This window comes from Oncorhynchus clarkii, chromosome 17 (assembly GCF_045791955.1).
Source record: "Oncorhynchus clarkii lewisi isolate Uvic-CL-2024 chromosome 17, UVic_Ocla_1.0, whole genome shotgun sequence".
NCBI classification, from domain to species: domain Eukaryota; kingdom Metazoa; phylum Chordata; class Actinopteri; order Salmoniformes; family Salmonidae; genus Oncorhynchus; species Oncorhynchus clarkii.
The window spans coordinates 67,984,224-68,056,312 of record NC_092163.1 but is presented as its reverse complement, the minus strand read 5'-3'; the positions used below and the strand labels follow the sequence as shown (position 1 = coordinate 68,056,312).

The window sequence follows — 72,089 nt, the reverse complement described above, 5'->3', positions numbered from 1 at the left end:
TAGTGAAAATGATGTAGGCTGTGTGTAGCGGTTATGATATGAGGGTTTTGCTTGGAAAGGTTTTATCGACTGGTCACAGACAGCTGATGTGTTGTGCACTGAAGTCCAAAAGTGAAGGGAAAAGGTGAGAAGAGGAGAGCGTGTAGATGCAAGAAGGAATTAACGAGCAAAGTGATTATGCTGTATGTGGCTGCTATGAAAGTGAACTGTTTTTCAAATCAAACTTTATTTCTCATATGTGCAGAATACAACAAGTGTAGACCTTACCGTGAAATGCTTACTTACAAGCCCTTAACTAACAGTGCAGTTCAAGAAGAGGTAAGAAAATATTTAACAAATAAACTAAAGTAAAAAATAATAAAAAGTAACACAATAAAATAACAATAACGAGGCTATATACCGAGGGTACCGGTACCGAGTCAATGTGCGGGGATACAGGTTAGTCGAGGTAATTTGTACATTTAGGTAGGGGTGAAGTGACTATGCATAGATAATAAACAGCTAGTAGCAGCAGTTTACAAAACAAATGGAGGGGGTTGGGTGTCAATGTAAATAGACTGGTGGCCATTAGATCAGGAGTGTATTCATTCCGACGATTATGTTGAAAAATATTTCTTAAACTGAAGAAAACGGAACGGAACGGGGAGAAACATACCTGTATTTGTCCAATAGAAACTCTAGTTTGCGACGCTTGGACTAATGATTACACCCTAGATCATCTAGATGCAGGGTGGAATTGCAAAGTGCAAGGTGGAATTGAATGTGTCACTGTCTGTCACCTTGATTACTAAAAATTGTGTCTCAACCTGTGCATCTACATTGTAAACTTTCATTCATAGGCTAGGATGTAGCAACCTCATGATGGGTATATGGGAAAACTCAAGTATAATGTAATAACCTAAACCTATTGATGTTACATTGAGCTGGGTGAATGGAATATGAATGAGTCATCCAATATGCTGTAATAGAAATAAGGCCATGTTCATTAAAAAAGTCCTTCCTCATCTTAAACGTCACCGACCGCCACTGCAAGCAGAGTAAGCTGTTTACATGACTAATGCCATACTCTGCCTTCTGACATAATTAGTTTAATATTGAATTATTAGTTTGCATGTAAAAATACTCTGGCATCAGTTATTTTGCATTCGACTGACATAGCTAGCTAGCTTGCTATCTACATCCAGTTCTCAGTGTTGTCTCTCTCCTTGAACTGTACAGTAGGTTTACTGAGAGCAGACCTGGCAGTACCGAGGTCATCATGGTCTTTGCAGGGGGTCTGTTTTCTTTATTTTGACCTCGGTTTTTTGTTGTCTTCCCATCCGAGTCACTCTCCAAGCTGCCTTGGATAGTCAATACTCTTTTGGTTTGGTGCCTCAACTGCATCAATAAGTCTTTGTTGTGCTCTCGCAAGGCGCTCATTTATTCAGACGAGAAGAGCAAGCAACTTGATCTTAACGTTAACTGGCTAGCTAACCAAAAGTTAGAGCCAGTGTTGGTAAATTCTGAATACGATATCATTGTTCAAGATATTTGGCAAATTTGCTGGCTAGCTATGTCATACAAGTTTTAAATCGATGTAGCTATAATCATTTATATGCTAACCTAAACCACTTCTAACAAGGTCTGTGTTTCATGTAGACTTTCACTGGTGTGATGTTTTGGTAACCTTGTAAATCTCTCTCGAACCAGGTGACTTTAATGTATTCAGCTCTATTTCCTCTCAGATTTGAAAATGTTAATTAGCATCAAAGTAGACATTGTGCAAGACTATAAATCCCTGCAAGCTCCGGCACCTTTGCTGTCAGCTAGCTAGCTTCTAGCTACCTTGATCCAAAACAAAAGATACATTGAAAATGTTTACCGATTGTCTGTATGATGTGCAATGACTGTCTAATATAATGGGCATATTCCTAATTAGTTTATGAATACTGGTACTTGTGAAATGTAGATAAGGTCAATGCAAAGTTTTTCATTGTGCCATCATAAAGGACAATCTGTGCTTGTAAAAGTGTAGATATTTCTGAGTATTCATCCACTGCTTACTAGCAGGAGGAGATTAGTTTATCTAGAATTAAACCTGTCCATCCGTGTTGACATAATCATGGCACTGCAGGTGGCGGGGGGTGGAGGGGGGGGGGTCACAGTCATAATGATATGCATACTCCCGTGTTGAACGGTGCTGAGCTGTGTGGGCGAGCTGCTACTCTGTATTCCAGTCATGGCTCGTTTGCATTGAGATGTGTCCCAGCCAGTCCAGTGTGATTGGCTGACCACATTACTGTGAATTGCACCCCATTATCATTAAATGGTGCCAGTCATGAAGTCATATACTCCTCTGTGTCCCTGTAATTACTCTCCCACTGTTGTGCTCCAGGCAATTAGGCAACTGCCTGCTGCCAGAATGCCTCATCGTCCATTAACCACTGATAACGGACATCACAACAACAAAACAAAAAAAGAGGGACTTACACAACATTTACAAACATATCATTATTAGAATTTTTAATAAATGGGAACCTTCAGTACTGTAAAAGCCCTGGTTCATTTGATATTGGTAATCATGTATAAATATGAAGCAATGCTGACAATTCTTAATGTGCGTTTGGGACCAGAGCCCTGGGAGCTTGTTTGGGGACTAAAAGGGTAAAGAATGAACTAGAGAAATAGCCCCACAGTGGACGTGTCGTAATACCCATAAAACGTAGAGGTCAAACCTGGAAATGGTTCCAATCATTTTTTCACTATTCATTTTTCCCATAAGGGATTTTTGAACCACTTCTAACAAGGTCTGTGTTTCATGTAGACTTTCACTGGTGTGATGTTTTGGTAACCATGTAAATCTCTCTCGAACCAGGTGACTTTAATGTATTCAGCTCTATTTCCTCTCAGATTTGAAAATGTTAATTAGCATCAAAGTAGACATTGTGCAAGACTATAAATCCCTGCAAGCTCCGGCACCTTTGCTGTCAGCTAGCTAGCTTCTAGCTACCTTGATCCAAAACAAAAGATACATTGAAAATGTTAAGTTACTTTTCCATATTTAACTAATATTTGTTGGCTTATTTATGGTTTGGTCTTGTGTCTTCTACAGAATACTATCCTAGTAGCAGTCAGATATTTACATTGTGCCATGAATAGTAGGCAATTGTTTTGCAAAAAAAGCTAGCTACCAAAATGAAATTAGCAACATGCCCTTATTTTACCAGATCCTCTTCTCTTTCAGCCAGTGGAGTCTATATTTAATCCCTTATAATGTCTGCCAACTATATGAACGAGGTGAAATCTATTTCAATTCATGGTGTCAGAATGCACTGCTATATTAACGCAATTCAGAACTAACTTGTTGACATGTTCTGTTGCAGATTCAAAGCCAGATTGATTGCAGAATCATGAATGAATAAGCATATTTATTTGACAAGAATGCACCTAGTCACCCATCAATCACGTCAAGCACCCAAACTCCAACAATTACATTATTTTAAATACATTTAAATAGTAAACAATGCATAAAATATGCATTTTATACATAACATATAAACATGTGACTTGAAGTAAAGATTCAATCATTTTATTCACTAATGCCTCAAACCTGGGACATTGAGGGGCACCATATTAATCATTATTAATAACCAAGAGCACTTTTCCATGTTAGGAATTATACCAGCACAAATAACACAACATGTAAAACAGCATATTGTAATTTTCGGTGGGCCAGTTACAAATGGAGAAACAACTGGATGCTTAAAGTAGGTTTAATATAAAATACTATTCCAGCAGAATGACAAACACACTTAAGACTGAAAACAAGGAAGCCATGCCTAAATGCAGCTCTGTCAATACACTTCTGGTCAATTTAACAGGTCCATGTTGGAGCAGCACATTTACCACTGCATTCAGTCTGAACCCCAGAATAAGAGGAGTACAGCATTACACAGGCGACAAAATGTAGCTAAAGCAGTACACCACAACACTTTTAATGCCACTTACAGACGGGCTGCGGTAAGCAGCAAAGATTATGTTTAAATTACAACATTTGAACTGACAACAACCGGGAACGCTGTTCTCTACACACGGTAGACAGATTTTCTCATGGTTCAATTGCCATTTACCACGGCCCGTGTGTAAGTATCTTTAAACGTGTTACTGAGTCTAGATGTTATCAAGTAGCATAGGGGAAATGGGTGAAAGTAGGGTGGGTTTATAGAGATAAGATGGAGATTTCCAAAGCGCAACTCAATATTAAGAAGGTTTCTTAATGTTTTGTACACTCAGTGTATATCTGCCGCAAAGAGACAAGAGAGAGCATGAGAAAATTAGTTTTGATCAGTCATGGAAATAAAAGTGCTGAAAACATGTTGACTCACTATTTAAAAAGAAGATGGAAAACAAGCTATAGGATGAAAAATACAGACTACCCACCCCCCAGCCCTCACCCATAGACACAAACAAACATTATCAAGAATGCCTAGCTTCACCATCAAAGTTAGCTGGCTAGTTAACTATCAAGCTAGACTGTTGGCTTATAAAAGCCAAAGAAATCTAAACTCGTTTTTATGAATTTCTCATGCATTTAAATGGCTAGACAAATAGACGGCTTATGAAGGCTAATGTTGCTAACTAGCTAACCATGAGCTAGAGATTTTTAGCTTTGCCTTGATTCGGCAGGCTCATCCAGATCATCATGGCCCTGGTAAGTGACGTGAAGCTTGAGACAGACATTTGTTGTTCTGTGTGATAGACACATTAGCAGATAATTAGCATTAGCAAATACAGGCGAATATATTGATAAAAGACACTTTGCCTGAGAGAGATTTACACAGTTATTAAAATATCACACCAGGGTTAGTCTACATGAAACACAGCCCTTATTTGAAGTGTTTCTAAAATCCCCTATAGGAAAAATGACCATGTTTGACCGCTAGGTTTTATGGGTATTAAGACTCATACTGTGGTAAACTATATCATGTCTCTAATATGATCCATTTCATACCCTGTAGAGGGCGATGTCGTGTGACTTTAAAATAACTATTTTAGATAAGAATGAACTGTAAAAGTCAATAACAAATGGAAATGTCTTACACAAGAAGTAAACCAGGACACTGTGTTCATGCTGAGGCTGAGCTAAATGCTCCAACCGTGTTAAAACTCATTTCAAATCCCATCTGGAGTAGCTGAATGTATTGATCTCATCATAGTTTTACGGGGTGTAGAAATACTGTGGGTCCTTCACTGCTAGATGGGAACCTTGTTTTTACCATGTGATATTGCTCTTACTAATTTCCTCTGAGCTAAGATTCCCTGTGGGCTCTCCTGCTGTGGAGCTGCAGGTCTCACACTGGGTCTACGGAGACCAGTCCAAGTAGGCTACAGTACATGGAAAGAAAAATAAACCAAAGCCAATGTAAATATACATCAAATGTTTGTATAAGTCACTTAGGGTGTTCTCTGACTAGATTGGTTCCCATTTAATACAGAACATACCATCATTTGTACAGTTGGTTTTATTGCAATCACCATCATCATTCATAATTTCATGACATTAAATCTTTCCACCTTCTTTCTTTTAAGGTGCCCAGGGAAAGGTAAATGCCACAAAAAGAGATGGAATCCCCCTCTCTCTGCTACCTCTCAATTTAAGATATGATTTAATCTCAACTATATGATTCTAAAATATTGACTCTGATTTAAACTTTTGTCTGTGGGCTAGGCCTACAGCCTGACAGTGACACCTCTTGTATTCTTCATTTGAAATCATGTTTGATAAGCAGTAGGCAGGACTGGGAAACATACTACATGGAGGAGATTGTGATGGACAGTGAAGGGTCAGGGTGGGTGATAGGATCAGGCTGAGAGGGGATGCCTGTCACAGCAGGTGGCAGTGAGATATTGAAGGGGGAGGTCACCGTGCTGATAAAGAGACACAGAGGGTCGATTGTTCCCACCATCCTGCCGATAGCAGGTGGATGCCATTAAGATAAAGGGGATTAGGCCTGGCACAGGGAGAGGGCTGAACTGGCTGTCCTGGCTGCCATGCTCTGATGGACAGGACAGCAGGAGAGATCACACTGGGTGAGAGACAGAGTCCAAGAGGAGGTATGCAGAGACACAGTCTCCAAAATAGGTTTGCAGATACTCTACCTTTCAGCAGCAACACAGGAACCACAAATGCATTAAGTGATCAAAGACACTAAAGGCTGTATGCAATCCACACTGTACAGTGTCAGGGCAAAACAGAATCCTTCCTAGGTTGTAGAAACACGTGTTCTTTGAGTTCCCTTTTTCCTCCACATAATAAACATGCTTCTAATCAACTGAGGGGATCTAAATGTGCAGCCATTCCTGGATGGGACGAATATTGTTTTGTCTTCCTCCATAAAAATCCAGGTACTGGCATTATCAGAGAGGGATTATGGTAAGAGCACAATGAGAAAAACAGAACCATGGCAACGGAGCACTCTTTAGCTAGTATTTAGGTGTGCAGGGCACCGATGGTTTTCCTGCAATGGAGTACTTATCTGTGTATAATCATTGTAGACCCTTGGTATTCCAAGAAAGGATCTCCCCATATGCTATCCAGGCAGATCACCCGTGATACAAGTCAGTATTCTGACGTCAGGAGATGATGTGGGAACCGGCCACTAGAGGCAACAGTGGGCACTGATACCTTCAAGTAGGTTTCGGTTTAGCCAAAGTATTGGTGATGGCGGATGGGTGTAAGCATCTGCCTCTAGTTCCAAAGATTACATGTTCAAATCTAGTGATAGAAAGTTGTTTTAAAGGGAAACGTCAAAATGCTCAACTTCATATTCATCATCTCCAGCACCACCCCAACATCAACATATGTGTATATCACAATAGCACTCTCATTTTTAATTCATCAGTTGACCGCCTGGATTTTGTGTCGCCCTTTACACTTATACCCATAAACGGGTTGGAAATGTCAGATTTGTGCACTGATATGCAGCTAAATTGGAATGCCGTGGATGTACAGTAACATGCTATCAATGACGTCAGACCTCAAGCTCTGCGCTTTACAAGGTATGGGCTTTGACTGACAGCCATTCTGAAATTGGGCACCATGCATGACAAGAAGTTGCCCCCATCCCTCCGCTAATCGTGCAACTCTTGCATATTTTGAAATTATGTAATTTAAGAGGACTATTTTGAAAGATAAGACGATGATTATAAATACAGCTTTGATGTCATACAAGCAAGCCAAATACCCTTGAGTCCAAATGTGCACTTCACATTTCCATATCATAAAACTCATGTCATATACATTGTCAACGTTTATGATCACTATGTTTGATGTACAACTGCAAGATGACATGACATCAAACCTTGTGTTGTTCTGAACTGTCTATTTTGAAGAAAACTTGTCACAGAACACACACCTGAATGCACTCTAAATGACTCTTTTCGATGTGCACCAAAATTGCGATCTGTTTCTCTAAATTGCCTTGTGAAAGCCTAACACTATAAGATCGTATTTTATAGTCATGTTGGCAATAGAAGTTTTCAATTATTATTTTTGTATTATTTAACCTTTATTTAACTAGGCGAGTCAGTTAAGAACAAATTCTTATTTACAATGACAGTCTACCAAAAGGTAAAGGCCTCCTGCAGGGACAGGGGTTGGGATTAAAAATTAAAAATATAGTACAAAACACACTTCACGACACCACAACACTACATAAAGAGAGACCTAAGACAACAACATAGCAAGGCAGCAACACATGACAACACAGCATGGTAGCAACACAACATGACAATAACATGGTAGCAACACAACATGGCAGCAGCACAACATGGTAGCAGCACAGAACATGGTACAAACATTATTGGTAACAGACAACAGCACAAAGGGCAAGAAGGTAGAGACAACAATACATCATACAAAGCAACCACAACTGTCAGTAAGAGCGTCCATGACTGAGTCTTTGAATGAAGAGATTGAGATTAAACTGTCCAGTTTGAGTGTTTGTTGCAGCTCGTTCCAGTCGCTAGCTGCAGCGAACTGAAAAGACGAGAGACCGAGGGATGTTTGTGATTTGGGGACCTTTAACAGAATGTGACTGGCAGAATGGGTGTTGTATGTGGAGGATGAGGGCTGCAGTAGATATCTTAGATAGGGGGAGTAAGGCCTAAGAGGGTTTTATAAATAAGCATCAACCAGCGGGTTTTGCGATGGGTATACAGAGATGACTAGTGTGACGACCCTCCCACTCTGTCTGCGTATTCTGTCTTTGTTCTTGTTTCCTTATTAGGATGCCGGTGGGCGGAGTTGGGAGGGTCGTCAGCTTCATGGGAAACACCTGGGCCAGGTGTCTCCCAGGATAAATAGACCTCTTCCACATTCATGGAGGAGACTCTCTCCATGCAGACACCTTTGTAGATTGTGTTGTGGTTCTTGGTGGCCTTTTGTTTGTTTGCTTTGGCACCTTTCAACACCCTGCATTATCACATTCATGCATATATTTTCCTTAGTTGCTTTAGTTAATAAATATATATTTTGTTACTCCTTATCTCCACGTTGTCTCCCTTTGTTACGGGCTTTGAGCCGGTTCGTGACACTAGTTTATAGAGGAGTATAGAGTGCAGTGATTTGTCCTATAAGGAGCATTGGTTGCAATTCTGATGGCCGAATGGTAAAGAACATCTAGCCGCTCGAGAGCACCCTTATCTGCCGATCTGTTAATTACATCTCCGCAATGTAGCATGAGTAGGATAGTCATCTAAGTCGGGCTTAGTTTGGCAGCTGTGGTGAAAGAGGAGTGATTACGATAGAGGAAACCAAGTCTAGATTTAACTTTAGCCTGCAGCTTTGATATGTGCTGAGAGAAGGACAGTGTACTGTCTAGACATACTCCCAAGTACTTGTATGATCTGACTACCTCAAGCTCTAAACCCTCAGAGGTAGTAATCACACCTGTGGGGAGAGGGGCATTCTTCTTACCAAACCACATAACCTTTGTTTTGGAGGTGTTCAGAACAAGGTTAAGGGCAGAGAAAGCTTGCTGGACACTAAGAAAGCTTACGTACAAATGATGCCTACCTGACCGAGATTGGGATTTATAATGGCCCGTTTTTGCATATTGTGTAAACAATAACAGTAATTGTGTGATAATATATAATATATGCCATTTAGCAGGTGCTTTTATCCAAAGAGACTTACTGTCATGCGTGCATACATTTTACGTATAGTCCCTGTCATAAGTTTAGACACAGCTACTCATTCAAGGGTTTTTCTATATTTTTAATATTTTCTACATTATAGAATAGTAGTGAAGACATCAAAACTATGAAATAACACATATGGAATCATGTAGCAACCAAAAAAGTGCTAAATCAATTCTTCAAAGTAGCCCCCCTGTAATGGGAATTTTAATGTTTGTACTTTTCTTATAACTAATTTCTGTGTTCTATTCATGTGCTGTTCTATAATCCAATTTCTGTGTTCATGCAAGTGGCTGACTGTACAAATCACACCTATCAGTAGCTGCAATTTGGCAGTATGGCCTGATGTTGTTTTGAGAACGAACGATATCTCAGTTTCAAGGTCTCAGCTTAGAGAGGAGAAGAATCGTGAGGTGTTGGTCTGTCACATGTTATGAAACAGTATTGGTCGGTCACGTGAATGAAACAAAACGGTAATGATTAATTAATGATGCTAAATCATGCAAATATAACTTGTTTGTGGATAGCCATATATAAGACAACTGCTGGGTCTGCCCAAGCAGAGCTCCTGATTGATATGTGTACTATGGTGCATTGAGTTGGTTGGAACCTCCCCAGCGCGCTGACAAGTAAACAATGATTAATTTAAGATTGACCTCGAGTGTCCCTGCGTAAGAATTTTTTGCTTTGCATACTCTTGGCATTCTCTCAACCAACTTCATGAGGAGTGCATTTCAATTAACAGATGTTCATTGTTAAATGTCAATTTCTGGAATTTCTTTCCTTCTTAATGCATTTCAGCCAATCAGTTGTGTTTTGGCAAGGTAGGGGTGGTAAAAGACCAAGTCCATATTATGGCAAGAACAGCTCAAATAAGCAAAGAGAAATGACATTCCATCATTACTTTAATAAATCCTCTTGGGGCTAGGGGGCAGAATTTTCACTTTTGGATAAATAGCGTGCCCAATTTCAACTTTCTGCTACTCATGCCAAGAATAAAATATATGCATATCATTAGTAGATTTGGATAGAAAACACTCTGAAGTTTCTAAATCATGTCTGTGAGTATAACAGAACTTATGTAGCAGGCAAAACCCAGAGGACTAACTGTTCAGATTATTATTTTTTGCCTCTCTCTGTTCCCTGGCTTGTTATTGCCAAGGGATATTTCTTAGGGACCTGTTTTCAGTTCCTACCGCTTCCACTGGATGTCACCAGTCTTTGGAATTTGGTTGAGGTTATTCCTTTGTGCAATGAAGAAGTAGGCCAACTCGGAACTGGGTACACTTTTGTGAGTTGCGCAAGATGTGAAAAGTGGCACTGGTTTGTTTTCTTTCCTGTATTGAACTCAGAATGCCCCGTCTACAATTTGATCGATTATTAACGTTTAAAATTACAAAAGTAGTTTGAAATATTTTGGTAAAGTTTATAGGCAACTTTTGAAATATTTTGTAGTGACGTTGCATTTTTTGTAAGCTGTATTTTTTTCTGGATCAAACGCGCTTTATAAATGGACATTTTGGAAATATATGGATGGAAGTGATCCAACAAAAGGACCAATTGTAATGTTTATGGGACATATTGGAGTGCCAACAAAAGAAGCTTGTCAAAGGTAATGCATGTTTTATAATTTATTTCAGCGTTTTGTGTAGCGCCTGCAGGGTTGAAATATGCTAACTCCTTTGTTTACTGCTGGTGCAGATGGTGCAGGCTATCAGATAATAGCTTCTTATGCTTTTGCCAAAAAGCATTTTTTAAGTCTGACATGTTGGCTGGATTCACAACGAGTGTAGTTTTAATTGAGTATCTTACATGTGTGATTTAATGAAAGTTTGAATTTTATAGTATTATATTTGAATCTGGCGCTCTGCATTTTCCCTGGCTATTGGCCAGTTGGGACATTTGCGTCCCGCCTTTCCCTAACTAGTTTTAAGACATGAAGGTCAGTCAATGTGGAACAGTTCAAGAACTTTGATAGTTTTTGTGACTGCACTTGAAGAAACTATCAAGCGCTGTGATGAAACTGGCTCTCACGAGGACCGCCACAGGAAAGGTAGACACAGAGTTACCTCTGCTGCAGAGGATAAATTCATTAGTTACCAACCTCAGAAATTGCAGCCCAAATAAATGCTTCACAGAGTTCAAGTAACAGACACATCTCAACATCAACTGTTCAGAGGGACTGCGTGAATCAGGCCTTCATGGTTGAATTGCTACAAAGAAACTACTACTAAAAGGACACCAATAATAAGAAGAGATTTGCTTGGGCCAAGAAACACGAGCAATGGACATTAGACCGGTGGAAATCTGTCCTTTGGTCTGATTAGTCCAAATTTTGGATTTTTGGTTCCATCCGCCGTGTCTTTGTGAGACGCAGAGTAGGTGAATGGATTATCTCTGTGTGTGTGGTTGCCACCGTGAAGCATGGAGGAGGAGGTGTGGGGGTGCTTTGCTGGTGACACTGTCTGTGATTTATTTAGAATTCAAGGCACACTTAACCAGCTTGGCTACCACAGCATTCTGCAGCGATATGCCATCCCATCTGGTTTGTGCTTAGTGGGAGTATCATTTGTTTTTCAACAGGACAATGACCCACACATCTCCAGGCAGTGTAAGGGCTATGTGACCAAGAAGGAGAGTGATGGAGTGCTGCATCAGATGACCTGGCCTCCACAATCACCTGACCTCAACCCAATTGAGATGGTTTGGGATGAGTTGGACCGCAGAGTGAAGGAAAAGCAGCCAACAAGTTCTCAGCATATGTGGGAACTCGTTCAAAACTGTTGGAAAAGCATTCCAGTGAAGCTGGTTGACAGAATACAGAGAGTGTGCAAAACTGTCATCAAGGCAAAGGGTGGCTACTTTGAAGAATCTCATATATAACATATATTTAGATTTGTTTAGCACTTTTTTGGTTACTACATGATTCCATATGTGTTATTTCATAGTTTTGATGTCTTCACTGTTATTATACAGTGTAGAAAATAGTAAAAAATAAAGAAAAACCCTTGAATGAGTAGGTGTGTCTAAACTTTTGAATGGTACTGTATGGTGGGGATGTAGGATTGTGTTCCAAACAAAACAACTACAAGTGTGCTTGCTCTAGTTTCTTAACGGCACAGGAGAGCTCAAAACAGCACCTTACAGTTGAAGACTATTCTTTGAGTCATAAAAGTGCATTGAAATGACTTAGGAACTGTGCACACTTTGAAAAGGTGTCTGGCCATTTGGAGACACCAGTTAGTTCTCTCACTCAAACCCTTGTCATTTGTCTTATGTTGCATCTACCCTACCTTTTCCAGGAATAGTCTTGTTACTGAATGTATCAAGAGCATTTTGAGATTTCGTTATCAACAAATGCAGTGAAAAGTACAGTACATGTAAAATGCACATACAATCAACAGTGTAATGTTTGGATTCAGTCTTGTGTCAGATGAACTGTTGTGTCCTCATCTTTGGTCTAATCGTTTTCCCATAAACTCCAAACAGTTCCCTTTCAATTGCTACCATGTTTATGCTTTTCATATTTCTTCTGTAAGAAACATTTTAATTTAGCCCATATACAGTGCCTTCCTGTAAGGGATTTCCTCCTCGAGGCGAGAAGGATCGGAGGACCAATATGCAGCGTGGTTAGAGTTCATGGTTCTTTAATCAGAGAAACTATACATGAACAGAATACAAAAACAAGAACCGTGAAAACCTGAAAACAGTCCCGTGTGGCACAAACACTGACACAGGAGACAACCACCCACAAAACACCCAAAGAATATGGCTGCCTAAATATGGTTCCCAATCAGAGACAACGATAAACACCTGCCTCTGATTGAGAACCACTCCAGGCAACCATAGACTTACCTAGAACACTACACTGAACACAACCCCATAAATCTACAAAAAACCCTAGATAAGCAAAACACATAAATCACCCATGTCACACCCTGGCCTAACCAAAATAATAAAGAAAACACAGAATACTGAGGCCAGGGCGTGACACTTCCAAAGTATTCATCCCCCTTGGCGTTTTTCCTATTTTGTTGCATTAAAACCTGTAATTTAAATAGACTTTTATTTGGATTTCATGTAATGGACATACACAAAATAGTCAAAATTGGTGAAGTGAAATAAAAAAAATGACTTGTTTCAAAAAATTCTAAAAAATAAAAAACAGAAAAGTGGTGATTGCATATGTATTCACCCCCTTTGCTATGAAGCCCCTAAATAAGATCTGGAGCAACCAATTACCTTCAGAAGTCACATAATTAGTTAAATAAAGTCCACCTGTGTGCGATATAAGTGTCACATGATCTGTCACATGATCTCAGTATATATACACCTGTTCTGAAAGGCCCCAGAGTCTGCAACACCAACAAGCAAGGGGCACCACCAAGCAAGCACCATGAAGACGAAGGAGCTCTTCAAACAGGTCAGGGACAAAGTTGTGGAGAAGAACATATCAGGGTTGGGTAATAAAAAAAGATCCCAAACTTTGAACATCCCACGTAGCACCATTAAATCCATTATTAAAAAATTGAACGAATATGGCACCACAACAAGAGAGAGAGGGCCGCCCACCAAAACACACGCACCAGGCAAGGAGGGCATTAATCAGAGAGGCAACAAAGAGACCAAAGATAACGCTGAAGGAGCTGCAATGCTCCACAGCGGACATTGGAATGTCTGTCCATAGGACTATTTTGGAGAGTGGCCAGAAAAAGACAATGCTTAAAGAAAAAATAAGCAAACGCATTTGGTGTTCGCCAAAAGGCATGTGGGAGACTCCCCAAACATATGGAAGATGAGACTAAAATTGAGCTTTTTGGCCATCAAGGAAAACACTATGTCTGGCGTAAACCCAACACATCTCATCACCCCGAGAATACCATCCCCACAGTGAAGCATGGTGGTGGCAGCATCATGCTGTGGGGACGGTTCATTGGCAGGGACTGGGAAACTGGTCAGAATTTAAGGAATGATGGATGGCGCTAAATATAGGGAAATTCTTCAGGAAAACCTGTTTCAATCTTCCAGAGATTTGAAACTGGGACAGAGGTTCACCTTCCAGCAGGACAATGACCCTAAGCATACTGCTAAAGTAACAGTTGAGTGGTTTAAGGGGAAACATTTAAATCTCTTGCATACTGATAAAGTAACACTCGAGTGGTTTAAGGGGAAACATTTAAATGTCATGGAATGGCCTAGTCAAAGCCCAGACCTCAATCCAATTGAGAATCTGTGGTATGACTTAAAGATTGCTGTAAACCAGTGGAACCCATTCAACTTGAAGGAGCTGGAGCAGTTTTGCCTTGAAGAATGGGAAAAAATCCCAGTGGCTAGATGTGCCAAGCTTATAGTGACATACCCCAAGAGACTTGCAGCTGAAATTGCTGAAAAAGGTGGATCTACAAATGATTGACTTTGGGGGGTGAATAGTTATGTACGCTCAAGTTCTTATTTCTTATTTCATGTTGTGTAAATCAAATGATACAAACCCCCCCAAAATATATTTTAATTCCAGGTTGTAAGGCAACAAAATAGGGAAAATGTAAAGGGGATGAATACTTTCGCAAGACACTGTAGGCCAATTCCCACCAGTGTAAAGGGTTAATGGCACATTTAATTCAATTATTAACCACTAGAATACAACAGACACACATAGAAACAAATACCTGAAGAGCACAGGCAAATACAAAATATATACACATGCACATGTTTGCATGCAGGTACACAAGCACGCACGCACGCGCACACACACACACAAACACATACACACACACAAACACATACACACACAAATGTGCGTACAAGAACAGTCGCACTTAGACAAACATTATCCTTGCTACTCAATGACCCTCACGAGGACAACTCTCGGTCTTCACAAATGGCTGGTTATCATCAAAGTAATTATGCTCTAGGGTTTCGCCTCAGTGAGAGAGGCATTAAAGACTGCTCAGTGCTCAGACAGCGTTTTTAAAAGGAAAGACAACCTAACAGGCAACAGGCAATGCATACTAATGTACAACCACCCATACAGACACTCAATAATCATAACCAGGAGAGAAATTTTGAGAAAGCCTGGAAAGACCATAATGAGAAGGAAAAATCATATCAGGTAGTTGTGGGCCTGGAGAGATACAGTTGAAGTCGGAAGTTTACACACACCTTAGCCAAATACATTTAACCTCAGTTTTTCACAATTCCTGACATTTAATCCTAGTAAAAATTCCCTGTCTTAGGTCGGTTAGGATCACCACTTTATTTTAAGAATGTGAAATGTCAGAATAATAGTAGAGAGAATCATTTATTTCAGCTTTTATTTCTTTCATCACATTCCCAGTGGGTCAGAAGTTTACATACACTCAATTAGTATTTGGTAGCATTTGCGACCAAGCTTTAACTTACTGACTGATGTCTTGAGATGTTGCTTCAATATATCCACATAATTTTCCTCCCTCATGATGCTATTTATTTTGTGAAGTGCACCAGTCCCTCCTGCAGCACAGCACCCCTACAACATGATGCTGCCACCCCCGTGCTTCACGGTTGGGATGGTGTTCTTCGGCTTGCAAGCCTCCCCCTTTTTCCTCCAAACATAACGATGGTCATTATGGCCAAATAGTTGTATTTTTGTTTCATCAGACCAGAGGACATTCTCCAAAAAGTATGATCTTTGTCCCCATGTGCAGTTGCAAACCGTAGTCTGGCTTTTTTATGGCGGTTTTGGAGCAGTGGCTTCTTCCTAGCTGAGCGGCCTTTCATGTTATGTCGATATAGGACTCGTTTTACTGTGGATATCGATACTTTTGCACCTGTTTCCTCCAGCATCTTCACATGGTCCTTTGCTGTTGTTCTGTGATTGATTTGCACTTTTAGCACCAAAGTACGTTCATCTCTAGGAGACAGAACGCATCTTCTTCCTGAGCGGTATGATGGCTGCGTGGTCCCATAGTGTTTATACTTGCGTACTATCGTTTCTACAGATGAACGTGGGACCTTCAGGCGTTTGGAAATTGCTCCCAAGGATGAACCAGACCTGTGGAGGTCTACAATGGTTTTTTCTGAGGTCTTGACTGATTTCTTTTGACTTTATCATGATGTCAAGCAAAGAGGAACTGAGTTTGAAGATAGGCCTTGAAATACATCCACAAGTACACCTCCAATTGACTCAAATTATATCAATTAGCCTATCAGAAGCTCCTAAAGCCATAACATAATTTTCTGGAAAGGCACAGTCAACTTAGTGTTTAAAGGCACAGTCAACTTAGTGTATTGTAAACTTCTGACCCACTGGAATTGTGACACAGTGAATTATAAGTCTGTAAACAATTGTTTATAAAAATTACTAAAAATGACTTGTTTATAAACAATGACAATTGTTTATAAAAATGACAATTGTTTATAAAAATGCACAAAGTAGATGTCCTAACCGACTTTCCAAAACTATAGTTTGTTAACAAGAAATTTGTGAAGTGGTTGAAAAACGAGTTTTAATCACTCCAACAGTAGTGTATGTAAACTTCTGACTTCAACTGTATGTTGACCAGTACTTGTTAAGAGGGCTTTATGTGAGTTGACAAACCTGCAGAGCCATGTGTCTCTATGTATTATTAGATAGCAGTAAATTTATAGAGGAAGAAACATCAGCCCGTGAATCTAAAGCCTGACACCACCCTGACAGCCAGTCTGTAGGGACTAACGCTGTCACACCAGACAGACAGACAGACAGACAGACAGACAGACAGACAGACAGACAGACAGACAGGCAGGCAGGCAGGCAGGCAGGCAGGCAGGCAGGCAGGCAGGCAGGCAGGCAGGCAGGCTCAACATCCACTCCTGTCAAACCATAATTAATGGGTTTATTTTACCCAGCTCTTACCCATGGAGGAAATGGTTGTTACGTTACCCCAGAACACACGTTTGTTTGGACCTGTCTACAGAGACAAATCGTGTTTGACAAACATGGGACTGAATGTATTTTTTTTTACGTGGGATCGTATCAATTTAGTGGCAGCATGACTTAATGGGATTCACATCTAAAACAATGCTAATTCTAAAGTTATGCAATGATAAGCTCATATATGGTGTGTTAGCTGGAGACATTCTGAGCAATAATCCTTTAGAATTCTGCAGGGATATAATTAATTAATGGCATAAAATGTGAAATCTGCAACTGATGATTACAACCATTATCATCGGCTTATGTAATATACTGTATGTTCCAGCAAGAAATGAACTAATTCCAGAAAAATAAATGGAACATTAGATGGTCAAACATAAATAAATACATTCCTAGAATAGGAAGATAAATGATGGGGATAAAACAGTCATCACAAATGAGCAAAACGGAGGACATTTTATATGGAACTAAAAATGATATCATTTTGATTTGTTCTATTAAAGAGACATAAAGGTATGTTCCTGATAAAAACAACAAGTGTCATTTATACTACAATCCAGGTGTCCCAATCTTTCAATTTCCCCCAGAGACCTACAGTATCTGCAATTCCCAACACAATTCGGATCAAATGAGAGTACTAGTGCAGCAGGCTTTTAAGCAAACTCATACTAGCTGCTCCATCAAAAACATGACTTGACTTCATTCCTAATAGCCTAATTAAAAAGCTTTCAAAGCTTGTTTTCTCAAAGTTCCTAATCATTTAGACAGTGAAGCATTTACTTACGGCCTGAGCAAGCACAAACATACACTGCCTTAAACACTTTGAATTCATCTCTAATGATTGAATTTGAGCTCCTGCACTTGAATAAAATTAGCACACGCTTTTGCCGAGCACTGGGAGCAGTCTCCACTTCATACACAGGTGGAGTACAGAGAGCATCCAGACAATCATCTAAACAGACAATCAGCCATATAAGGATTAACAAGAATGACAAGTCATGTCTGGTAAACAGCTTGCTATCCCTAAGACGACTATCAACATACAATAGAGTACATATCAACAAGCTGCGAGTTGGCTACTGAAAAACAAAGGTCACGACTCCCTGAACACTTGGTTTGAACTATTAAAATGTGTGGACGCAGCCAGACATTGTACCTGTACTGTTCTTCACCAGCTGTTGACGGTCCTCTCTATTAAGTTAGCAGTGACACACATGTCACTGTATTGTTTAACTGAGTTACCATATGTAATTATGAAGTTAGGAAATAGGGGCACTTACCCAGGGCATGAAAACAGGGGAATTTCAATATTTAAAAGCATCTCCTGGCCCCTACTTTCCCGCTGAACGTGAAATCAAGACTGTTCAGGAAATCTCAGCGATATTTCAATAAATTCTTGAATGCATAGAGCACATCATCCTTCCGAGAGTTTCAGTTTAGCTATCAATGGTATTTATTCATGTAGCTATAGATGGTTCTGTCTCTTGGGGGTTGAATGAGTGCCACCTTGTGAATGAAGAAGGATGTTAGTGGGAGACACTGTGACCAGCTATCTCTCTAATATCAGTTCATTACTGTGGTTAATCAGCCTGATAATGAGCCTGGGCGCCACGCCATTTCAATCTGACACCAGGGCAGGGTTCATGTCTCAGCCAGCAGCAGCACCAGGCAGCAGCTAACTAACTTCCCCCAAGCAGTAGTGCCCTCCCTGGGGCTGGGGCTGGGGCTGGAGGGTAGAGCCATGAGAGGGGCAACATGGTTTTAACCTGCTCATTCCACCTGGGACACGAAAGAGACAATATTACGTTCCCTACATTACATTCCCTATACTCCCTCTGCAGATTCCTGTAAGCCATGCTTTTCTCCAGTTGCTCTCCCAGGCAGCTTCCCGTCTCTCAGCATCCCTTTGTCCTTTTCACTGATTCACTCAGCAGCTGGGAACCTTCAATAGAAACCTCTGTGAGAAAATGAAACACTGAGGAGGAAACTGATGCCTACTGCGATCTTCCTATCCCCTCTTCTGCTTCTCGCTCTCCTTTACTCTCTCTCTCTTTCTCTCTCTCTCTCTCTCTCTGTCTGTCTGTCTGTCTGTCTGTCTGTCTGTCTGTCTGTCTGTCTGTCTGTCTGTCTGTCTGTCTGTCTGTCTGTCTGTGTCTGTCTGTCTGTCTGTCTGTCTGTCTGTCTGTCTCTCTCTCTCTCTCTCTCTCTCTCTCTCTCCCATTCTCTCTCTCTCTCTCTCTCTCTCTCTCTCTCTCTCTCTCTCTCCCATTCTCTCTCTCTCCCATTCTCTCTCTCTCTCTCTGTCCCCCTCCCAACAGTCTTCATCTCCTCATGATTTCTTATTATCACTCTCACTATCTCACTGGCAGCCTGCTACCATCTCTCCCTATACCCCTCCCCTCCCTCCATCTCTCACTCTTTCACCCCCCCCCTCTCTATCTCTATCTCACTCACTCTCTCACTCTCTCACTCTGTCTCTCTCTCTCTCTCACACACACACACTCCCTGAGCTGCGAACTAGACCAGATAGTATCTCTCCAGTATCCAGTTCCACAGCCTCATTTCTCCACACACCAGCTCTGGGTGACAGCTCAGTAGGGGTGTCTGGGAAATACAGCCTGCTGTAAGGGACGTCTCAGGGAGTTCTACTGACCAGATACAGGTAAGGAGCACTGCCTCACAGGCACTCCCTCGCTACACAACTCTGAACACCTTGTACCAGGACAGGTTCATACACAGGTATACCTTCATAGCTGCTATAGCTTCAGCTTTTCATAGGATTTAAACTGGAGTCTCATTTGTAAGATCTTTGCTGGTCATTTAATTTAGATGACAAAATATATGTCTCATTTTGCTCCCAGTCAGAAAACACTTTTCTGTTCTATTTTGAATGAAAACTGTATCGTGCGTGTCGACTACCATATGGATTATTTCAACCATGAATTCTATGTTTGTGCATCCAACAAATACCTCCAACGCCACCTGAAATGTCATTTTAGCAAACTACTAGACAACAATTCAAAATAGTTGAAATATTACAATGTTATATTTTCTATGTAATTATACAGTTATAAACAAAGCAATATGTGTAGATGTGAGCATATTAGACTGTTCATACACTGTTCACACTGTTGACCTGACACACTGGCACAGAGTGGAGAGTTTAGAGAAGTAGCTACGGTACCAATCACCGAACATGTCATCCAAACTAATGAGAAAATATCTTTAGAAAAAGGAACATTTGAATCCATTACATTTTCCACCCGAAGGTTTCCTTTTGACACATACAGATCCACACCATAACACTGCATCATTGCTCTCATTCACTAAGTGAAACGCTGCGCATGGTGCTCAAGTCTCATGGCTCATGGCCTAAATAGAAGGACTCTTTTCTAGATGACTAAATCTAATCTATTCTTCAAGACGTATGAGGGTAATACCTATATCAACGGAATTGAATGCATACATGAGCACCACCATTAGTGAGAAAACTGATTTAGAAAAAGGTCCTTGATGACAATACAATCAAATCACTATTAGATATCAAATATGCAATATCTAAATATATAAAAAACATCAATTACTTATTATTATTGTTATTATTACCGAAACCTTGGTAGAGCATGGGTGGAGTAGGCATTGTGGTGCTCCTGTGAATTTCCTTTCTTTTTCGGCTTCAGACCAATGCAACAGAGACACGCAGCTCTGAAATAGAGACAGACAGCTTCTGCCAATCTATTAGAGATGGGCAGTGAAGACCTGCAGCTCCTCCAACATACAACAGTATGCCATCCTCCCCCTCCATCCTCCCCTCATCTAGCCCTCCATCCTCCCCTCCATCCTCCCCTCCTCTAGCCCTCCATCCTCCCCTCCATCCTCCCCTCCTCTAGCCCTCCACCCCTCCATCCTCCCCCTCCATCCTCCTCTCCTCTACCCCTCCATCCTCCATCTCCTACATCCTCCCCCTCCATCCTCCCTCCCCTGCATCCATCCTCCCCTCCATCCTCTCCCTCCATCCTCCCCTCCTCTACCCCTCCATCCTCCCTCCCCTCCATCCACTCCCTCCATCCTCCCCTCCATCCTCCCTCCCTCCCCCTCCATCCTCCCTCCCCTCCATCCTCCCCCGCCTCCATTCTGTCCCTCCATCCTCCCGTCCTCTACCCCTCCATCTTCCCTCCCTCCCCTCCATCCTCCCCCATCCATCCTCCATCTTCCCCCCCTCCATCCTCCCCTCCTTCCTCCCCTCCATCCTCCCTCCTCTTCATCCTCCCCCCCATCCTCCCCCTCCTCCCTCCCCTCCATCCTCCCTCCTCTTCATCCTCCCCTCCATCCTCCCCTCCTCTACCCCTCCATCCTCCCTCCCCTCCATCCTCTCCCTCCATCCTCCCCTCCTCTACCCCTCCATCCTCCCTCCCCCTCCATCCTCCCTCCCCTCCATCCTCCCCCACCTCCATCCTGTCCCTCCATCCTCCCGTCCTCTACCCCTCCATCTTCCCTCCCTCCCCTCCATCCTCCCCCATCCATCCTCCATCTTCCCCCCTCCATCCTCCCCTCCTCCCTCCCCTCCATCTTCCCTCCTCTTCATCCTCCCCCTCCATCCTCCCCCTCCTCTTTCCCCCCAGTCATCCATCACAGCAGTGCCAGACATGTGCCCATGAGTATTCATCAAGAGGAGTTACTGGGGCACAGAGACATGAACCTCTTATTTACAGCCCTGCCTCCTGTCACTCCTAATAGAAGTCATCTAGAGAAAGTGTGCAACAGGCTGGTATTGGAGGAAGCTTGTATTGGAGGAGACTGGTATTGGAGGAGGCGTGTATGGGAGGAGAATGGTATGGGAGGAGACTGATATTGGAGGAGGCTGGTGTGGGAGGAGGCCGGTGTGGGAGGAGGCGGTATGGGAGGAGGCTAGTATTGGAGGAGGCTGGTATGGGAGGAGGCTGGTATTGGAGGAGGCTGGCATTGGAGGATGCTGGTATGGGAGGATTCTGGTATGGGTGGAGGCTGGTATGGGAGGAGGCTGGTATGGGTGGAGGCTGGTATGGGAGAAAACTGATATGGGAGGAGGCTGGTATAGGAGGAGGCTGGTATTGGAGGAGGCTGGTATGGGAAGAAGCTGGTATGGGAGGAGGCTGGTATTGGAGGAGGCTGGTATGGGAAGAAGATGGTATGGGAGGAGGCTGGTATTGGAGGAGGCTGGTATTGGAGGAGGCTGTTATAAGAGGAGGCTGGTATTGGAGGAGGATGGTATTGGAGGAAGCTGGTATTGGAGGAGGCTGGTATTGGAGGAAGCTGGTATAGGAGGAGGCTGGTATTGGAGGAGGCTGGTATGGGTGGAGGCTGGTATTGGAGGAGACTGGTATAGGAGCAGGCTGGTATAGGAGGAGGCTGGTATAGGAGGAGGCTGGTATTGGAGAAGGCTGGTATAGGAGGAGGCTGGTATTGGAGGAGGCTGTTATAAGAGGAGGCTGGTATTGGAGGAGGCTGGTATTGGAGGAAGCTGGTATTGGAGGAGGCTGGTATTGGAGGAGGCTTGTATAGGAGGAGGCTGGTATTGGAGGAGACTGGTATTGGAGGAGGCGTGTATGGGAGGAGAATGGTATGGGAGGAGACTGGTATTGGAGGAGGCTGGTGTGGGAGGAGGCCGGTGTGGGAGGAGGCAGTATGGGAGGAGGCTGGTATTGGAGGAGGCTGGTATGGGAGGAGGCTGGTATTGGAGGAGGCTGGCATTGGAGGATGCTGGTATGGGAGGATTCTGGTATGGGTGGAGGCTGGTATGGGAGGAGGCTGGTATGGGTGGAGGCTGGTATGGGAAGAAACTGATATGGGAGGAGGCTGGTATAGGAGGAGGCTGGTATTGGAGGAGGCTGGTATGGGAAGAAGCTGGTATGGGAGGAGGCTGGTATTGGAGGAGGCTGGTATGGGAAGAAGATGGTATGGGAGGAGGCTGGTATTGGAGGAGGCTGGTATTGGAGGAGGCTGTTATAAGAGGAGGCTGGTATTGGAGGAGGCTGGTATAGGAGGAAGCTGGTATTGGAGGAGGCTGGTATTGGAAGAAGCTGGTATAGGAGGAGGCTGGTATTGGAGGAGGCTGGTATGGGTGGAGGCTGGTATTGGAGGAGACTGGTATAGGAGCAGGCTGGTATAGGAGCAGGCTGGTATTGGAGGAGGCTGGTATTGGAGGAGGCTGGTATTGGAGGAGGCTGGTATGGGAGGAGGCTGGTATGGGAGGAGGCTGGTATTGGTGGAGGCTGGTATAGGAGGAGGCTGGTATTGGAGGAGGCTGGTATAGGAGGAGGCTGGTATTGAAGGAGGCTGGAATAGGAGGAGGCTGGTATAGGAGGAGGCTGGTATTGGAGGAGGCTGGTATTGGAGGATGCTGTTATTGGAGGACTCTGGTATGGGAGGAGGCTGGTATGGGAGGAGTCTGGTATAGGAGGAGTCTGGTATTGGAAGAGTCTGGTATAGGAGGAGGCTGGTATTGGAGGAAGCTGTTATTGGAGGAGTCTGGTATGGGAGGAGGCTGGTATTGGAGGAGGCTGGTATAGGAGGAGGCTGGTATTGGAGGAGTCTGGTATAGAAGGAGGCTGGTATGGGAGGAGGCTGGTATTGGAGGAGAATGGTATAGGAGGAGGCTGGTATAGGAGGAGGCTGGTATAGGAGGAGGCTGGTATTGGAGGAGGCTGTTATTGGAGGAGGCTGGTATGGGAGGAGGCTGGTATTGGAGGAGGCTGGTATAGGAGGAGGCTGGTATAGGAGGAGGCTGGTATTAGAGGAGGCTGGTATAGGAGGAGGCTGGTATAGGAGGAGGCTGGTATTGGAGGAGTCTGGTATGGGAGGAGTCTGGTATGGGAGGAGGCTGGTATAGGAGGAGTCTGGTATTGGAGGAGTCTGGTATTGGATGAGGCTGGTATTGGAGGAGGCTGGTATTGGAGGAGGCTGGTATTGGAGGAGTCTGGTATAGGAGGAGGCTGGTATTGGAGGAGGCTGGTAATGGAGGAGTCTGGTATAGGAGGAGGCTGGTATGGGAGGAGGCTGGTATTGGAGGAGTCTGGTATAGGGGGAGGCTGGTATAGGAGGAGGCTGGTATAGGAGGAGTCTGGTATAGGAGGAGGCTGGTATTGGAGGAGTCTGGTATAGGAGGAGGCTGGTATTGAAGGAGGCTGGTATAGGAGGAGGCTTGTATGGGAGGAGGCTGGTATTGGAGGAGTCTGGTATAGGAGGAGGCTGGTATGGGAGGAGGCTAGTATTGGAGGAGTCTGGTATAGGAGGAGGCTGGTATAGGAGGAAGCTGGTATAGTAGGAGTCTGGTATAGGAGGAGTCTGGTATTGGAGGAGTCTGGTATAGGAGGAGTCTGGTATAGGAGGAGTCTGGTATAGGAGGAGACTGGTATTGGAGGAGGCGTGTATGGGAGGAGAATGGTATGGGAGGAGACTGGTATTGGAGGAGGCTGGTGTGGGAGGAGGCCGGTGTGGGAGGAGGCAGTATGGGAGGAGGCTGGTATTGGAGGAGGCTGGTATGGGAGGAGGCTGGTATTGGAGGAGGCTGGCATTGGAGGATGCTGGTATGGGAGGATTCTGGTATGGGTGGAGGCTGGTATGGGAGGAGGCTGGTATGGGTGGAGGCTGGTATGGGAAGAAACTGATATGGGAGGAGGCTGGTATAGGAGGAGGCTGGTATTGGAGGAGGCTGGTATGGGAAGAAGCTGGTATGGGAGGAGGCTGGTATTGGAGGAGGCTGGTATGGGAAGAAGATGGTATGGGAGGAGGCTGGTATTGGAGGAGGCTGGTATTGGAGGAGGCTGTTATAAGAGGAGGCTGGTATTGGAGGAGGCTGGTATAGGAGGAAGCTGGTATTGGAGGAGGCTGGTATTGGAAGAAGCTGGTATAGGAGGAGGCTGGTATTGGAGGAGGCTGGTATTGGAGGATGCTGTTATTGGAGGACTCTGGTATGGGAGGAGGCTGGTATGGGAGGAGTCTGGTATAGGAGGAGTCTGGTATTGGAAGAGTCTGGTATAGGAGGAGGCTGGTATTGGAGGAAGCTGTTATTGGAGGAGTCTGGTATGGGAGGAGGCTGGTATTGGAGGAGGCTGGTATAGGAGGAGGCTGGTATTGGAGGAGTCTGGTATAGAAGGAGGCTGGTATGGGAGGAGGCTGGTATTGGAGGAGAATGGTATAGGAGGAGGCTGGTATAGGAGGAGGCTGGTATAGGAGGAGGCTGGTATTGGAGGAGGCTGTTATTGGAGGAGGCTGGTATGGGAGGAGGCTGGTATTGGAGGAGGCTGGTATAGGAGGAGGCTGGTATAGGAGGAGGCTGGTATTAGAGGAGGCTGGTATAGGAGGAGGCTGGTATAGGAGGAGGCTGGTATTGGAGGAGTCTGGTATGGGAGGAGTCTGGTATGGGAGGAGGCTGGTATAGGAGGAGTCTGGTATTGGAGGAGTCTGGTATTGGATGAGGCTGGTATTGGAGGAGGCTGGTATTGGAGGAGGCTGGTATTGGAGGAGTCTGGTATAGGAGGAGGCTGGTATTGGAGGAGGCTGGTAATGGAGGAGTCTGGTATAGGAGGAGGCTGGTATGGGAGGAGGCTGGTATTGGAGGAGTCTGGTATAGGGGGAGGCTGGTATAGGAGGAGGCTGGTATAGGAGGAGTCTGGTATAGGAGGAGGCTGGTATTGGAGGAGTCTGGTATAGGAGGAGGCTGGTATTGAAGGAGGCTGGTATAGGAGGAGGCTTGTATGGGAGGAGGCTGGTATTGGAGGAGTCTGGTATAGGAGGAGGCTGGTATGGGAGGAGGCTAGTATTGGAGGAGTCTGGTATAGGAGGAGGCTGGTATAGGAGGAAGCTGGTATAGTAGGAGTCTGGTATAGGAGGAGTCTGGTATTGGAGGAGTCTGGTATAGGAGGAGTCTGGTATAGGAGGAGTCTGGTATAGGAGGAGACTGGTATTGGAGGAGGCGTGTATGGGAGGAGAATGGTATGGGAGGAGACTGGTATTGGAGGAGGCTGGTGTGGGAGGAGGCCGGTGTGGGAGGAGGCAGTATGGGAGGAGGCTGGTATTGGAGGAGGCTGGTATGGGAGGAGGCTGGTATTGGAGGAGGCTGGCATTGGAGGATGCTGGTATGGGAGGATTCTGGTATGGGTGGAGGCTGGTATGGGAGGAGGCTGGTATGGGTGGAGGCTGGTATGGGAAGAAACTGATATGGGAGGAGGCTGGTATAGGAGGAGGCTGGTATTGGAGGAGGCTGGTATGGGAAGAAGCTGGTATGGGAGGAGGCTGGTATTGGAGGAGGCTGGTATGGGAAGAAGATGGTATGGGAGGAGGCTGGTATTGGAGGAGGCTGGTATTGGAGGAGGCTGTTATAAGAGGAGGCTGGTATTGGAGGAGGCTGGTATAGGAGGAAGCTGGTATTGGAGGAGGCTGGTATTGGAAGAAGCTGGTATAGGAGGAGGCTGGTATTGGAGGAGGCTGGTATGGGTGGAGGCTGGTATTGGAGGAGACTGGTATAGGAGCAGGCTGGTATAGGAGCAGGCTGGTATTGGAGGAGGCTGGTATTGGAGGAGGCTGGTATTGGAGGAGGCTGGTATGGGAGGAGGCTGGTATTGGAGGAGGCTGGTATTGGTGGAGGCTGGTATAGGAGGAGGCTGGTATTGGAGGAGGCTGTTATAGGAGGAGGCTGGTATTGAAGGAGGCTGGAATAGGAGGAGGCTGGTATAGGAGGAGGCTGGTATTGGAGGAGGCTGGTATTGGAGGATGCTGTTATTGGAGGACTCTGGTATGGGAGGAGGCTGGTATGGGAGGAGTCTGGTATAGGAGGAGTCTGGTATTGGAGGAGTCTGGTATTGGATGAGGCTGGTATTGGAGGAGGCTGGTATTGGAGGAGGCTGGTATTGGAGGAGTCTGGTATAGGAGGAGGCTGGTATTGGAGGAGGCTGTTATTGGAGGAGTCTGGTATGGGAGGAGGCTGGTATTGGAGGAGGCTGGTATAGGAGGAGGCTGGTATTGGAGGAGTCTGGTATAGAAGGAGGCTGGTATGGGAGGAGGCTGGTATGGGAGGAGGCTGGTATTGGAGGAGGCTGGTATAGGAGGAGGCTGGTATAGGAGGAGGCTGGTATTGGAGGAGGCTGTTATTGGAGGAGGCTGTTATGGGAGGAGGCTGGTATTGGAGGAGGCTGGTATAGGAGGAGGCTGGTATAGGAGGAGGCTGGTATTAGAGGAGGCTGGTATAGGAGGAGGCTGGTATAGGAGGAGGCTGGTATTGGAGGAGTCTGGTATGGGAGGAGTCTGGTATGGGAGGAGGCTGGTATAGGAGGAGTCTGGTATTGGAGGAGTCTGGTATTGGATGAGGCTGGTATTGGAGGAGGCTGGTATTGGAGGAGGCTGGTATTGGAGGAGTCTGGTATAGGAGGAGGCTGGTATTGGAGGAGGCTGGTAATGGAGGAGTCTGGTATAGGAGGAGGCTGGTATGGGAGGAGGCTGGTATTGGAGGAGTCTGGTATAGGGGGAGGCTGGTATAGGAGGAGGCTGGTATAGGAGGAGTCTGGTATAGGAGGAGGCTGGTATTGGAGGAGTCTGGTATAGGAGGAGGCTGGTATTGAAGGAGGCTGGTATAGGAGGAGGCTTGTATGGGAGGAGGCTGGTATTGGAGGAGTCTGGTATAGGAGGAGGCTGGTATGGGAGGAGGCTAGTATTGGAGGAGTCTGGTATAGGAGGAGGCTGGTATAGGAGGAAGCTGGTATAGTAGGAGTCTGGTATAGGAGGAGTCTGGTATTGGAGGAGTCTGGTATAGGAGGAGTCTGGTATAGGAGGAGTCTGGTATAGGATGAGTCTGGTATAGGAGGAGGCTGGTATAGGAGGAGGCTGGTATTGGAGGAGGTTGGTATTGGAGGATGCTGTTATTGGAGGAGGCTGGTATGGGAGGAGTCTGGTATAGGAGGAGTCTGGTATAGGAGGAGTCTGGTATTGGAGGAGTCTGGTATTGGAGGAGGCTGGTATTGGAGGAGGCTGGTATTGGAGGAAGCTGGTATTGGAGGAGGCTGGTATTGGAGGAAGCTGGTATAGGAGGAGGCTGGTATTGGAGGAGGCTGGTATGGGTGGAGGCTGGTATTGGAGGAGACTGGTATAGGAGCAGGCTGGTATTGGAAGAGGCTGGTATTGGAGGAGGCTGGTATTGGAGGAGGCTGGTGTGGGAGGAGGCTGGTATGGGAGGAGGCTGGTATTGGAGGAGGCTGGTATAGGAGGAGGCTGGTATTGGAGGAGGCTGGTATAGGAGGAGGCTGGTATTGAAGGAGGCTGGAATAGGAGGAGGCTGGTATAGGAGGAGGCTGGTATTGGAGGAGGCTGGTATTGGAGGATGCTGTTATTGGAGGACTCTGGTATGGGAGGAGGCTGGTATGGGAGGAGTCTGGTATTGGAGGAGGCTGGTATTGGAGGAGGCTGGTATTGGAGGAGTCTGGTATTGGAGGAGGCTGGTATTGGAGGAGGCTGTTATTGGAGGAGTCTGGTATGGGAGGAGGCTGGTATTGGAGGAGGCTGGTATAGGAGGAGGCTGGTATTGGAGGAGTCTGGTATAGGAGGAGGCTGGTATGGGAGGAGGCTGGTATTGGAGGAGTCTGGTATAGGAGGAGGCTGTTATAGGAGGAGGCTGGTATAGGAGGAGGCTGGTATTGGAGGAGGCTGTTATTGGAGGAGTCTGGTATGGAAGGAGGCTGGTATTGGAGGAGGCTGGTATAGGATGAGGCTGGTATAGGAGGAGGCTGGTAATGGAGGAGTCTGGTATAGGAGGAGGCTGGTATAGGAGGAGGCTGGTAATGGAGGAGTCTGGTATAGGAGGAGGCTGGTATGGGAGGAGGCTGGTATTGGAGGAGTCTGGTATAGGGGGAGGCTGGTATTGGAGGAGGCTGGTATTGGAGGAGTCTGGTATAGGAGGAGGTTGGTATTGGAGGAGGCTGTTATTGGAGGAGTCTGGTATGGGAGGAGGCTGGTATTGGAGGAGGCTGGTATAGGAGGAGGCTGGTATTGGAGGAGTCTGGTATAGGAGGAGGCTGGTATGGGAGGAGGCTGGTATTGGAGGAGGCTGGTATAGGAGGAGGCTGGTATTGGAGGAGTCTGGTATGGGAGGAGTCTGGTATGGGAGGAGGCTGGTATGGGAGGAGGCTGGTATTGGAGGAGTCTGGTATAGGGGGAGGCTGGTATAGGAGGAGGCTGGTATAGGAGGAAGCTGGTATAGGAGGAGTCTGGTATAGGAGGAGTCTGGTATTGGAGGAGTCTGGTATAGGAGGAGTCTGGTATAGGAGGAGTCTGGTATAGGATGAGTCTGGTATAGGAGGAGGCTGGTATAGGAGGAGGCTGGTATTGGAGGAGGCTGGTATTGGAGGATGCTGTTATTGGAGGACTCTGGTATGGGAGGAGGCTGGTATGGGAGGAGTCTGGTATAAGAGGAGTCTGGTATTGGAGGAGTCTGGTATTGGAGGAGGCTGGTATTGGAGGAGGCTGGTATTGGAGGAGGCTGATATTGGAGGAGTCTGGTATAGGAGGAGGCTGGTATTGGAGGAGGCTGTTATTGGAGGAGTCTGGTATGGGAGGATGCTGGTATTGGAGGAGGCTGGTATAGGAGGAGGCTGGTATTGGAGGAGTCTGGTATAGGAGGAGGCTGGTATGGGAGGAGGCTTGTATTGGAGGAGGCTGGTATAGGAGGAGGCTGGTATTGGAGGAGGCTGGTATGGGAGGAGTCTGGTATGGGAGGAGGCTGGTATGGGAGGAGGCTGGTATTGGAGGAGTCTGGTATAGGGGGAGGCTGGTATAGGAGGAGGCTGGTATTGGAGGAGTCTGGTATAGGAGGAGGCTTGTATGGGAGGAGGCTGGTATTGGAGGAGTCTGGTATAGGAGGAGGCTGGTATGGGAGGAGGCTGGTATGGGAGGAGGCTGGTATAGGAGGAGTCTGGTATAGGAGGAGGCTGGTATAGGAGGAGGCTGGTATTGGAGGAGGCTGGTATGGGAGGAGGCTGGTATTGGAGGAGGCTGGTATGGGAGGAGTCTGGTATGGGAGGAGGCTGGTATGGGAGGAGGCTGGTATTGGAGGAGTCTGGTATAGGGGGAGGCTGGTATAGGAGGAGGCTGGTATTGGAGGAGTCTGGTATAGGAGGAGGCTTGTATGGGAGGAGGCTGGTATTGGAGGAGTCTGGTATAGGAGGAGGCTGGTATGGGAGGAGGCTGGTATGGGAGGAGGCTGGTATAGGAGGAGTCTGGTATAGGAGGAGGCTGGTATAGGAGGAGGCTGGTATAGGAGGAGGCTGGTATAGGAGGAGTCTGGTATGGGAGGAGGCTGGTATAGGAGGAGTCTGGTATAGGAGGAGGCTGGTATAGGAGGAGGCTGGTATAGGAGGAGTCTGGTATGGGAGGAGTCTGGTATATGAGGAGGCTGGTATGGGAGGAGGCTGGTATAGGAGGAGTCTCGTATAGGAGGAGGCTGGTATAGGAGGAGGCTGGTATAGGAGGAGGCTGGTATAGGAGGAGTCTGGTATGGGAGGAGGCTGGTATAGGAGGAGTCTGGTATAGGAGGAGGCTGGTATAGGAGGAGGCTGGTATAGGAGGAACAGGTGAACATAAGTGAATATATGCAAAGTGATGCCGATAGGTATTAGTAATTGAGGGTTTGTTCCCCAGAAATGCTCATTTGCAATATTGTGTTCAAATGAAACATTGCGATGATGAGGAAATATTGCTCTGGAAGCATGTTGTAGAGAAGTGTACAGCCAACTGTAGAATTATAAAGGGCCACATTACACCTATTCAGTTAGGTCTATAATTTTTTTAAATCTAAATGCACAAATTCATAATTCCATTAAAAATGCTGTAAGAAACCGACTTTATATCTAACATAGGCCTAAAAGGACCACTTGCAAGGCTAAAAATGTCTCAAGTCTAATTTAACAAGTCTTACGCTATGTCCCAACCTCGTAATTTTCAGAAAATAGCGAAGTACCCCACCCGAAATCACAATTTGTCATGCAGTGTCAGCTAAGGCTGGTTCAATACCACATCACAGCAGCAGTCAAGGGAACACCATGTATTTGACACGCAAAATAATTTCATTGCAATGTTGCGCAGTAATGGAACCGTGGAAGTGTGTGATTGATCAGACTTTTAGCATAGAAAGGAGACACTTTCATATGGAGAAGAGATAAGTCAAAGGTTCAACTATGTTTTTCTCACTCGCTCTAGGTCACTTGAGCGACTGGCGTTGCACTGCATCAGTTTACACAGCCCACTCACACACAGGGACGCACCGCACGCTCTCTGGCTGTACCCCGTTCCTGTCACTCTCCACACTACTTTTCCAGAGAGCCCGGAGAGCTGAGAATGGGCAAATCCGAAAGCCAAATGGACATCATGGAAAAATCTACCAAACCAGGGAAGCGTCGTTGGACTGTTGCAGAGATTGGGCTGTCTGTGCTGTTGTTGCTGGTCAGCTGTGCCCTAGCTGGACTGATAGTCCTCTACACATCGGCTCTGAGAGGTAGGCTCAACCCAGTTACAATAAAAATAGAGTTTGACCTCCACTAATTACACTCACCTCACTGGAAATGACTGAAGAAATACCATACCATGTGTGATGTTTCAGGTGTTTATGTTATAATTTGTATTGTTTGAAAGCACATTCAAGCAGTAGGTTATTAAAATAGGAGAGTAACAGAAAACGTTACCAGCATCTTTTGACAACTATTCCAGAGTGTTTTGTGAAATCTATTGAGGCATAAATAGGCAACCAATTTTCAGAATACAATTATTCAACGAGTTCTAGCCTACTGTACTAGCAGTGGAGGCTGCTGAGGGGAGGACGGCTCATAATAATGGCTGGAACAGAGCAAATGGAATGACACTGTATTTGATAATATTCCACCTATTCCGCTCCAGCCATTACCAAGAGCCCGTCCTCCCCAATTAAGGTGTCACCAGCCTCATGTGTGTACTAGGTACAGTACCTGCTCTGAACAAGTGTTTTTAGTGTCTTTTCATCTCCAATGCAGAGCGGTCCAATAGACCTGGTGTGTCAAGGAGCTCAGTCACTGAGGGTGAGTCTTGACACTTGAGTTGAAATACTGTATGTGTTTATATGTTATAGGATACGGTACGATGTAAACTGGACAGAGAATGATCCCCTTTTAATTCCCTCTGCTGCCTCATCAGCAGTGTCGGACAAAAGCGAGGAGAACAGAGTCATTGCTGACACAGCCATTTCAGAGACCAGACAGACAGACAGACAGACAGACAGACAGACAGACAGACAGACAGACAGTATCAAGCAAGGATTTGCCAGAGAAATCTAAAATCCCTTGATGCTGCTGCTAATAAATTCCTACTCTCTGCCAGGAATGACAATAGTATTTATTTTTTGGATGTTTTCAGGGCAGAAGTATCATTCTGGCCCCAGCAATGTTTGCACAACTCCTGAGTGCGTCACATCAGGTGAGCAGTTCCGTCTGCATATGGGGTTGTCCGTCCTCCAAAAACAAAACTCATCACTCAATTTATATCAACATAACAGATAACTGCATCATAATTATTCCCTTTCCTTCTATGTTATTCACATTCTCCCCTATCCGTCCTCCGCTGACTTTACCCTCCACAGCCGCTCGTCTCTTGCAGAACATGGATGCGACGGTGGAGCCGTGTCAGAACTTCTACCAATATGCTTGTGGGGGCTGGCTGGAGCGTCATGTCATCCCAGAGACCAGCTCCCGTCACAGTGTCTTCGACATCCTCAGAGACAGGCTGGAGATTGTGCTCAAAGGTCAGACAGCGACATGTTTCCATGGGAACCTCAGGGTCAGCCATTGTGTGGGAAAAGAGACCTATGCTCAGATACGGTGTTTTTTACAGGATCAAATCTATTTTCTGTGTTAGATCACATCACTAGACAGAATGAGGTACATTTTTGTTTCTGTTGGTTGTCTCCTCACAGGAGTTTTTGAGACTGAGAGTGATCAGGACCGTGACGCCTTCAAGAAGGCCAAAACTCTCTACAGCTCCTGCATGAATGAGAGTGAGTAGGGCTCCTCTCAACCAAACTCCAAACTAACATTATTACACAGACGTTTGGTCTCGGAATCAGCTGCATACTCTGTAACATTCATTAACAGTACTGTATGTAAGATTGACTGACAGTGTGATGCTAAAGTGTCGTGTTGTCTTCTGTAGCTCTGATAGAGCAGCGCGACTCCCAGCCACTCATGCTTCTCATTGACAGCATAGGAGACTGGCCGGCTGCCTCAGAGGACTGGAACAGCACTACTGGTACTGATACACACACAGTGTTGTATAACTTACCATGTGGGGAAACACAATTCAGTCCCATTCAAAATCCTATTTTCTCTGACCTCTAACCCTAAACCTAACCCTAATTCTAACCATTACCTTCACCCAAAACCTAACCCTAACCGTAACCCCAAAACCTAACCTTAACCCTAACCCTAAACCTAACCCTAGCTCCTAACCCTAGCTCCTAAACGTAATTCTAACCCTAACACTAGTTCTAACCTTAACCCTAAACGCCCTAGAAATAGCATTTGCCTTTGTGGCGACTAACAAAAAGTCCCCAGTTGGTCCAATATTTGTTAGTTTACTATTGTTGTGGGGACTTCTGGTCCCACGTCCACCAACTGAAATGATGAGTGATATGATTTTGAGTGACATGTGACATGGTCATCCAGGCGGGCCCCCCTGGCTCTACTGAAGGGCAGTCAGGTGTAGTGACGGGGGGGTGGATGTGTTGAGTGGGCAGCTTCCCAATCAGGACTGTGACTGATTCTTAAAATAGACCGCTTTTCTCTGCCCTAAACCAGACTGCCGCCAGTGTAATTAAATGTAGGTTCTCAAACAGAATTTACAACGTGGAAGTGCATCTGGTGCATCTGCACAGACTTATGACTGCACTGTAAATTGTGTGGCAGTGGCCATCTAAACTTGGCTGTGTGAGAGGTAGTCAGTCTAATCTCTGCCAACCAGATGTTGAATGTTAGATTTAATGTACACAACCAGTCAAAAGTTTGGACACACCTACTCATTTAAGGGTTTTTCTTTATTTTTATTGTTTTTTTTTACATTGTAGAATAATATTGAAGACATCAAAACTATGAAATAACACATATGGAATCATGTAGTAACCAAAAAAGTGTTAAACAAATCAAAATATATTTTATATTTGAGATTCTTCAAAGTAGCCACCCTTTTGCCTTGATGACAGCTTTGCACACTCTTGGAATTCTCTCAACCAGCTTCATGAGGTAATCACCTGGAATGCATTTCAATTAACAGGTGTGCCTTGTTAAAAGTTCATTTGTGGAATGTCTTTCCTTCTTAATGCATTTCAGCCAATCAGTTGTGTTGCAATAAGGTAGGGGTGGTATACAGAACATAGCCCTAATATGGACCAAGTCCATATTATGGCAAGAGCAGCTCAAATAAGCAAAGAGAAACAACAGTCCATCATTACTTTAAGACATGAAGGTCAGTCAATGCGGAACATTTCAAGAACTTTGAAAGTTTCTTCAAGTGCAGTCTCAAAATCCATCAAGTGCTATGATGAAACTGGCTCTCATGAGGACCGCCACAAGAATGGAAGACCCAGAGTTACCTTGGCTGCAGAGGATACGTTCATTCGAGTTAACTGCACCTCAGATTGCAGCCAAATAAATGCTTCACAGAGTTCAACTAACAGACACAGCTCAACATCAACTGTTCAGAGGAGACTGCATAAATCAGGCCTTCATGGTCGAATTACTACTTTAGTAGTGGCAAAGAAACTACTACTAAAAGGACACCAATAATAACAAGAGACTTGCTTGGGCCAAGAAACACGAGCAATGGACATTAGACCGGTGGAAATCTGTCCTTTGGTCTGATGAGTCCAAATGTGAGATTTTTGGTTCCAACTGCCCTGTCTTTGTGAGATGCGGAGTAGGTGAATGGATGATCTCTGCATGTGCGGTTCCCACCGTGAAGCATGGAGGAGGAGGTGTGATGGTGCTTTTCTGGTGACACTGTCTGTGGTGGAATTCAAGGTAAACTTACCCAGCATGGCTAGCACATCAGTCTGCAGCGACACGCCATCCCATCTGGTTTTCACTTAGTCCCACTATAATTTGTTTTTCAACAGGACAATGATCCACACATCTCCAGGCAGTGTAAGGGCTATTTGACCAAGAAGGAGAGTGATGGAGTGACTGCCACAATCCTGACTGCCACAATCATCTGACCTCAACCCAATTGAGATGGTTTGGGATGAGTTGGACTGCAGAGTGAAGGAAAAGCTGCCAACAAGGGCTCAGCATATGAGGGAACTCCTTCAAGACTGTTGGAAAAGCATTCCAGGTGAAGCTGGTTGAGAGAATACACAGAGTGTGCAAAGCTGTCATCAAGGCAAAGGGAGGCTACTTTGAAGAATCTCAAATATAAAATATATTTTGATTTGTTTAACACTTTTTTGGTTACTAAATGCTTCCATTTGTGTTATTTCATAGTTTTGATGTATTCACTATTATTCTACAATGTAGAAAATAGTAAAAAATCAAGAAAAACCCTTGAATGAGTAGGTGTTCTAAAACCTTTGACCGGTAGTGTATTTGGATTTGTTTAACACTATTTTGGTTACTACATGATTCCATAGGTGTTATTTCATAGTTTTGATGTATTCACTGTTATTCTATAATGTAGAAATTGAAACTCCCTTGAATGAGTAGCTGTATTCAAACTTTTGACTGGTACTGTATTTATGTTTAATTGTTTAATTGTTTTATCCCAGAGGAGGCCTGGAGCCTGGAGGACACTCTAGCCACCCTCATCTCTCGTTACCACAAGAAGGTCCTGCTGGATATGTATGTGTGGACTGATGACCGCGACTCCCGGCGCCACATCATCTACGTAAGGACAGTGTTTGAATACGCAATGTTCCAATAGTTCAGTGCTTGTGTTTTTTTTAATTAAATCTTCTCCCATTCTGATTGGGTGGTAAGAAAACTAACAAGTCTGTTTTTATTTTACAGATTGACCAGCCAGGACTAGGAATGCCATCCAGAGAGTATTACTTCAATGATGGAAACTACAAAAGGGTACTTTCATAAACAGTATTGTGTATTAATGTACTGTTAATGTCATTGCACTGGAAAAGACAAGGTTGCATGTATGTGTCATGTGGCTCTTTAGGTTCGAGAGGCCTACCTGCAGTTCATGGTTTCCATGGTGAGGATTGCCCGGGAAGACAGGAACTTGACCCAGGAAGATGATCGTGTGGTCGAGGAGATGGTGCAAGTGCTGGAGCTGGAAACAGATATTGCAAATGTGAGTGCCGGCCTGTCACAACAGGAACCGGAACTGTGACAAAAGTTAAAAAGAGACAAGAACACAAATGAGGTGGATTTATCCCCTCTTATTAAATGAATTAGTCTTCAACAAAAAACATCTAATAGAGTCGGATGAAATCAACTAAACTGTACTACATGTCATCTCCATGTTAAAAACTTGAATCGATCAACATTATGGCTAATTACAGTGTTTGTCACCTTACATTTCAATGCATCAGACATGACTGTAGGCCTATGCTTTCTGTCTTGTCATGTCAAAGGCCACATCCCCTGCAGAGGAGCGGCAGGATGTCACGATTCTCTACAAAAAGATGACCCTGACTGAGCTGCAGGAGTCCTTCAATCTCAACGTAAGTGCTTCAACTCTAGTGATCTCCAGTGGATACGACTTGCGACCTAAATCTAATGGCATTGTCTATATAAAGTAGACCATGTTTTATACTATATATATATATTGTAGCGAATTCGGGGGGTAGCCACGACTGGGACTCGAACCCTGGTCCAGCGACTGTCAAGCCAACACCTTAACCGTTACGTTAAGAGGTCCAAACCCCTTGATGATCTTGTTAGTTTACGTTTGAGTCAGTTACATTACCCCCTTCTGTCGGGAGAGTGTGTTCCCACGCTTCTCTATACCAAGTCCCTCACATGTACACGCCATTCCGATGGCCTCACAGGCACCATCCTACTTCTGACACCAATGTAGTACATTTGGGGGTTGCCTCGGGTCCAGCGACTGTCAACCCAACACCTTAGCCATTACGCCAAGAGGTCAGAGCTTCTTGACGAGGTCGCTAGTTGTTAGGTTAAGATCGCTACAAAATGCACTTGTAGATTGCAGAGCAAGCCTCAGACTAATATTACTAACAAAAATGCTATTTCTCCCAGGGTTTTAACTGGACAAGGTTTGTGCGTGGTGTGTTGTCCAGCGTGGCTGTGAAGGTACAGCTGGAAGAGGAGGTGGTGGTCTATAGCTCCCCTTACCTGGATAAGATGAACAAAGTGCTCTCCAAACACACTGTCAGGTCAGAGCTGATGATGTGTAGTTAAAATTTGCCTCTATCTATATTTTATCTACTGTGATTTATCATGTGAGTCATGCAGAACGGTACACTCTTAGAACAAAAAGGTGTTATCTAGAACCTAAAACAAAATGGTTATTCGGCTTCTCTGTTGGGTTCCATGTAAAACCCTTTTCCCAGAGGGTTCTAAAAAGAAACCAAAAGGGTTCTACCTGGAACCAAAAATGGTTATCTTATGGGGACAGCCGAAGAACCCTTTTGGAAACCTTTTTAGATTTGTGGTTGCATCATCTAGCGCTTTGTGTCACGTACAGTATATCCATTGGTTGAGTGATTGAGGGACATTATTGGGTGAAATGTCTCCTCCTCCAGAACCATGCAGAACTACCTCACCTGGCAGGTTGTCATGGAGAGAGTCAGCAGCCTTAGTCGGCGCTTCAAAGATGCCAGGGCACACTATAGAAAGGTGAGACAGAGATATGAGCACATCTAGGAGCACCCTGAGGGCTCCATTCAAACCATATCGTGGAAATAAATTCAGCATTACATTGTGATTGAAATTCAAAGGCAATGTTCCCGCGATAGCGAAGAATGCGTTCACGGTAAACGCTGCATGCATATGTCGGCTCAATTGGAAATTACCTTAAAATGTATATTGCGCAATCTGTAACACTTCAACGATACAGATTTAATGAGCCCTTAGAAACAGACACATTGAAAAGCTCATTCATGTATAAACGTGTGGCAACTTTGACGGTCTGTCTGTGTGGTCAGGCCCTGTATGGGACGACAGTAGAGGAGGCGCGGTGGAGAGGCTGTGTGCGTTACGTCCAGGGCAGCATGGAGAACGCAGTGGGGGCTCTGTATGTGCGAGAGACCTTTGCTGGCGAGAGTAAACGCATGGTGAGTCACTCCTGTAGACAGGATGCAGACAAAACAGGAAAATCTGCTCCGGCTTCTATAATCACTGTCACTACAGCAGTTTAGTCTGCACTTTGTGTGTGTTTGTTTTCCCTGTAAATTAATATATTATCTCTTTGTGTGGGCAGGTTAGTGACCTCATCAGTAAGATCCAGGAAGCGTACGTGGAAACGCTAGAGGAGTTGAGCTGGATGGATGACCAGTCTAAGGAAAAAGCAAGAGAGAAGGTACAAACATACAATGTACAGCTAGCTGCAAAATAATAGAAACAAATTCATAACATGTCTTAATAAGGTGTTGGGCCACCACCAGCTTCAAAGCACCTTGGCATCGATTCTACAAGGGTCTGGAACTCTATTGGAGGGATGCGACACCATTCTTCCATGAGAAATTCCATAATTTGATAGTGGTGGAAAACACTCTCAGGCGCCGCTCCAGAATCTCCCATAACTGTTCAATTGGGTCGAGATCTGGTGACTGAGACAGCCATGTCATATGGTTTACATTGTTTTCATGCTCATCAAACCATTGTGTCCACTTGTGCCTTGCGGATTGGGACATTATCATCCTATAGGGGCATGGCCATGGTAGCCAAAATAATGGCCTGCACAGCATTTTTATACATGACTCTAAGCATGATGTTAATTGCTTAATTAACTCTGAAACCACACCTGTGTGGAAGCACCTGCTTTCAATATACTTTGTATCCCTCATTTACTCTAGTGTTTCCATTATTTTGGCAGTTACCTGTACATCATCAGTGTTTTGAATATGTAAAATAAATAACTTACCAGCTGACTGTTCTATTGCTCTATGTTACAGGCCATGGCCATTAAGGAGCATATTGGCTATCCTGACCACATTCTGGAAGAGAGCAATCTGAAGCTTGACCAGGAGTATGCCCATGTATGTCTGTGAGACCTTCCCACACATTAGCCCCTTTGGGCCTCAAAGGATTATGATAAATCCTCCTTTTCAGAGTGAAATGGATGTACAAATTGTCGACTAGATTTTTTCTGATGAACTGGTCTCTGTCTGCAGTTGAACTTTAGCGAGGAGAACTACTTTGAGAACATCCTTGAGAACCTGCAGGCTGAAGCACACAAGAGTTTGAAGAAGCTGAGAGAGCCGGTCAACCCAGACATGTAAGATACATCCATTTAGCCTCACATACTGTAGACACACGTAAACATAAACACATGTACACATTCCACATTCCCTCTTAAATGGTGAGATCTATATTCTAGTGTTTTTTTCTAGGTGGATCATTGGTGCTGCTGTGGTCAATGCTTTCTACTCACCAAACAGAAACCAGATAGGTAAGATGACAACAGCCAACACACTGGCTGCATCTTTCGTCATCCATCTAAAGTTATCTATCGCCGGCCAATCCTGACTTAAGGATATCCCTTACTAACAATAATTGTGACTACAGTATTTGTTTCTATACTAGCAAAGGATTTATTTCTTACAAGTTCTTGAATGATTGAAAAACAGTCAACTCCTGATTTAAGAAATGATGTGAATGCATGCAGCTTGCAGCTAACTGGAGCAAATAAAAGGGATGTATTTTGAATAGGGACTCGTTTGCATTTGGTTGTAATAATATTACGTTACATACAGAACATGAAACATTACATTGGACATTTCTTCCCCTGAACCATAGTGAAATATTACAACACTCTTCAAACCATTCCTTTGGGTCTATTTGTAGTCTTACTGAGAGCTGACAGACAGACCACCTGGTGACTATTATGGTTTGGCTCTGATGTGAGTGCTATGCTGTGTGAAGTTTCACCTTTTAATGTCACATGCAGAAGTACAGTGAAATGCCTTTCTTGAAAGCTTCAAACCCAATAATACAGTATTCAATATCAATATACAACTAAAAATAACATAAGGGAGTCAAAAACACACAATAAATGAAACATTTAAAATATGAAGAAAAAAAGTAAGAAGTCAGTTCCAATCCCATAGACATGTATATGTAAGGTGTAAGGTGTAAGGTGACTAGGCATCAGGATATGAGGTTTAGAGAAGCAGCAGTGTAAATGGTGACTGTATGTGAGTGCGTGTGTATAGAGTTTATATGTGTGCATTGGAATGTCAGTTTGAGTGAGTGTGTAGAGTCCTGTGAGCGTGCATAGACACAGTGCAAAAATAGTCTCAAAGCTATTATGTTAGCTATTTAACAGTCTTATGAGCCCATATGTATGAGTCTTTTCTGTAGGTATGTGAGCCTTCTCTGTAGGTATGAGCCTTCTCTGTAGGTATGAGCCCTCTTTTGTAGGTATGAGCCCTCTTTGTAGGTATGAGCCCTCTCTGTAGGTATGAGCCCTCTGTATGTGAGCCCTCTCTGTAGGTATGAGCCCTCTCTGTATGTGAGCCCTCTCTGTATGTGAGCCCTCTCTGATAGTGAGCCCTCTCTGATAGTGAGCCCTCTCTGTATGTGAGCCTTCTCTGTATGTGAGCCCTCTCTGAATGTGAGCCCTCTCTGTATGTGAGCCCTCTCTGTATGTGAGCCCTCTCTGTATGTGAGCCCTCTCTGTATGTGAGCCCTCTCTGTATGTGAGCCCTCTCTGTATGTGAGCACCTCTCTGTATGTGAGCACCTCTCTGTATGTGAGCACCTCTCTGTATGTGAGCAGCTCTCTGTATGTGAGCAGCTCTCTGTATGTGAGCACCTCTCTGTATGTGAGCACCTCTCTGTATGTGAGCCCTCTCTGTATGTGAGCCCTCTCTGTATGTGAGCCCTCTCTGTATGTGAGCCCTCTCTGTATGTGAGCACCTCTCTGCCGTGTGCACCGGTGTTCTGTCTCACTGCCACTTTAACCTCATTGAGAATAATGACTGGCGGTAATGCTTTCCGCTGTTGATAGAATGGATCTAGTTTCAGGCTCCAGTGCACACAGGCTTTGTGGCTAAAAGCGATGGGGTTGGGGCGCAAGCCACAATGAATTCCACTCAGACAATGCCGCAAACACATGGACTGGTAATGTGCAGTGATGATTAGTCAGATATGAAGCTGAAATTCTGTTTAATTGGCTTGCTCCTAAGGTTGCAAAATGATAGACTCTCTTTGTTCATTTGGCCTGATCTGTTCTCTGTCCATTTCTCTCTGCTTTTTATCCTAGTATTCCCTGCAGGTATCCTGCAGCCTCCTTTCTTCAGTAAGCAGCAGCTCCAGGCCCTGAACTTTGGAGGAATAGGAATGGTCATTGGACATGAGATCACCCATGGGTTTGATGACAATGGTGAGGCAGTCCTCATATCACTGTCCATGTTTGTGTCCAATGTGTTGCACAGTCATGATTAGTATAGAGTATTAATTAATAGGAACATTTAAATGAGACTGCATCACAATTGATTCCACGTTTTATCTTTAAAAACAGGCCGTAATTTTGATAAGGATGGTAACATGCTTAACTGGTGGAGTAATTATTCTGCTGAGCACTTCAAGGACCAATCACAATGCATGGTGCAACAATATGGCAACTTCAACTGGAAACTCGCAGGCGGACAAAATGTGAGTTCCCCATTGTAGCAGAAGGATAGGAAAATCAAACATTTATTTATGTGTACTGACTAATACTTCATTTTAGCTTCACTAGAAAAGGTTATTGACGATGAATGATTTTTTGTGAGTGTGTTAATGACTGTCTCTGCGTGACCCCAGGTCAGTGGAATTAGCACTTTGGGAGAGAACATCGCTGACAACGGAGGAGTTCGGCAAGCCTATAAGGTGTGACACCCTCACAAAACCCATTCAACCCCCACAACACAATGAAAACACAATGAACCACTCTCTAACACAAATGGATTTCTGATTAAATAGTATCTAATTATATTTGACATTTGAATGTTTTTGTGTGTTTGTGGTCAGGCCTACATGAAGTGGATGGAGAGAGAAGGTGAAGAGCATCGTTTACCTGGTCTGGACATGGACCACAAACAACTTTTCTTTCTTAACTTTGCACAAGTGAGTAAACACCACTTTAAAGTGATACTTCGGGATTTTGGCAATGAGTCCCTTTATCTACTTTCCCTTGTGGATACCATTTTTATGTATCTGTGTCCAGTAAGAAGGAAGTTAGAGGTATTTTGGGAGCCAATGCTTACTAGTGTTAGCACAATGACTGGAGGTCTATGGGTATCTACTAGCATAGAAATTGTAACCACTTGTTCCTCTGGCTCTGGGGAAGTAGATAAAGGGCCTCATTGACAAAATCCCAAAGCATCCCTTTAATAAATTGAGTTGTCTGGAGTAGACCACTGTTTCTCAACCTTTATTGCATCAGGGACCTAAAACCTACACGACATGTAAGTCGGACAACTGCTCGTCGTGGACAACTGCTCGTCGTGGACAACTGCTCGTCGAACATCTCATTCAAAACTCATGGGCATTAATATGGAGTTGATCCCCCATTTGCTGCAATAACAGCCTCCACTCTTCTGGGAAGGCTTTCCACTAGATGTTGGAACATTGCTGCGGGACTTTCAGCCACAAGAGCATTAGGGAGGTCGGGCACTGATGTTGGGCGATTAGGCCTGACTCGCAGTCAGCGATCCACAAAGTTGGATGCACAGAATCGTCTAGAATGTAATTGTATGCTGTAGCGTTAAGATTTCCCTTCACTGGAACTAAAGGGCCTAGCCCAAACCATGAAAAACAGCCCCAGATCATTATTCCTCCTCCACCAAACTTTACATTTAGCATTATGCATTGGGGCAGGTAACGTTCTCCTGGCATCCGCCAAACCCAGATTTGTCCGTCGGACTGCCAGATGATGAAGCGTGATTCAACACTCGAGAGACCATATTTCTACTGCTCCAGAGTCCAATGGCAGTGAGCTTTACACCACTCCAGCCAACGCTGACATTGGCATAGTGATCTTAGGCTTGTGTGCGGCTGCTCAGCCATGGAAACCCATTTCATGAAGCTCCCGACGAACAGATCTTGTGCTGACGTTATTTCAAGAGGCAGTTTGGAACTCGGTGAGTGTTGCAACCGAGGACAGAAGATTTTCATCGGTCCTGTTCTGTGATCTTGTGTGGCCTATCACTTTGCGACTGAGCCGTTGTTGCTCCTAGATGTTTCCACTTCACAATAACAGCACTTACAGTTGACCGGGGCAGCTCTAGCAGAGCAGACATTTGACGGTGCCACGTTCAAAGTCACTGAGCTCTTCAGTAAGGCCATTCAAGTCAAATCAAATCAAATTTATTTATATAGCTCTTCGTACATCAGCTGATATCTCAAAGTGCTGTACAGAAACCCAGCCTAAAACCCCAAACAGCAAGCAATGCAGGTGTAGAAGCACAGTGGCTAGGAAAACTCCCTACAAAGGCCAAAACCTAGGATCAACCTAGAGAGGAACCAGGCTATGAGGGGTGGCCAGTCCTCTTCTGGCTGTGCCGGGTGGAGATTATAACAGAACATGGCCAAGATGTTCAAATGTTCATAAATGACCAGCATGGTCAAATAATAATAATCACAGGCAGAACAGTTGAAACTGGAGCAGCAGCACGGCCAGGTGGACTGGGGACAGCAAGGAGTCATCATGCCAGGGCATTGTCCTAGGGCTCAGGTCCTCCGAGAAAGAGAAAGAAAGAGAGAAAGAGAGAATTAGAGAGAGCATACTTAAATTCACACAGGACACCGGATAAGACAGGAGAAGTACTCCAGATATAACAAACTGACCCTAGCCCCCCGACACAAACTACTGCAGCATAAATACTGGAGGCTGAGACAGGAGGGGTCAGGAGACACTGTGGCCTCATCCGATGATACCCCCGGATAGGGCCGAACAGGAAGGATATAACCCCACCCACTTTGCCAAAGCACAGCCCCCACACCACTAGAGGGATATCTTCAACCACCAACTTACCATCCTGAGACGAGGCCGAGTATAGCCCACAAAGATCTCCGCCACGGGGCGTCAACCCAGACAGGAAGATCACATCAGTGATTCAACCCACTCAAGTGACACACCCCTCCTAAGGACAGCATGAAAGAGCACCAGTAATCCAGTGACTCAGCCCTTGAAATAGGGTTAGAGGCAGAGAATCCCAGTGGAAAGAGGGGAACCGGCCAGGCAGAGACAGCAAGGGCGGTTCGTTGCTCCAGAGCCTTTCCGTTCACCTTCACACTCCTGGGCCAGACTACACTCAGTCATATGACCCACTGAAGAGATGAGTCTTCAGTAAAGACTTAAAGGTTGAGACCGAGTTTGCGTCTCTCACATGGGTAGGCAGACCATTCCATAAAAATTGAGCTCTATAGGAGAAAGCCCTGCCTCCAGCTGTTTGCCTAGGGACAATTAGGAGGCCTGCGTCTTGTGACCGTTGCGTACGTGTAGGTATGTACGGCAGGACCAAATCAGAGAGATAGGTAGGAGCAAGCCCATGTAATGCTTTGTAGGTTTGAAATCAGCCCTTGCCTTGACAGGAAGCCAGTGTAGGGAGGCTAGCACTGGAGTAATATGATCAAATCTTTTGGTTCTAGTCAGGATTCTAGCAGCCGTATTTAGCACTAACTGAAGTTTATTTAGTGCTTTATCCGGGTAGCCGGAAAGTAGAGCATTGCAGTAGTCAAACCTAGAAGTAACAAAAGCATGGATTAATTTTTCTGCATCATTTTTGGACAGAAAGTTTCTGATTTTTGCAATGTTACATAGATGGAAAAAAGCTGGACTATTCTACTGCCAATGGTTTCCTATGGAGATTTCATGTCTGTGTGCTTGATTTTATACAACTGTCAGCAACAGGTGTGTCTGAAATAGCCAAATCCCCTAATTTGAAGGGGTGTCCACATAGTTTTGTGTGTGTATATATAGTGTATATTACCACCCTTCCTCCACTGCTGTTCACGGACCATTGAGAAACGCTGGTCTAGAGACCACTGACAGCAAAAGCCCCAAAACTGTATATTTTCCTAAATACTTGGGTTTCAAGTAATAAACAGTTGGACCAAGGGGTTTAAAACTACTCCAGATCATTATATCAAGCTACCTACCTAGGGGTCCAGAATATTTTGCCAAAATAAAGACCACTGCGGTACTGTGCCAGGGAAAACAAGGCCAGAACAAAGCCAGACTAGTGTTTGACAGTCTTCATCCAAAACCAGGTCAAAGCTAAAGTCAAGCATAATCCCTGCTGGGATTATTCAGTTGGGCTGTCGAACAGCGCCTTGGGAAAAAGACTTGGTACCCCTTAAGGTGTTCTCTCTGTCATGTCATGTTCCTCGTCATTTTATGGTTTACATTCAGTCCCAAAATTTCTTCACTTGTAAAATACGAACAGGTGTAGTTGAGAAAATAAATGTGTTATGGGCACAGTAATACTGTATCTGCTGTTATTGTGTCAAAATTGAATTCATGAATTAGTGATACATCTTCCTCCTCCAGGTATGGTGTGGTGCCTATCGGCCTGAATATGCCAGCCAGTCCATCAAAACGGACTCCCACAGTCCCCTAGAATACAGGTAACGACCAACTGTAGCGTTTGGCTATTCCAACCTATTTTCTGTCATTAATCTGTTAACACTCTTTATCTTCTCTCACAGGGTGCTCGGCTCCCTACAGAATTTTGGAGCATTCTCAGACGCATTCCAGTGCAAACCGGGTACTCCCATGAACCCTGAGATAAAATGTCGGGTGTGGTAGCCAGTTTCTGCCTTCTTCTACTCTTGTTAATTATTTCTTGACTCGGGCAACTGAACAAAAGAACATGCTTAACTACCACAGAGGCATCCTGCCTTAGAGTATGTCTGATAGATTTACATGGCAGAAGATAATAGATATTTACACAAGTGTTTTAACAGTGTGTAAATGCAGAATACAGTTTATATATGGACTGGATAACTGACCAAACTACACCCTAGTATCACCACTTGAAGCAGATTAAAACTACGATTAGACAGGAAAAACACTTGCAAGGAGTGTGTGCTTATATGGCTACTCAGCTTGACGATGTTGTCTGTGGGTGAACAGTTTTACTTGTGGTTTTGTTGTATACACTCTCAGGAAAAAAGATTCTGGGTAGAACCAAAAAAGGTTTCTATAATTGCTTAATTTATGGCACCCCTAAAGGTTCTATATAGAGCCTTTAGGGGTTGTTCTTCACTGAACCAAAATTTGATCCATATAGGGTTCTAAATTTTAGTTCAGTGAATAAGAATAAGGATGCCATATATGAAGCAAGCAGAGAACCCTTATCGGTTCTATCCAGAACCTTTTTCTCTAAGAGTGTATCAATCTGAAGCTCCACTGTGGGTGGTCAGTTGATACATGAATAGTCGGGGAAATGTAGGAAATTCCTAAGATTTTGTAGAATAGGTTTCAGCCGAGCTGGCTTTAAATGCTTTAACTGACTTTTTGAAGAATTTCCTAAACAACTCTTTCTGCTTTTTGTCAAGTCATTCGGGTGGCAAATCCACAGCGCTTTGAAGCCCACATATTTAGTGGCTTAAATCTATGTGCGCCGAGTATCTTCAGGCACCGTGTTGCCTTGTACGATCCTGTCTGATATGAAACATTTGTTTTTCAAGACATTTTTCCACGAAGCAAGAGGTAAAGTGAATAATAACACGGTTGAATCTACGTTTTTCCCACGATGAAATTACGTGGAACCAACGTGGAATAGACGTTGAATTGATGTCTGTGCCCAGTGGGAAGTTTCTACGAAATGAATAAAGGCTCTGTGAGAAAATGTAGAGCAGCAGTGAACTAGAGCTGGCTTGGCTACGTCACTCTTTGAAATAAAGCAATTTACCTGAAGACAGACTGTTAAACATTTGCAGCTTTAATCTTATATGAACATTTAGAAAATCTAAAAAGGTGGCTTAAATTTTTAGCTAAAACATACACTACCGTTCAAAAGTTTGGAGTCACTTAGAAATGTCCTCGTTTTTGAAAGAAAATCACATTTTTTGTCCATTAAAAAAACAATAAATTGATCAGAAATACAGTGTAGACATTGTTAATGTTGTAAATGACTATTGTAACTGGAAACAGCTGATTTAAAAATATATATACTTTCTTCTGAAACTCGTCAGTCTATTCTTGTTCTGAGAAATGAAGGCTATTCCATTCGAGAAATTGCCAAGAAACTGAAGATCTCGTACAACGCTGTGTTCTACTCCCATCACGGAACAGCGCAAACTGTCTTTAACTAGAAAAGAAGGAGGAGTGGGAGGCCCCAGTGCACAACTGAGCAAGAGGACAAGTACATTAGAGTGTCTAGTTTGAGAAACAGACGCCTCACAAGTCCTCAACTGGCAGCTTAATGAAATAGTACCCGCAAAACACAAGTCTCAACGTCGACACTGAAGAGGACTCCGGGATGCTCAGTTCTTCTGTCCAGTGTCTGTGTTCTTTTGCCCTTCTTAATGTTTTATTGGCAAGTCTGAGATAAGGGTTTTTCTTTGGAACTCTGCCTAGAAGGCCAGCATCTCAGAGTCGCCTCTTCACTGTTGACTTTGAGACTGGTGTTTTGCGGGTACTATTTAATGAAGCTGCCAGTTGAGGACTTGTGAGGCATCTGTTTCTCAAACTAGACACTCTAATCTACTTGTCCTCTTGCTCAGTTGTGCACCGAGGCCTCCCAGTCCTTGGGGATTCGATCTAACAACCTTTCATTTACTGGCCCAATGCTCTAACCACTAGGCTACCTGCCGTACACAGCATTGTACGAGCTCTTCAGTTTCTTGGCAATTTCTTGCATGGAATAGCCTTCATTTCTCAGGACAAGAATAGACTGACAAGTTTCAGAAGAAAGTTATTTGTTTGTGACCATTTTGAGCATGTAATCGAACCCAGCTACTCAACTAGTCTAAAGAAGGCCAGTTTTATTGCTTCTTTAATCAGAACAACAGTTTTCAGCTGTGCTAACATAATCGCAAAAGGGTTTTCTAATGATCAATTATACTTTTAAAATGATCAACTTGGATTAGCTAACACAACGTGCCTTTGGAACACAGGAATGATGGTTGATAATGGGACTCTGAACGCCTATGTAGATATTCCATAATAAATCTGCCGTTTCCAGCTACAATAGTCATTTACAACATTAACAATGTCTACACTGTATTTATGATCAATTTTATGTTATTTTAATGGACAAAAAAATGTCATTTTCTTTCAAATACAAGGACATTTCCAATTGACCCCAAACTTTTGAATGGTAGTGTATATACATGTGAAATCTACAAATATGTAATTGCTTGGAAAGTAGCTTAAAAGACTTGCTAGGCTAACACTGTTTTCTTTGAGAGTTATAGTGATGATCTGCCACGGATTGATCAGTATCTTATTTATGATAGATACTCAATACACGGTGACAACTGTAAGTTGAAACTAAGTGATTTTAATTACTGTATGTCTTGTGTTACATTTCAGAGATAAACATTTGATCAACCAGTGTTCCTTATCTCAGAGCATTGGGCCTTATGAGGATATGGTCAGAAAGGAACATTTAGAGAGGTACATTTCAAAAAGGTGCACAGAGAAGTCTAAGTGTATACAATGCTTTAGGTTGTTTGCATAGAAAAAATAACTGAAAACTGATCCCAACATCCCGTAATAGAGTCATGGGTTTGGACTAGCTAGTGACTTAATGAGGAATGTGTAGTCATGCCTCAGCTGCATGGCGTCCCACCTGTAAAACAACACATTATCTGTACAGAGGAAGGAAACCTCTACATACACACTGGGCCCTAAACAGGGGAATCATTTCTCCTCCCTCCATTATATATATATTTTTTAATTTACAAAGAGACATCTGTTACTTTTGCATCTGGAACCCCTTTCCATATTGGGTGTGCAAGAAATGGAGGAATGAAATAGAATAAAGTATTCTACTAAAATGGGATACTGTGTGTAGCAGTTCCTTTTATGGCCTATTATCTTTCATGGTCTGACTTGGCTGTCTAAAACAACAACATTTCAGAGATTACTACGAGATGTTCCACAACAGTTTCCAGGACATGTTCACAATTTGTCCAAAAACGATTTTAATTTCATTTATTTTTATTGTGATTTACACTTGATATTACAACCCCCACACACACACACACACACACACACACACACACACACACACACACACACACACACACACACACACACACACACACACACACACACACACACACACACACACACACACACACACACACACACACACACACACACACACACACACACACACACACACACACACACACGAGGTGGAATGTAGGTATGAATAAAGACACTGGAAACTCCACAAGTGTAGGTGAGGGGTGAAGTGGTACCTCTTGATCACTGCCATTGATCAGTGGCCTGGGGATGGAAAGGCTGTGTGCTGTAGCATGTATGAGGACTGTCGGGAGCATGTTAACTAACCACTATAAGGGGTCTCATGATAACACAGATGGACAGATGGACACTGGGGAAATGGCTTCTCATTAGATAGTTGCCAGTCAGGGCCAGGACTGTTTCAATGTTGATTAACAAGCAGCAGAACTAAAGAGCAGAACAGGAGAGTGGAACAGAGAACCGGACAAAATGATTAAACAGGCTGGCATGGTGCTGAGGAAAACAAACACACCGATATTGCTGAGAGCTCAACACAGTCAGGATGCCTTGGTCAATTGAACATGACTGTTCTGTCTCATCAGAGACTGTTTTATTGAATGTTCATGATATACTGTATCTGCCTTTGAAACTTTTTCTACATTCACTCTGCCTGTTTACTTCTTGTAATGGCTTACTGTAGACTGGTGTACAGTGCAGGGGATTCCAATAGCTTTGGGACTAGGATGTGAGTGGTGTTGTAGTATAATGACAGTCAAAGTGACTCCCCATAGTCACTTTAAAAATAGTAACTTACATTTAAACAGCAGTAAGGCACAGTATAGTGGTGTCAATACCATCTGCACAGAACATATTTTGAGGATTGTACTTCATACACATTTTGTCTATAAAAACATAGCACACACACACATATATACAGTACCAGTCAACAGTTTGGACACACCTACTCATTCAAGGGTTTTCTTTATTTATACTGTTTTCTACATAGAATATTAGTGAATAATAGTGAAGACATCACAACTATAAAATAACACATATGGAATCATATCGTAACCAAAAAAAGTGTTAAACAAATCAAAATGTATTTTATATTTGAGATTCTTCAAAGTAGCCACCCTTTGCCTTGATGACAGTTTTGCACACTCTTGGCATTTTCTCAACCAGCTTCATGAGGAATGCTTTTCCAACAGTCTTGAACGAGTTTCCACATATTCTGAGCACTTGTTGGCTGCTTTTCCTTCACTCTGCGATCCAACTCATCCCAAACCATCTCAATTGGGTTGAGGTCAGGTGATTGTGGAGGCCAGGTCATCTGATGAAGCACTCCATCACTCTCCTTAGTCAAATAGCCAAAACGCTGCCTGGCGGTATGTTTTGGGTAATTGTGCTGTTGAAGAACAAATGATAGTTCCACTAAGCACAAACCAGTTGGGATGGCCTATCGCTGTAGAATGCAGTGCTAGCCATGCTGGTTAAGTGTGCCTTGAATTCTAAATAAATCACAGACCGTGTCACCAGCAAAACACCTCCACACCATCACACCTCCTCCTCCATGCTTCACGGTGGGAACCACATATTCAGAGATAATCCATTCACCTACTTTGCGTCTCACAAAGAAACAACGGTTGGAACCAAAAATCTCAAGATTGGACTCATCAGACCAAAGGATAGATTTCCACCAGTCTAATGTCTGTCCATTGCTCGTGTTTCTTGGCCCAAGCAAGTCTCTTATTATTATTGGTGTCCTTTTAGTAGTGGTTTCTTTGCAGCAATTTGACCATGAAGGCCTGATTCACTCAGTCTCCTCTGAACAGTTGATGTTGAGATGTGTCTGTTACTTGAACTTTATTTGCGCTGCAAGGCTGGTAACTCTATGAACATCCTCTGCAGCAGAGGTAACTCTGGGCCTTCCTTTTCTGTGGCTGTCCTCATGAGAGAGAGTTTCGTCATTGTGCTTGATGGTTTGTGCTACTGCACTTAAAGAAATGTTCAAAGTTCTTGAAATGTTCCACATTGACTGACCTTCATGTCTTAAAGTAATGATGGACGGTCGTTTCTCTTTTCTTGAGCTGTTCTTGTTATAATATGGACTTAGTCTTTTACCAAATAGGGTTATCTTCTGTATACCACCACTACCTTGTACAACACAACTGATTGGCTGAAACGCATTAAGAAGGAAAGAAATTTCACAAAGGAACTTTTCACAAGGCACACCTGTTAATTGAAATGCATTCCAGGTGACTACCTCGTGAAGCTGGTTGAGAGAATTCCCCAGAGTGTGCAAAGCTGTCATCAAGGTAAATGGTGGCTACTTCAAAGAATCTCAAATACAACATATATTTTTATTTGTTTAACACTTTTTTGGTTACTACATGATTCCATATGTGTTGTTTCATAGTTTTGATGTATTCACTAGTATTTTATAATTTAGAAAATAGTACAAATAAAGAAAAACACTTGAATGAGTAGGTGTGTCCAAATTTTTGACTGGTACTATATATATAGTATAGCTCCTTTAACCTGTGATAATAGATGGACATTTCCCCACTATAGTATTCCTTAGACCATGAGAATTAAATAAATAAATAATATAGATAGACTATCTGGTATTGGATGTTCATTCTTCTTGATATAACTCTAAACCAAAATGGAACACGCAGAAAATACATTTCTGAAACAACAAAATGATACCTTGTCATTGCTGTGTGCTTCTCTGTTATTCACAGGTGAAAGCTTATACTGCTATATAATTATCTAGACCAACAGCTATTTTTGTGACTCACAATCCCTTATTAGCGCTATCAATTGATTGTTTACCTGAGATGTTTCAAGTCTCCATTTTCAATGTTTAATTGTGATTATTATAGAGCTATTGAGCTAAATCCTTACTTCTCAAACTAGTGAGTAATTTTCAAACTATTGATTATAATAATCGATGGGTACTTTACAATGTTCTGAATTTGTGCTGTTTTGTGATAAATTGCATATTGCATAAGCATTGCATTAGTAACATGCAATTTATTATGTCACTGTATATCTTGATGTAAAAACAAATGCTATACTTATTGAAGATATGAAGTCAAATTGATTAAATTAACTTGTCTAAGCATCACATGTAGTGTTTGGAGTTTATTGTGGAATGCAGGTTGGATATTCTAATGCTGTTTATTCACATTTTACATAGAGTAGATAGACTTGTGCCTAGATAAACCTAAGTCAATCTAATGGTCCTATTTCTTCCAGATGGGGTAAACAAAAACTGATAAATGAGGAGTTGATAGCTTGTTTATGTGAGTTTCAGCTCTCCCTGTCAAAAATGATATGGTTATTGTGAGGTCTTATTTAACCAACAACTGGCAGCTCTGTACACATATGATGACTGAACTAGATGTTTTTATTTTACAAGGAGTGTTTACAGTGTTCACAGAGCTCTGCAAAACACTCAACAACATCAAGGTGCAGTCATTGATTCTAAATCTATATTACAATCCCACAAGCCACTAAATTGCTAGTTTAATTTAAAAGTGGCACAACTTATACATACAGTACCTAGTGAAAGTCTACACACCCCTTCCACAGTCTTCACATTTTTGTCCTTCAGAGCTACGCAACACATTTTCAAAGTGCAATAAATAAATAAAACATTTTCCAAATGAAGAATAAAATAAAAACCTAAATTATTTTGATTGTGTATGTCTTTACACCCCAGGGTTAATACTTAGTGGAATCACGTTTTCTTTTAATTTAACCTTTATTTAACTAGGCAAGTCAGTTAAGAACAAATTCTTATTTACAATGACGGCCTACCCCAGCCAAACCCGGACGACGCTGGGCCAATTGTGCGCCGCCCTATGGGACTTCCAATCACTTCCTTTTCCTATTGTGATATAGCTTGGAATCGAACCAGGGTCTGTAGTGACGCCTCTAGCCCTGAGAGGCATTGCCTTAGACCACTGTGCCTCTTGGGAGCCCAATGTTGGCAGCCATTACAGCTGTGAATCATTTTGAATAATATTCTACCAACTCTGACGGCAACATACTGTATGTCCATTGTTTTTTTTCCAATTGCTTAAGCTCAGTAAATTCGGTTGGGAATGATTGGCACACAGCAATATTCAACCCTTGTCTCTGCCTTTCAAGCAAATGTAAGTCAAGACTGAGGCTGGACAACTCAAAACCTGAGGCTGGACAACTCAAAACCTGAGGCTGGACAACTCAAAACCTGATGGAAAGCCATTCTGGTGTGTCTTTGGCATAAAAGGGTGTGTAATTTTCTCGCTGAAGAAAATCTAAATCAAATCAAATCAAATTCTATTGGTCACATACACATGGTTAGAAGATGTTAATGCGAGTGTAGCAAAATGATTGTGCTTCTAGTTCCGACCATGCAGTCATATCTAACAAGTAATCTAACAATTTCACAACAACTACCTTTTACACACAAGTGTAAAGGAATGAATAAGAATATGTACATATAAATGTATGGATGAGCGATGGCAGAACGGCATAGGGAAGATGCAGTAGATGGTATAGAGTACAGTGTATACATATAGATGAGTAATGTAGGGTATGTAAACATTATGTAAAGTGGCATTGTTTAAAGTGACTAGTGATACATTATTACATCCAATTTTGAATTATTAAAGTGGCTAGAGATTTGAGTCAGTATGGTGGCAGCAGCCACTCAATGTTAATGATGGCTGTTTAACAGTCTAATGGCCTTGAGATAGAAGAGTTTTTTCAGTCTCTCGGTCCCTGCTTTGATGCACCTGTACTGACCTCGCCTTCTGGATGATAGCGGGGTGAACAGGCAGCGGCTCGGGTGGTTGTTGTCCTTGATGATCTTTATGGCCTTCCTGTGACATCGGGTGGTGTAGGTGTCCTGGAGGGCAGGTAGTTTGCCCCCAGTGATGCGTTGTACAGACCTCACTACCCTCTGGAGAGCCTTACGGTTGTGGGCAGAGCAGTTGCCGTACCAGGCGGTGATACAGCCCAACAGAATGCTCTCGATTGTGCATCTGTAAAAGTTTGTGAGTGTTTTTGGTGACAAGCCAAATTTCTTCAGCCTCCTGAGGTTGAAGAGGCGCTGTTGCGCCTTCTTCACCACGCTGTCTGTGTGGTTGGACCATTTCAGTTTGTCCGTGATGTGTACGCAGAGGAACTTAAAACTTTCCACTTTCTCCACTACTGTACCGTCGATGTGGACAGGGGGGTGCTCCCTCTGCTGTTTCCTGAAGTCCACGATCATCTCATTTGTTTTGTTGACGTTGAGTGTGAGGTTATTTTCCTGACTCCACACTCCGAGGGCCCTCACCTCCTCCCTGTAGGCCGTCTCGTGGTTGTTGGTAATCAAGCCTACCACTGTAGTGTCGTCTGCAAACTTGATGATTGAGTTGGATGCGTGCATGGCCACACAGTCATGGGTGAACAGGAGAAGACTGAGAATGCACCCTTGTGGGGCCCCAGTGTTGAGGATCAGCGGGGTGGAGATGTTGTTTCCTACCCTCACCACCTGGGGGCGTCCCGTCAAAAAGTCCAGGACCCAGTTGCACAGGGCAGGGTCGAGACCCAGGGTCTCGAGCTTAATGGCGAGTTTGGAGGGTACTATGGTGTTAAATGCTGAACTGTAGTCGATGAACAACATTCTTACATAGGTATTCCTCTTGTCTAGATGGGTTAGGGCAGTGTGCAGTGTGATTGCGATTGCGTCGTCTGGGGACCTATTGGGGCAGTAAGCAAATTGGAGTGGGTCTAGGGTGTCAGGTAGGGTGGAGGTGATATGATCCTTGACTAGTCTCTCAAAGCACTTCATGATAACGGAAGTGAGTGCTACGGGGCGTAGTTACCGTAGCTTTCTTGGGAACAGGAACAATGATGGCCCTCTTGAAGCATGTGGGAACAGCAGACTGGGATAGGGATTGATTGAATATGTCCGTAAACACACCAGCCAGCTGGTCTGCGCATTCTCTGAGGACGCAGCTAGGGATGCCATCTGGGCCGGCAGCCTTGCGAGGGTTGACACGTTTAATTGTTTTTCTCACGTTGGCTTGTCCTCAAAGCGAGCAAAGTAGTTGTTTAGTTTGTTTGGGAGCAAGACATCGGGGTCCTCAACGGGGCTGGTTTTCTTTTTGTAGTCCGTGATTGACTGTAGACCGTGACACATACAGTGGGGCAAAAATACTTATTTTCCACCATAATTTGCAAATAAATTCATAAAAAATCATACAATGTGATTTTCTGGATTTTTTTTCTCATTTTGTCTGTCATAGTTGAAGTGTACCTATGATGAAAATTACAGGCCTCTCTCATCTTTTTAAGTGGGAGAACTTGCACAATTGGTGGCTGACTAAATACTTTTTTGCCCCACTGTACCTCTCGTGTCTGAGCCGTTGAATTGCGACTCTACTTTGTCTCTATACTGACACTTAGCTTGTTTGATTGCCTTGCGGAGAGAATAGCTACACATTCGGTTATGTTTCCGGTCGCCTTGCCCTGATTAAAAGCAATGGTTCGCGCTTTCAGTTTTGCGCGAATGCTGCCGTCAATCCACAGTTTCTGGTTGGTGAAGTTTTTAATAGTTGCAGTGGGTACAACATCACCAATGCACTTGCTAATAAACTCGCTCACTGAATCAGCGTATACATCAATGTTGTTGTTCGACACTACCCAGATCATATCCCAGTCCACGTGATCGAAGCAATCTTGAAGCGTGGAATCAGATTGGTCGGACCAGCGTTGAACAGACCTGAACGTTTCCTGTTTTAGTTTCTATCTATAGGCTGGGAGCAACAAAATGGAGTCGTGGTCAGATTTGCCGAAAGGAGGGCGAGGGAGGGCTTTGTATGCCTCCGCGTTAAAGTTAGAGTCACAATGATCCAGAATTTTGCCAGGTAGGGTCGGTCATTCGATATGCTGATAAAATTCAGTGAGCCTTGTTTTTAGATTAGCCTTGTTGAAATCCCCAGCTACAATAAATGCAGCCTCAGGATATGTGGTTTCCAGTTTACATAGAGTCCAATTAAGTTCTATGCCAGGGTTAGGTTTTCAGAAGAATGAGGCATGTTTTCCTTAACCTTTTCACCTGGGCTTTGTTCCTTTCATATTCTTTTTTATTCTGACAAACTCCCCAGTCCCTGCCGATGACACTTAACATGATGATGCCACCATAATACTTGAAAATGCAGGGGGATTCATTACGAGTTGTGTGCTATTCGATTTGACAAAAAAAAAAAAAATGCAATGTTTACGGAAAAAATTGATACATGTTTCCCTAAAAATTGTGCAAAGTTAGTATTCAAAATGATTCACAGCTGCCAACGGTGCTTCCACCGAGTATTAACTCTGGAGTGTGAAGACATACACAATCAAGACATCCTCATTTTGAAAATGTCTTATTTTTATTTCACTTCAAAAATGTGGCGTAGGTCGTGTAGATCGATAGGGTGGGGGAAATCATATTTAATCCCTTTTTAGATCAAATTTGAAGGCAGCAAAATGTGAAGAATGTGCACCTTCACATACCCTATATACAGTATACAAAAGTAGTGAACAAGAATGTCAATGCAACATGCAACAATTTCAAAGATTTTACTAAGTTTGTATAAGGAAATCAGTCAATTTAAATTAATTAATTCAGCCCTAATTTATGGATTTCACATGACTATAGACAGGGGTGACTAGACAGAGCCAGGCCCAGCCAATCAGAATGAGTTTTCCCCCACAAACAGGCTTTTTTCAGCAAATACTGGGACAGGTACCGTCAGTAAACTGTGAGTAACTTAGTATGATTAAGCACACTACTCCTTGATTACAGTAGTAAGCTTTTCCGCCACATGTTTTTCTCTGATATTCTGCCTGCTACAGTAGCTATTGTTGTAGGACATTTATAACTCTCTCACATTCATCAGCAGGTGAAAGCCAGCGCTCTAGAACATCCCTTTAGTTCTAAATACAGCGAGAGGAAACGTTAAAATCAGTTTGGAGATGTCATTCCAGACCAAACAGTAGGCAGTCAGTGTGTCTGTAGGCTCAAATCCAGGGGAAGACATCCTGTTTTTCCCACAGCTAGTACGTAGTGCTGCTATATATATATATATGTGTGTTTTCCACTGTAGGTAGACTTTAGTATATCTACTATTTTTTTGTTTTACAGACAAAGACAGTATTTTCATTTCCTCTTTCTTTGTGCCTTCTGAGTTGTACGTGTTCTCTGCTGCATTTCTGAGGACGTACTGGTCCTTGAAGTAAACTTGGAGTCAAGCAATGATACACTAGATATACAAAAGTATGTGGACACCCCTTCAAGTGAGTGGATTTGGATATTTCAGCCACACCTGTTGCTGACGTGTTTATAAAATCGAGCACACAGCCACGTAATCTCCATAGCCAAACACAGTCAGTAAAATGGCCTTACTGAAAAGCTCAGTGGCTTTCAATTTGGCACCGTCATAGGATGCCACCTTTCAAACAAGTCAGTTCGTCAAATTTCTGCCCTGCTAGAGCAGCCCCGGTCAACTGTAAGTGCTGTTATTTTGAAGTGGAAACATCTAGGAGCAACAACGGCTCAGCCACAAAGAGGTAGGCCACACAAGCTCACAGAACGGGACCGCTAAGCGCTGAAGCGTGTAGCACGTAAAAATCATCTGTCCTCAGTTGCAACACTCACTACCGAGTTCCAAACTGCCTCTGGAAGCAAATTGCACAAGAACTGTTCGTCTGGAGCTTCATGAAACGGGTTTAAATGGCCGAGTAGCCTCACACAAGCCTAAGATCACCATGCGCAATGCCAAGAGTAGGCTGGAATGGTGTAAAGCTTGCTGCGTTGAACTCTGGAACAGTGGAAACGAGGTCTCTGGAGTGATGACTCTTCACCATCTGGCTGTCCGATGACGGAAAAATCTGGGTTTGTGGATGCCAAGAGAACGCTACCTGCCCTAATGCTTTGTGCCAACTGTAAAGTTTGGTGGAGGAGGAGTAATGGTCTGGTGCTGTTTTTCATTGTTCGGGTTAGGCCCCTTAGATCCAGTGAAGGGAAATCTTAACACCACAGCATACAATGACATTCTAGACAATTATGTGCTTCCAACTTTGTGGCAACAGTTTATGGAAGGGCAGTGCTTACTTAATGTGAGCTGAATCCTGCCAGAACAGGATCCGGCACCTCTCAGTTTTAGACAGTTTTGTTTCTGAACCCATTTGCCAGGATCCGGTACCACTCATAGCATGAACATTTTTTTTTCACTGTTTGGAATGTAAAAATTATAATTAAAACAATCAGCAAATTCAAGTTGAGTCCTCAGTAATTCTCCTGGCTGCCCCCTAAAAACGTAATGTGAAAACATGCCTGATAATTGATTTGTGTTGTACTGGCCTGGGTTTATGATTTGCACAACATTGTAGCCTATATAGACCATTGCTTGGCCATTGCTGTAGTGAGAGAGAGAAGCGCACTTGTATCTCGCACAGAACTAGAATGAGATTCACTTTCTACGATCTCTCCCTCTCTCTACTCTGATAGACATGAGCCTGCTACTCTCATCTCTCCAGCGTTGCACTTCATCATTTATTTCCTTATAGAATCATAGCAGAACGAAGGGGTTCTGGAGGTGCTGCAGCATCCATCATAAATTGAAATACATTTGCCAAAGTTATATAATTACTGCTGTCTGTTCAGAAAAAAATGAAATAATTCTGTATACTACACCAAGAGTAGGCCTACAATTTAGCCACGGATGATGAATAGTTCATTTTTTTAATTACCTAGCTGTGGATTCCGTGTAGCCCAATCACTATATGCTGTCGTGTCTTTGGTATGCCGGATTAAGTGATATGACATGCTATTCTGTAAAATAATTTCTCCGTAATTAATATTGCCTGATTGAGCTAATCATGTAAATGTAATTAACTAGAGAGTCGGGCACCACAAAATTATATTTACAGAGCTCTTATCTTCCGAATAAACTCTTAAAGACCTAGTAATATTTTACATCAATAGCAGTCAATATTAATCGTCATCTTAACTCAGTCTCATCTGAAAGTTGTAAATTCTTGGTTACATGCACGAACCCTGACTAACAAGTTGAATCAGCAATACAAATTTGGGTTTAATTATTTATTTACTAAATACCTAACTAATGACACAGTATTACACATACACATATTTAAATCATAACTTGATTACAAATTACGTCATAAAGGAAAACATCCCTGGCGGGCGGAACAGGTATGACAGTTGGTTACACAAAATAAAAGGGGCTGGGTTTGAGTGAAAGAGCGGGAAGACTGAGGAACAAAGGGCGAAGCTGTGCTATGGTAAATACAGTATCTTATGCATTCTAAATTACCGCCCATTTGGAACAGGAAAATGCAATAAATATTTACTCTGAGCTGCTCTTTGGTAGGTTGGTGGTAGATGGAAGGCCGTGTTGCCCAACTGAGTCCTTTGAAGAATGTCTCTGCTGCTAAATTGAATACGTTGTAGTAACGTCGTTGTGTGGTAGACGGATACTCTGTCTGTTTCTTCCTAACCTGCGTTTGCAGCTGCGGTTGCTAACTCAACGGCAAGGAGGTATCACTTCTGTAATGAATAAGAGTTCAAAGTTCATACCATTCGCAACCAAAGCTCACGCTGAATTTGGCTTCGTTCTGTAGTTATTATCTGAACCCTTCTGACATTGGACCGTTGTCCCCACATCCTCGGAACAGGAGGTTATATTGTCGTCAAGGGTTTATATAGGAAGGGAGAGGAGGGCGTGTTTGAAAAGTTTTATAGCCCATGTCCCTTCACAGGGGCGGGCCACTGATTGAGCAGAGCCCTATCTTATGAAAACCCAAATCTCACATTTTAGAAGCTAAAATCACATCTTATCCCATTACGAAAAATGTCATATTCAAACATTTCAATTGAACAACAATTCCATGTGAATCCGATAACTCTGATGTGTAGACTTTCCACTGTAGAGTTTATGTCATCTTATCATTGATGAGAATGTCTCAGATGACAACCGAACTGACATCATATTCATTAAGTACCACCGTATATGTTCCATTGGTCGGATTACTAGAATATAGTTAATTTCCCCCCACCTTCTGATGTTCCCAGAATCTCTATGTCAACCAAGGGTTTGCAAATGTAACATCAGTAGGATAGAGAGAGAAAAAAGGGGGAAATAGGTATTTATGACTGTCATAAACCTATCCCCAGGCCAACTTCATGACAATGCCTACAGTCTGGAACACACAGCAAGCATCGGCCATCACCAGTGATTGAGCTGAGCATCAATGTGTGAGTCAGCGAATATGTAAAGCTTTTTAGGACTATAATTTACTCCTCATATTGTACAATATGTGTGTCTCCCCATCTAAAATTATGTAGAATTGCATGAAAGGCACTTATAAAGGCCACATTTTCCCCAAACCCTAGGCTACAAAAAATACTCTCCATTTGTGCAACGTCTGCAAGCGCCTCTACAGTACTGCTCTATGCCAGTAAGCAAAAGCAATGCATTACTATAAAATACATATTTTTAATGCGTTCTGGTGCCTCAGAGCACCCGGGTCACTCCCCTCTCGGGCTAAATTTTTGTTTCGGCACATTTCAATTTACAAATGAAGCACTGGGGAAGGACCTTTCCTGTTTCAGCATTACAATGCCCCGTGCACAAAGTGAGGTCCATACAGAAATGGTGGCCTTCACAGAGCCCTGACCTCAACCCCATCAAATACCTTTGGGATGAATTGGAATGCCGATTGCGAGCCATGCCTAATCCACCAACATCAGTGCCCGACCTCACCAATGCTCTTCAAATCAAATCAAACTTTATTTGTCACATGCGCCAAATACAAATATAGACTTTACCGTGAAATGCTTACTTACAAGCCCTTAACCAACAGAGCAGTTCAAGAAGAGTTAAGAAAATATTTACCAAGTTGACTAAAATCTAAAGTAATAATAAAAAGTAACACAATAAGAATAACAATAATGAGGCTATATACAGGGGGCGTCGGTGGGGGTGAAGTGACTATGCATAGATAAATAACAGCGAGTAGCAGCAGTGTACAAAAGGGAGGGGGGGTCAATGTAAATTGTCTAGTGGTGATTTTGTTTATTGTTCAGCAGTCTTATGGCTTGGGGGTAGAAGCTGTCGAGGAGTCTTTTGGTCCTAGACTTGACGCTCCGGTACTGCTTGCCGTGCAGCAGCAGAGAAAACAGTCTATAACTTGGGTGACTGGAGTCTCGGACAATTGTATGATATTTCCTGGATGGCAGGGACAGGGCCGTTCACACTACCCTCTGTAGCTCCTTACAGTCAGATGCCGAGCAGTTGTCATACCAGGCGGTGATGCAACTGGTCAGGATGCTCTCGATGGTGCAGCTGTAGAACCTTTTGAGGATCTGGGTACCCATGCCAAATATTTTCAGTCTCCTGAAGGGGAAAAGGTTTTGTCGTGCCCTCTTCACGACTGTCTTGGTATGTTTGGACCATGATAGTTAGTTGGTGATGTGGACACCAAGGAACTTGAAACTCTCGACCCGATCCACTACAGCCCCATCGATGTTAATGGGAGTCTGTTCGGCCCGCCCTTTCCTGTAGTCCACGATCAGCTCCCTTGTCTTGCTCACATTGAGGGAGAGGTTGTTGTCCTTGCACCACACTGCCAGTTATCTGACCTCCTCCATATAGGCCGTCTCGTCGTTGTCGGTGATCAGGCCTAGCACTGTTGTGTTGTCAGCAAACTTAATGATGGTGTTGGAGTCGTGTTTGGCCACACAGTCATGGGTGAACAGGGAATACAGGAGTGTACTAAGTACACACCCCTGAGGGGCTCCAGTGTTAAGGATCAGCGTGGCAGACGTGTTGTTGCCTACCCTTACCACCTGGGGATGGTCCGTCTGGAAGTCCAGGATCCAGTTGCAGAGGGTGGTGTTTAGTCCCAGAGTTCTTAGCTTAGTGATGAGCTACGTGGGCACTGTGGTGTTGAATGCTGAGCTGTACTCAATGAACAGCATTCTCACATACAGTTGAAGAAGGAAGTTTACATACACTTAGGTTGGAGTCAGAAAAACTCATTTTCAACCACTCCCCAAATTTCTTGTTAACAAACTATAGTTTGGGCAAGTCGGTTGGGACATCTACTTTGTGCATGACACAAGTAATTTTTCCAACAATTGTTTACAGACAGATTATTTCACTTATAATTCCCTGTATCAAATCCAGTGGGTCAGAAGTTTACATACACTAAGTTGACGGTGCTTTTAAACAGCTTGGGAAAGTCCAGAAAATTATGTCATGGTTTTAGAAGCTTCTGATAAGCTAATTGACATCATTTGAGTCAATTGGAAGTGTACCTGTGGATCTATTTCAAGGCCTACCTTCAAACTCAGTGCTTCTTTGCTTGACTTCATAGAACAATCAAAAGAAATCAGCCAAGACCTCAGAAAAAAAATTAGTAGACCTCCACAAGTTTGGTTCATCCTTGGGAGCAATTTCCAAATGTCTGAAGGTACCAAGTTTATCTGTACAAACAATAGATCGCAAGTATTAACACCATGGGACCACGCAGTCGTCATACCGCTCAGGAAGGAGACCCGTTCTGTCTCCTAGAGATGAACATACTTTGGTGCGAAAGGTGCAAATCAATCCCAGAACAACAGCAAAGGACCTTGTGAAGATGCTTGAGGAAACATTTACAAAGTATCTATATCCACAGTAAAACGAGTCCTATATCGACATAACCTGAAAGGCCGCTCAGCAAGAAAGAAGCCACTGCTCCAAAACTGCCATAAAAAAATCCAGACTACGGTTTGCAACTGCACATGGGGACAAAGATTGTACTTTTTTGAGAAATGTCCTCTGGTCTGATGAAACAAAAATACATCTGTTTGGCCATAATGACCATTGTTATGTTTGGAGGAAAAAGGGGGATGCTTGCAAGCCGAAGAACACCATCCCAACTGTGAAGCACGGGGGTGGCAGCATCATGTTTTGGGGGTGCTGTGCTGCAGGAGGGACTGGTGCACTACACAAAATAGATGGCATCATGAAGGAGGAAAATTACGTGGATATATTGAAGCAACATCTCAAGACATCAGTTGAAACTTGGATGCAAATGGGTCTTCCAAATGGACAATGACCCCAATCATACTTCCAAAGTTGTGGCAAAATGGCTTAAGGACAACAAAGTCAAGGTATTGGAGTGGCTATCACAAAGATGCGGTATGCGTCTGTTGGTGCAGTATGCCATTTGGAGTGGGCCTAGGGTGTCCGGGAGGATGCTGTTAATGTGAGCCATGACCAGCCTTTCAAAGCATTTCATGGCTACCGATGTGAGTGTCACGGGGCGGTAATAATTTAGGCAGGTTACCTTCGCTACCTTGGGCACAGGGACTATGGTGGTCTGCTTGAAGCATGTAGGTATTACAGACTCAGTCAGGGAGAGGTTGAAAATTTCAGTGAAGACACTTGACAGTTGGTCCGCGCATGCTTTGAGTAATCCTCAATCCTAATCCTGGTAATCCGCCTGGACCAGCGGCTTTGTGAATGTTGACCTCTTTAATGGTTTTGCTCACATCGGCTACCGAGAGTGTTATCACACAGTCATCCAGAACAGCTGGTGCTCTGGTGCATGCTTCAGCGTTGCTTGCCTTAAAACGAGTATAAAAGGCATTTAGCTCGTCTGGTAGGCTCATGTCACCTGGCAGCTCGCGTCTGGGTTTCCCTTTGTAGTCCGTAATAGTTTTCAAGCCCTGCCACATCATTGGGGCGGCAGGGTAGCCTAGTGGTTAGAGCGTTGGACTAGTAACCGGAAGGTTGCAAGTTCAAACCCCCGAGCTGACAAGGTACAAATCTGTCGTTCTGCCCTTGAACAGGCAGTTAACCCACTGTTCCTAGGCCGTCATTGAAAATAAGAATTTGTTCTTAACTGACTTGCCTAGTTAAATAAAGGTAAAATAAATAAAACATCCGATGAGCGTCAGAGCTGGTGTAGTATGATTCAATCTTAATCCTGTATTGACACTTTGCTAGTTTGATGGTTCGTCCGGATTAGTCTCCCGTTCCTTGAAAGCGGCAGCTCGATGCAGATGTTGCCTGTAATCCATTGCTTCTGGTTGGAATATACAGTCACTGTGGGGACGACGTCGTCGATGCACTTATTGATGAAGCCTGAGGTTGTGTACTCCTCAATGCCATTTGGATGAATCCCAGAACAAAACAGTCCTGTAGTGTTGCATCCGCCTCATCTGACCACTTCCGTATTGAGCGAGTCACTGGTACTTCCTGCTTTAGTTTTTGCTTGTAAGCAGGAATCAGGAGGATATAATTATCGTCAGATTTGCCAAATGGAGGGTGGGGGAGAGCTCTGTGTGTGGAGTAAAGGTGGTCTAGAGTTTTTTTCTCTGGTTGCACATGTGACATGCTGGTAAAAATTGGGTAAAACTGATTTAAGTTTGCCTGCATTAAAGTCCCTGGCCACTAGGAGCGCCGCTTCTGGTTGATTATTTTCTTCTTTGCTTATGGCCTTATACAGCTGGTTGAGAGCGGTCTTAGTGCCAGCTTCCAATGATTGAACGTTAGCAAGAAGAACGGATGGCAGTTCACTCGCTCGGCTACGGATTCTCAGAAGGCCCCAATATGCAGCCCTTTTCCTGCGTCTTTTCTTCATGCAAAAGGCGTGTATCTTGGCCTGTTCCAGTGAAAGCAGGATATCCTTCTCGTTGGACACGTCTTGTGGCTGAATGGAATCAAGCCCCGTAGCAATGTTCCAACATCTACTGGAAAGCCTTCCCAGAAGAGTGGAGGATGTTATAGCAGCAAAGGGGAGACCAACTCCATATTATTATGCCTATGATTTTGGAATGAGATGTTCAACGAGTAGGTTTCTACATACAGTGCCTTGCGAAAGTATTCGGCCCCCTTGAACTTTGTGACCTTTTGCCACATTTCAGGCTTCAAACATAAAGATATAAAACTGTATTTTTTTGTGAAGAATCAACAACAAGTGGGACACAATCATGAAGTGGAAAGACATTTATTGGATATTTCAAAAAATTTTAACAAATCAAAAACTGAAAAATTGGGCGTGCAAAATTATTCAGCCCCCTTAAGTTAATACTTTGTAGCGCCACCTTTTGCTGCAATTACAGCTGTAAGTCGCGTGGGGTATGTCTCTATCAGTTTTGCACATTGAGAGACGGAATTTTTTTCTCCCATTCCTCCTTGCAAAACAGCTCGAGCTCAGTGAGGTTGGATGGAGAGCATTTGTGAACAGCAGTTTTCAGTTCTTTCCACAGATTCTCGATTGGATTCAGGTCTGGACTTGGACTTGGCCATTCTAACACCTGGATATGTTTATTTTTGAACCATTCCATTGTAGATTTTGCTTTATGTTTTGGATCATTGTCTTGTTGGAAGACAAATCTCCGTCCCAGTCTCAGGTCTTTTGCAGACTCCATCAGGTTTTCTTCCAGAATGGTCCTGTATTTGGCTCCATCCATCTTCCCATCAATTTTAACCATCTTCCCTGTCCCTGCTGAAGAAAAGCAGGCCCAAACCATGATGCTGCCACCACCATGTTTGACAGTGGGGATGGTGTGTTCAGCTGTGTTGCTTTTACGCCAAACATAACGTTTTGCATTGTTGCCAAAAAGTTCAATTTTGGTTTCATCTGACCAGAGCACCTTCTTCCACATGTTTGGTGTGTCTCCCAGGTGGCTTGTGACAAACTTTAAACAACACTTTTTATGGATATCTTTAAGAAATGGCTTTCTTCTTGCCACTCTTCCATAAAGGCCAGATTTGTGCAATATACGACTGATTGTTGTCCTATGGACAGAGTCTCCCACCTCAGCTGTAGATCTCTGCAGTTCATCCAGAGTGATCATGGGCCTCTTGGCTGCATCTCTGATCAGTATTCTCCTTGTATGAGCTGAAAGTTTAGAGGGACGGCCAGGTCTTGGTAGATTTGCAGTGGTCTGATACTCCTTCCGTTTCAATATTATCGCTTGCACAGTGCTCCTTAGGGATGTTTAAAGCTTGGGAAATCTTTTTGTATCCAAATCCGGCTTTAAACTTCTTCACAATAGTATCTCGGACCTGCCTGGTGTGTTCCTTGTTCTTCATGATGCTCTCTGTGCTTTTAACGGACCTCTGAGACTATCAGAGTGCAGGTGCATTTATACGGAGACTTGATTACACACAGGTGGATTGTATTTATCATCATTAGTCATTTAGGTCAACATTGGATCATTCAGAGATCCTCACTGAACTTCTGGAGAGAGTTTGCTACACTGAAAGTAAAGGGGCTGAATAATTTTGCACGCCCAATTTTTCAGTTTTTGATTTGTTAAAAAAGTTTGAAATATCCAATAAATGTCGTTCCACTTCATGATTGTGTCACACTTGTTGTTGATTCTTCACAAAAAAATACAGTTTTATATCTTTATGTTTGAAGCCTGAAATGTGGCAAAAGATCGCAAAGTTCAAGGGCCGAATACTTTCGCAAGGCACTGTACTTTTGGTCATGTAGTGTATGTTGTGTGGTCTTCCCACTACAACTCCGTAAAGCATGCAGTTTATTAGGTTAAAGATTAAGATCAGATTAAATAAATAATGATGAATTTCACAGGGTGGAGAAAGTGCACTTGATTGATGAGCTTGATGCTGCTTTACAATAAATATTGAGGGTCTTAGTGGTATGATGATTGATGCTTGGCTGCCATTTGACAAATACAAATGGGTCCATAATAGGAATCTCATCATGTAGGTAGTCTATCCACACTGTCTGCGAGCTGTTGGCTAGAGCAGACGTGCAAAGACCAGAGAGGGCACATTCTCTATATAAGGCAATTTGTTTTGTGACAAAATGATCAGTTGATTTGAAAATGCAATGGAAACCCATTTACTTGTATTTTTTAATTCGGTGTATAAGAATTTAACTGCAAAAGTAATTTTTATGTGCATTACGTCATCACGCACAGCTTTTATCTGCATCAAGTCAATTTAATGGAAACAAATCGCTGGTGGGAAAATGCGCATGTTGTTTTTATGCAGATTTTTTAAATATTCACATGAAAATCTGGAAACCTAGCTAATGGCAGGAATTAACAGCCAACTATGGCAGCTAAGTGTTGACTCAAACAATTTAATTGTAATACGTCATTAAGAACAGGGCTTGGCCTTGAGCCACAGGAACTGGCCCCTGCCACAGAAGGTTCAATGACATTAACTAAATTCAATCTTCTAATAAGAGAAACACATGGCGTCTTTGAAGTGCAGCACAGAAGCTTGACTGTAGTGCAAAATGTAGGGACCACTTCACAATGCCCTGTGCAATGTCCACCAAGCCCTGTCCAGGGGGACCCTCCTGGCTTCCTGAGGGAAAACATAGAACAATGTGCCTCACCCCTGGGGCCCCTGGCCAGGGGCACAGAGCCGGAGGTGCCGGTGCATGAGGTGATTCCCTTGGGAGAACTGTAGGATTTCCAGCTCTGATCCAGACACAGATAAGATCCTGTGAGTGACACTGTGTTTACTGCCAGACAGGCCAGGTCAGTGGACCTATGTTGGCATATAAACACACCCACCCCGGGCGAGGTGGGGTCCTTTCTGGATTTCCGTCTGTATTTCTCTGCATTGTCAGATGAAGTCTAAACTTGTGCTTCTGTGATTATCAAACACCCACATGCTTTTTTAACTCATGTTGTCATTTTTAATTCATGATAGCCATATTGTCATGGCTGGTATCTGAAAAAATGTATCTCCTTCCAGGCTTACAGTGATTGTAGTGCCGACATTGGAGTCTGTAGCCTGATTTCCCCCACCTCTTCAACCCTGTAACAAAACATAAAGGACTGCTGTGTTCCGACGAATCCCAAGCTGCTGAGAGGACATCTGCTTGTTCTGGCATCGTGAAGTGTTAGCAGCACATTGCCTTTCCAGGGGGCAGCCTGTGGTTGAGTCCCACATGCTAGGCCTCTTAGGCATGCAGACATCCCTAACAATCACCGGGTGACCAGCCCCTCAGTGGCCTTGAAGTATAACCCCCTGTTTAACTAACAGAAGGAAAATAAGAGGACAGGGGAGAGAAACAATGGGGAAATGTTTGTTTTAAAATGTTGAAAGTAAAATTGTTCAGTAATTGTGCTGTTCCATTTGATTATCTGCCTGGACAAAAGAGAATTACTGGACCTATCACCAGTGCTTCAATTGTACATTGAAATGTGCCGGAACAGAAACTGAGCCCGAGAGGGCGTGACTCGGGGTGCTCTGAGGGACCAGAACACATGAAAAAGATCTACTTTATAATAAAGCGTTGTCTTGCGTTATCATCGGTTTTGCTTACTGGCATAGAGCAGTAGAGTAGAGGTGCTTGCTAAAGTAGCTTCTGGTTTGGGAAAAATAATTGCAGTTCATGCAATTCTACATAATTTTTGATGACTGGAGACTTGAACAGAATATTTTTGAATACCTCACAAATGATCGAAATGACAGGCTACTTTGACACTGAGATCAATAAAAACAACCTTGTCTTCAATCAATCAATAGCCTAGACCTAGGTGTGTGGAGACACACATATTGTACAATATGAGGAAATGATCATCCTAAAAAAGCTTTCCAGTTTCACTGACTCATCCAATGATGCTCAGCTCACTCACCCAATGATGCTCAGCTCACTCACCCAATGATGCTCAGCCCACTCACCCAATGATGCTCAGCTCACTCACCCAATGATGCTCAGCTCACTCACCCAATGATGCTCAGCTCACTCACCCAATGATGCTCAGCTTACTCACTGACGATGGCAGATGCATGCTGAAAGCTTCTCTCTTGTTTTAGATTCAGATTCAGAGTGTTTAATAGTCACATGTACAGGGTTGCAGGAGTGATTGCAGGGTACAGTGAAAATCTTAGGCTTCGAGCTCCGACATGCAGGACTAGTGAAATAATAGAATGAAAATGGTAATAAAAATAATAGAAATAGCACTGTATACATAATACAACTGTGACAGTGAATAAATACATGTCCATTGGTGTGGAGGCAGAGTAAAGACTGTTGAGGGGGTGGGGTGGAGGCAGAGTGAAGACTGTTGAGGGGGTGGGGTGGAGGCAGAGTAAAGACTGTTGAGGGGGTGGGGTGGAGGCAGAGTGAAGTCTGTTGAGGGGGTGGGGAGGAGGCAGAGTAAAGACTGTTGAGGGGGTGGGGTGGAGGCAGAGTGAAGACTGTTGAGGGGGTGGGGTGGAGGCAGAGTGAAGACTGTTGAGGGGTGGGGTGGAGGCAGAGTGAAGACTGTTGAGGGTGTGGGGTGGAGGCAGAGTGAAGACTGTTGAGGGGGTGGGGTGGAGGCAGAGTAAAGACTGTTGAGGGGGTGGGGTGGAGGCAGAGTAAAGACTGTTGAGGGGGTGGGGTGGAGGCAGAGTAAAGACTGTTGAGGGGATGGGGTGGAGGCAGAGTAAAGACTGTTGAGGGGGTGGGGTGGAGGCAGAGTAAAAACTGTTGAGGGGGTGTGGTGGAGGCAGAGTAAAGTCTGTTGAGGGGGTGGGGTGGAGGCAGAGTAAAATCTGTTGAGGGGGTGGGGTGGAGGCAGAGTAAAGATTGTTGAGGGGGTGGGGTGGAGGCAGAGTGAAGACTGTTGAGGGGGTGGGGTGGAGGCAGAGTAAAGACTGTTGAGGGGGTGGGGTGGAGGGAGAGTAAAGACTGTTGAGGGGTTGGGGTAGAGGCAGAGTAAAGACTGTTGGGGGGGTAGAGGCAGTGTAAAGACTGTTGAGGGGGTGGGGTGGAGGCAGAGTAAAGACTGTTGAGGGGATGGGGTGGAGGCAGAGTAAAGACTGTTGAGGGGGTGGGGTGGAGGCAGAGTAAAGACTGTTGAGGGGGTGTGGTGGAGGCAGAGTAAAGTCTGTTGAGGGGGTGGGGTGGAGGCAGAGTAAAGTCTGTTGAGGGGGTGGGGTGGAGGCAGAGTAAAGATTGTTGAGGGGGTGGGGTGGAGGCAGAGTGAAGACTGTTGAGGGGGTGGGTGTGGAGGCAGAGTAAAGACTGTTGAGGGGGTGGGGTGGAGGCAGAGTAAAGTCTGTTGAGGGGGTGGGGTGGAGGCAGAGTGAAGACTGTTGAGGGGGTGGGGTGGAGGCAGAGTGAAGACTGTTGAGGGTGTGGGGTGGAGGCAGAGTGAAGACTGTTGAGGGGGTGGGGTGGAGGCAGAGTAAAGACTGTTAAAGGGGGTGGGGTGGAGGCAGAGTAAAAACTGTTGAGGGGGTTGGGTGGAGGGGCAGAGTGAAGACTGTTGAGGGGGTGGGGTGGAGGCAGAGTAAAGACTGTTGAGGGGATGGGGTGGAGGCAGAGTAAAGACTGTTGAGGGAGTGGGGTGGAGGCAGAGTAAAGACTGTTGAGGGGGTGTGGTGGAGGCAGAGTAAAGACTGTTGAGGGGGTGGGGTGGAGGCAGAGTAAAGTCTGTTGAGGGTGTGGGGTGGAGGCAGAGTAAAGATTGTTGAGGGGGTGGGGTGGAGGCAGAGTGAACACTGTTGAGGGGGTGGGTGTGGAGGCAGAGTAAAGACTGTTGAGGGGGTGGGGTGGAGGCAGAGTAAAGTCTGTTGAGGGGGTGGGGTGGAGGCAGAGTAAAGACTGTTGAGGGGTGGGGTGGAGGCAGAGTGAAGACTGTTGAGGGGGTTGGGTGGAGGCAGAGTAAAGACTGTTGAGGGGGTGGGGTGGAGGCAGAGTAAAGACTGTTGAGGAGGTCGGGTGGAGGCAGAGTGAAGTCTGTTGAGGGGGTGGGGTGAAGGCAGAGTAAAGACTGTTGAGGGGGTGGGGTGGAGGCAGAGTGAAGTCTGTTGAGGGGGTGGGGTGGAGGCAGAGTAAAGCCTGTTGAGGGGGTGGGATGGAGGCAGAGTAAAGACTGTTGGGGGGGTGGGGTGGAGGCAGAGTGAAGACTGTTGAGGGGGTGGGGTGGAGGCAGAGTGAAGACTGTTGAGGGGGTGGGGTGAAGGCAGAGTAAAGACTGTTGAGGGGGTGGGGTGGAGGCAGAGTGAAGTCTGTTGAGGGGGTGGGGTGGAGGCAGAGTAAAGACTGTTGAGGGGGTGGGGTGGAGGCAGAGTAAAGACTGTTGGGGGGGTGGGGTGGAGGCAGAGTGAAGACTGTTGAGGGGGTGTGGTGGAGGCAGAGTAAAGTCTGTTGAGGGGGTGGGGTGGAGGCAGAGTAAAGTCTTTTGAGGGGGTGGGGTGGAGGCAGAGTAAAGATTGTTGAGGGGGTGGGGTGGAGGCAGAGTGAAGACTGTTGAGGGGGTGGGTGTGGAGGCAGAGTAAAGACTGTTGAGGGGGTGGGGTGGAGGCAGAGTAAAGTCTGTTGAGGGGGTGGGGTGGAGGCAGAGTAAAGACTGTTGAGGGGTGGGGTGGAGGCAGAGTGAAGACTGTTGAGGGGGTTTCGGTGGAGGCAGAGTAAAGACTGTTGAGGGGGTGGGGTGGAGGCAGAGTAAAGACTGTTGAGGAGGTCGGGTGGAGGCAGAGTGAAGGCTGTTGAGGGGGTGGGGTGAAGGCAGAGTAAAGACTGTTTAGGGGGGTGGGGTGGAGGCAGAGTGAAGTCTGTTGAGGGGGTGGGGTGGAGGCAGAGTAAAGCCTGTTGAGGGGGTGGGGTGGAGGCAGAGTAAAGACTGTTGGGGG

General features: G+C 44.2%; 1 protein-coding gene across 1 annotated transcript; it reads left to right on the top strand.

Moving 5' to 3' along the window:
- The first annotated feature begins 19,677 nt into the window (after positions 1–19,677).
- LOC139369900 (membrane metallo-endopeptidase-like 1) lies at positions 19,678–47,226 on the top strand. Its single transcript, XM_071109180.1, has 24 exons — positions 19,678–19,733; positions 31,292–31,586; positions 32,098–32,142; positions 32,477–32,536; positions 32,700–32,861; positions 33,033–33,113; positions 33,269–33,364; positions 35,871–35,989; positions 36,112–36,177; positions 36,272–36,406; positions 36,690–36,779; positions 37,318–37,454; positions 37,824–37,917; positions 38,226–38,354; positions 38,501–38,599; positions 39,195–39,278; positions 39,414–39,517; positions 39,633–39,691; positions 41,506–41,625; positions 41,764–41,897; positions 42,048–42,113; positions 42,255–42,350; positions 45,778–45,854; positions 45,936–47,226. The coding sequence occupies exons 2-24, from the start codon at positions 31,430–31,432 to the stop codon at positions 46,033–46,035; spliced, it is 2,310 nt and encodes a 769-aa protein (XP_070965281.1). The 5' UTR covers positions 19,678–19,733; positions 31,292–31,429; the 3' UTR covers positions 46,036–47,226.
- Positions 47,227–72,089: the final 24,863 nt, after the last annotated feature.

Excerpts from the sequence above, each read along its gene's own strand:
- LOC139369900 (XM_071109180.1), top strand. The coding sequence starts at position 31,430 with ATGGGCAAATCCGAAAGCCAAATGGACATCATGGAAAAATCTACCAAA. Across the intron at positions 37,918-38,225 it reads CCAGGGCACACTATAGAAAG|GCCCTGTATGGGACGACAGT; the intron begins GTGAGACAGAGA and ends CTGTGTGGTCAG. Across the intron at positions 42,351-45,777 it reads TCTTTCTTAACTTTGCACAA|GTATGGTGTGGTGCCTATCG; the intron begins GTGAGTAAACAC and ends TTCCTCCTCCAG.